Raw genomic sequence first — 72,089 nt, forward strand, 5'->3', positions numbered from 1 at the left:
GCAAAAGGGGGAAAGGGAAAAAGGAAAAAATTATATATATATATAAACATATATATACACATATGCACATGAACAATGGCAGAAAAGCCACAAGCAACGGTACTCAACTTCATTTCCTCATTTAAAGTTGATTTTAGCAGTGTACACATATAATATCTCATGAGTAATAGAATAAATAATAATATATAATGTGTAGTAATACACATATATATGTTTTGCTAATTACCTCTTTTTAGAAGCAACATTTGGATCAATTGTTCTCAAAGAAGGATTTATACGGAAAAGAACCAGGAGGAAGTGGCTTCCCTCCGTGTACTAAGCAGGACAAAGTAGGAACAGTTAAGGGTCAAATAGATGCTTATCTTAAAGAGGAGGTCCGCACTAAGGCCTACGCAGATAAAATTATAAAAGCCTGGTGTTACATAAATAATTATGCGAACCCCAGCAGTTCCACTGACGAATGGTGTTATTATTTTTATTATTGGTTGGGAGGCATATTATCAAGTAAATTAAATCGTACTTACATCTTCCGGGACGCCATGAAACAAGTCTTTGAGGATTTGAGGAAATTAGGTTATGCAAGTGCGTGTAGAATGATATGCCCTAATATTAACAAAGATGAGTTCGACAAAAGGAAAGTAATATATGACTATACTCAGGACCAGCACTTCATTGAGACCTACTCAGGTAAACAGGGAACCACCTGTGATAAGGATTACTACCAACACCTGCAAAAAATTCTTAACGCTTACGGGGATGTATATGCAAAATGTAGCCGTAATATTCATAAAACATGTTGTAAAGAATTTAAGGAAATAATTGAAGGAAAAGGAAATAGTGGAACCTTAGATTTAACATGCAAACAAGTTCCTGGGAACCCAGGTTCATCTGGTCCAGGTAGTACAGGACATCAGTCTCCCGGTTCCTCTGGACCAGGTAGTACTAGACATCAGTCTCCTGGTTCCTCTGGACCAGGTAGTACTGGACATCAGTCTCCTGGTTCCTCTGGACCTGGTATCGTTCCTGCTGCTGTGTCAAGTGCATTAGCTGTAGTAGGATTACCTGCCTTAGCATACCTTTTTTACAAGTACAAACCATTCTTCCTTAATAAACGTAACCACTCTGGTGGAGGAAGCCGGAAGAAAAGGTCCCTTAGGAGAAAATTTAATGAGTTTGATGATGACGACGACGATTACACCTCAACAACCATAAATTCATCCGAATATTCAATTCCATATACATCATCATCATCCAGATGAAGAAGGATGGTTCGTCAGGAGTGGAAGGAAGGTGGTGCTAGGGTGGTGGTAGGTGGAAGGAAGGCGGCGGTAGGTGGGTTGTCAGGGTCGTGATAGGTGGGAGGAAGGTTCCGTTAGGGGTGGTAGGTCGTTTGTTAGGTGGTAGGGTCGAAGGAACCTTGTTAAGGTGGTGGTAGGTGGATGGAAGGTTGTTATGGGTGGATGCGGGAAGGAAGGTTGTTAGGTGGAAGGAAGATTGTTAAGGCTGGTTGGTAGTAGGTGGGTTGTTACGTGGTAGGGTGGTAGGTGGAATGGAGGCTGATAGGTGTTTGGTGGAAGGAAGATTGTTTTGGGTTTTTAGGGGTGTTATGTGGAATGAAGGTTGTTGAGTGGTAGGTTGTTCGTGGTGGAATGGAAGGTTGTTAAAGGGTGGTGGTAGGTGGGTTGTTAGGTTGTACGATGGTAGGTGGGTTGTTAGGTGGTAGTGTGGTAGGTGGGTTGTTAGGTGGTAGTGTGGTAGGTGGGTTGTTAGGTGGTAGTGTGGTAGGTGGGTTGTTAGGTGGTAGTGTGGTAGGTGTGTTGTTAGGTGGTAGTGTGGTAGGTGGGTTGTTAGGTGGTAGTGTGGTAGGTGGGTTGTTAGGTGGTAGTGTGGTAGGTGGGTTGTTAGGTGGTAGTGTGGTAGGTGGGTTTTTAGGTGGTAGTGAGGTAGGTGGAAGGAAGTTTGTTGGGCGATGGAAGAAAGGTTGTTAGTGGTGGAAGTAAGAAAGGTTGTTAGTGGTGGAAGTAAGAAAGGTTGTTAGTGGTGGAAGTAAGAAAGGTTGTTAGTGGTGGAAGGAAACGAATGTTGTTAGGATGGTGATAGGTGGGTTGTTAGGGGTGGTAGCTTGTTAGGTGAGTGGTATGGTGGAAGGAAGGTTGTTAGGGGTGGTAGAATGATGTTGTTAGGGATGTTAGAATGATGTTGTTAAGGGTGGTGGAAGGAAGGTTGTGTTAGGGGTGTTAGAATGAAGGTTCAGGTTGTGGGAGCAGGGTTAAGGTTATGGGATAAATTTTTTTTCCATGTTATGGAATAACAATATGGCTCGGTATTTAGTTTCTCAGGGGGGATATTCTTTTTGTTAAGGAAGAAAAAATAATGTAGAAATAAAAAGAAAAATGAAAAAAAGGGGAATAAAAAAAAAAAGAAGGAAAAAATAGGAAAAAGTGAAGGAAGAATGTAAAGTGCACAAGGAAGGAGAGAAGGGAAGGTTGTATGCAAGAGTTTTTTTTGCTCTAGTTTTTTTCTTAGGGAAAAAGAAAAAAAAAAAAGAAAGTAAAGGAGAAAAGAATTTTGAGTAGGAAGAAGAAAGGGAAGAAAAAGAAAAAAGAAATAAATAAAAAAGGAAGGAAGGAAAAAACAGAGTATTCAATGTATCGAAGTAGGGTTAAGGTTAGGAGAATATGATTAGGGTTGTTGAGGTAGGGTCGGGGGGTTGGGGGAATAAGGTTCTTTTCAAGGTTATAAGAACAACAATGTGGCCTGCTACTATAATCCTTTGGGGAGGGAAGGGGAAGAAAGGTAAGGAAGTTAGAAAGAAAGGAAGGAGGGTTGTGTTGGGTGTGAAAGTGAAGGTGAAGGGTGTAGGAGTAGAGGTCCGGGTATTAGATTGTAGGTTCCGGGTATTAGATTGTAGGTTCCGGGTATTAGATTGTAGGTTCCGGGTATTAGGGTGTAGGTTCCGGGTATTAGAGTGTAGGTTCCTGGTATTAGGGTGTAGGTTCCGGGTATTAGAGTGTAGGTTCCTGGTATTAGAGTGTAGGTTCCGGGTATGAGAGTATGGATCCCGTTGTTAGAGTGAATGTTCAGGGTATGGAAGTAGAGTACACTTTATTAGAATGAAGGGTTTAGGGTGTGAGCGTAGGTTCCGGGTGTAAGAGTAGAGATTCCGGGTATTAGAATGGAAGATTAAGGATATGAGGATAGGGTTCAGGGTGTGAGAGTAGAGGTTCAGGGTGTAGGGGTAGGGTTAAGGATATTAGAATGAAGGATTCAGGATGTTGGAATAAGGGTTAAGGGTGTGAGAGTAAGGTTTAAGGCAGTTAATATAGAGCTTTCAGGGTGTGAGTGTAGGGCTGAGGGTGTATGAATAGGGTTCAGGGTGTGACTGTATAGTGCAGAGTGTGGGAGTAAGTTTAAGTGTGTGAAAGTAGGTTTCAGAGTGTGAGAGTAGGGTTTCGGGTGTAGAAGTAGGGATCAATGTATGAGTGTAGTTTTTAAGGTGTAAATATAGGGTTCTGATCTAGTTAATTTTGAATAATAGTATGGCCTGTCAATTAGCGTAAGAAGGAGAAAGGTTTCTTTTTTAATTAAAAAGAAGAACGAAAAAGAAGGATGGAATGAACAAGAGAGAAATATGTGCATACTGAATTAGTAAAAATACACTGTGAATTAGTGGAATAAACTGTGTGTTAATGGAATACAATGTGAATTAATGGAACACACTTGAATTAGTAGAATACACTGAATTATAGTAGGAACATATATTTAAAGAAAAATATATAATACCATCTCATGTAATGAATAATACACCTCACATAAGAATACTATTCAGAAATGGTGGCCGTGAGGTTTAAGTTTATATCGGAATTCCTGATAAGATGGATATTAGCAATGGGTCAGGAGGCTTTGAGCAACATAAATGTAATGAACCTTTAAAATATAAAGGCAGAAATAGTAGTATGATAATGTTGTAATAAAACTAATGACGAATTATTCATAGTATATAAGTTCGACGCATAGGAAAATAATTTATACGCACACACACATATACTTATATATATATATATGTTTTTTTGTGCTAATATATATTTCATAGAACCTTATATGGTTTGACCTGAGGAAAACCTTCAACGACATGATGGAAAATATTCAGGGGGATGCGGAAAATGATCTAGGACACTGTTCTGATGCGGGCGCAGACTGGCAAAAAGAGTTATGTAAAATCTTAGTAAGAATATTCCTTTGGAAGGATGGATTAGAGCAACGAGTCGAACCGGGAATGGGAGGTGGATACGTCAAATGGGAAAAGAGACAAGTGAAGGAAGAAGAAAGGAACAAAGAGAAACTACAACATTATTATAGATGTATGCTAGGTAATGTAACTATTATAAAAATGTTAAGCAAACATTGTAAATTTAACGAAGTTGCAGAAAGAGCTAAAAGTGGTGCGGACGCGGTGAGGAAAAGTATGGGGGACATAGGTCCTGGGAATCAATTCTGTAAAGATGTAGATGTCGGGAGTTTCAAATTAGCAGGAAACGTCCTATGGGGTCAGGTTAGTATATGGATAGATAGGCATAAGGGGGATGCGACTAAGTTGGTTGGGTTCGCGGGAATAAAGAGTGATTGGAACAAACTACAGGTAGTAGAATACTTAGGAAAGTTAAATTGCCCAGGGGAAGGGGGAACGAAGAAAATTAATGAGGGAATCATGGGAGAATTAGGAATAAAAGGGGAAGAACTAAATGTAGAGGAAGACAGTGTATCCTTAGGGAATGATACTTTAGTAGATTTACTGAAAGAGGTCAGGCGTATAGTGGGTGACAATATAGAAAGGAAGGAGGGCGAGCTGGATGAGACAGAAATGGAGCAGAAAATACAGGAAAAAATGAAGGAATTGGATCAAGCTCTACGGAAGCGCGGACCTCTGCCCACCTCAGAGGATAGCAACACCTGTACCGGTGAATTACAGCAACGCTTAGACAAAGTCACAAAACAATGGGGAGTAGACAGAGGGCGCCAGGATCAGACGGATAATCTGCATAGCGTAAGGGAACCATATTACTAACTATTGTTTAGAACAACTGAATGAATAATATTCCTTATATATTTAAAAAATAGGAAAAAAGTAACGTCTACGAATTCTGTTTCTCTTGTATTAAATGTATATATATATATTCCTCTTTTTTCTTTTGGTGTGTTTAGGATGCATATTGGCAAGACGTCAAAAAGGAATTGGAGAAATTGTCTGGGAATTTGACCAAGAATGACGGCGAGGACGAAGATTCATGCAACAACCTTGCACAGGGGGATGCTACAATGACTCCAGGAAACAAAAAAGCATGCCAACTTATTGTTAGAGGATTACGACATGTGTACAGTATGCAGAAGGACCCGAACGATGGGAACGACGCAACTAACAGACCATTTAGGAGAACTATATCTTGTCTCTTATTAAACGCCTATGCACATAAATTGAAAGAAATGGCAGCAAAGGAACAACCTGACTGCGACCTGGAAAAAGGCATACAACATGCCTTCAGTAAAAGTGCAAAAATTAAGGGGGACACATCTCCATGTAATGCTGATAATAAATGTGAGGAGTGTAAGAGAGGGTACTGTCCAGATGAGGAACTGTACAAAAAAAAAGTAGGAGATGAATTAAGTAGCATGCTCGACAATGACGACAACATACAGGAAACTCTAAAGAAAATATGTCTGGAGGATGCACAAACGGCCAAAACGGAGCCAACCAATAAGGACAGACAGGAGGAAGAAACAAAGAACAAGCCTGAGAACACAGCTCCAGGTAAGAGTGCATCATCTTTCAACAGTAATCCTAAAAATTATTAATGCGAAAATATGGAGAATATTAGTGACCATGAGCGTATTGTCGCATGCCTTGAGAAGTCGTAGAAGGCAGCTGTTCCCAAAACTAACGGCGCTAAAGACCCCCACGAGGCTGACAGGGGAACAGGTCCCCCTTGCTGCCCCAGGTAGTAATCGTGCCACTATTGATGTTGCGGATGTTGTCCAAAATGTTACTCCCGAACTTGTTCTTCCTATAGACACCCAAACTCCGAGCACAGGAACAGACACACAAACACCTTCATCCTCGAGTTCAAGTGCAAGTTCAAGTTCAGGAAGTTCTTCCAGTAATTCAGGTGACGAGACAGTTAAAACTGTTGATCAAAGTGATGGTAGTCTCCTTCCTAGTGGTAGTCACACTAGTGGTCCTGGCGAAGGCGGTGGAGGAACGGCAGGAAATGGACCTGGTCAAGCTCCAGGTAAGAACACTAAGTGTGAAAAATCAAGGCGGAAAGCGCATGAAAAAAGGAAAAAGACACGGAGGATGAAAATAAAAAGGAATGGAAGGGGTCTAAGGAAGGGAGGTCTAAGGAAGGGAGGTCTAAGGAAGGGAGGTCTAAGGAAGGGAGGTCTAAGGAAGGAAGAAGGATCTAAGGAGGTAATGAAGCAGGTCTAAGAAGGAAAGGAAGGGGGTCTAAGGAAGTGGTCTAAGGAAGGAAAGGAAGGTGGTCTAAGTAAAAAAAGGAAGGGGTCTAAGGAAGGAAGGAAAGGATGGGGTCTAAGGTTCTTTTCATACCCCCCTCCTTCCAACCTGAAACCCCAACAACCTTCCCATATACCTTCCATAATAATGTGCACCTCCAGGGTGTACGAAAAAAAAAAAAAAAAAAAAAGAAGAAGGGGAGAAGAAAAAAAAAAAGAAAGGAAGAAGATAAATTCAACCATCTTTTTTTTTTCCTTCTTACTTTTCAGGTGCAAGTGGTTTAACTGATCCAGTTGGTGGAGGGGGTGCCCGAGGCACCCCTGCCGCACTTATTAACAAGCTTAACCCTTCTGACCTCCTTATCACATACCTTCCTACAATTCCCGTTCTAATTGGTACTTCTGTCATAAGTTATTTGCTATGGAAGGTATGAAAGAAAAGAAATGTTAAGAAGAAAGAAAAAAGAAAATTATTTTTAGAAGAAAAGAAGAAGGAAAAAAGAAAAAAAAAAAAAAAAAGAAGAAGAATGAAAAGAAAGAAAGAAAGGAACGAAGAAAAGGAAGGTTTAAGGAAGAAAAAAAAAGAAGAAAAAAAAGGAAGAAAAAAAAGGAAGAAAAAAAAGGAAGAAAAAAAAGGAAGAAAAAAAAGGAAGAAAAAAAAGGAAGAAAAAAAAGGAAGAAAAAAAAGGAAGAAAAAAAAGGAAGAAAGCAAGAAGAAAAGAAAAAAAAGAAAATAGGGAAGGTTTAAGGTAAAAAAGGGAAAGGATAGGTAAATTAAGGAAAAAAAAAAAGGTTTAGGATTCCGTATTTAGGGTTCCGGCCTTCTAGGTCATGGAACAACAATTTGGCGTGGTGTTTAGCTGCTTTAGGGTGTAAGGACGGCAATGTGGCGTGCTGTTTAGCTGTTTCAAGGAGGGATATACATCGAGAGATTGCATACAAATAGAAAAAAATAAAAAGAGAAAAAGCAATAAATGTGTGACTCTATGGTTTCACATTTTAGTGTGTGTGTGTGTATAGGATTTCGCATTTTAGGGTGTGTGTGTGTGTATAGGATTTCGCATGTTAGGGTGTACGTGTAGGAATTACTGTTGCTTGTAAACAAACATTTCTCATGCCTATTAAAGAAACTTCTTCTTACCTTTTTTTATTTTTTTTATTTTTTCAGTACTTTGGAATGCTTCGTAGAAGAAGAAAACGTTACAGAAGAGCTCATCAAGCACGTAGTCCCTCCTTAGGTCAGCAGATTGTTGAGCATGTGGACGACCAGGCAGATGGTCCACATGCATATACCTTAGTAAAGGAACGCAAAGCTCGTTCTACGCCTATAAAAAGGAGGAAAAAACGTGCTGTTGGTCGTGCTGGTCGTCGCCGTGGTAGTCTACGTCGCCGCATGATTATTGATATTCATTTAGAAGTCTTAAACGAATGTCAAAAAGGCAACCTTCATTCGACGAAGGAGGACTTTTTTGAAATTTTGGTTCAAGAATTTATGGGAAACAATTTTATAGAAGAAGACTTTGTTCCTAAGGAACAGGTTCCATGTTCAGATTCCGGGTTTAGGGTTGATCTTCCTAAGGAACAGGTTCCATGGTCATATTCAGGGTTTAGGGTTGATATTCCTAAGGAAGAGGTTCCAGGTTAAGTTTCTGTTTTCGGTTATAGGGAGGGAGACTTTGTTCCTAAGGAAGATGTTGCAAAGGAACAGGTTCCAGGTTCAGGGTTCGGGCTTTAGGGTGTAGTAAATATTTTTTTGTTTTTTTTTTTTCGTTTTGTGTATTAGATTGTTTACGTTGGTGTGTAATGAATATAAGTGAAAGTGAAAAAAAATTTTTGCTCCTTCACTTTATTTTGATTTGTTTGGTAAAATTTTTTTTTTTATTGGAGATTTAAAAAAATGCTTATTAATTTTGTTACAATAATTTTGACTTCATAAATTTCTTTTTGTTATAAATTTTTATCTTTGTGTAATTTTTTTTTTTTTCGCTTTTTTTTAAATACACAAATATTTTTTCAAAAATGTCAGGACCTTTTTCTGCATCCGCGTTGCGAGTACCTGCCCTTGATGCAGTTATTTAAACATACACATAGAAGCACGGAAAAAAAGTAATGAAATATGAAGAAAAGAAGGAAGGAAAGAAAATGAATGGAGGAAAAAAGAAGAAAGTGTTTCTTTTTTTTTTCCTACACTCCATATAAATTCTGTTCACGGTGTTATTGATGCATCCCCTCTCTTGAGGGAAGGGGCACACACTCATTCAACATTCCAAATGTGTTACATTCCACAATGTGTTACACAGCGACGGTGTTACATGCGACTGTAACTTATATTCGGATTGGGACCTGGTGCATTATTTGTTCTGTTCCTGGTCGTCTGTCTTGTGTGCGCATCAGGAGAACGTAGCGTGGTGGGATGAAACGTGGAACTTGTTTCCGAACTTCCTGTGTAACCTATTGTTGAAGTGTCTTCTGTTAAGTCGTCCAAGTTGCGCTGGATGTTAGATCTTCTCTTTCTTGTGTTTCTGCTTCCTCCTCCAGTATGGTTACCAAACCAAGAAGACCATGGTTTATACTGAAGGGGAAGGAAGGTTGTTATGTGGTTGGTGGTAGGTGGGTTGTTAGGGTGGTGGTAGGGTGGTAGGTGGGAAGGTTGTTAGGTGGTTGGTATGTGGAAGGAAGGTTGTTAGCTGGTAGGATGGTAGATGGGTTGTTAGGTGGTAGAGTGAAAGGAAGGTTGTTAGGGGTGGTTGTAGGTGAAAGGAAAGGAGGGTCTAAGGAAGAGGAAAAGAAGGAGTGTGTAAGGAAGGAAAGGTCTAACGAAGGATGATCTAAGGAGGGAAGGAAAGGAGGGTCTAAGGTGGTGGAACGAAGGGATGGAATGTCTAAGGAAGGAAGGGGCAGGTAGAAGGAGTTAGAAGAAAGGGGTTTAGAAGGGGGACTAAGGGAGGTGGAAAGGAGGTCTAAGGAGGAGGAGGGAAGGAAGGGGAGGTCTAAGGAGGAAGGAAAGGTGGTCTAAGGAAGGAAGGAAAGGGAAAAATATTATTATTTATAGTAGTATTTTAATTTTAACTTTACCTTATACAATAAGAAGGGAGCGACTGTCATTCCGAGTGTGCCGATGATGGAGGAGATGGAAGAGGTGGTGGTGGCAGAACGAACAGCTTCGTTTGCTTCACGCTGCTTCTCTGCTCTTAGTTTGTCCATCTGACGGGAATGTGTTTCATTTGCTTCTTTCTCAATTTGTAGTTTAGATTCTGATTCACATTGTAATTTTAACATTTTATCAAGAATCTCTTTCTTATGTTGATTCCAGGAGGAGGTACAATAATCATCACTCGAATTGGTTCTACAATGTGCAGCCACCGCATAATAAGCTGAAAAAAATTTATCTATGTGTTCGTTATATGTACTATGACAATTGGGTTTACTACTTTCTAATATTTGTTGTATATCATTATGGTCATGCCACCACTCGAATAGTGTTTTTCTTTGTTGGAAAAGTTCCCATTTAACATCGCTGTATTGAATTCTACATTCGTCATCAAGATTACTTCCCTTCAGCTTTTCGTGAATTGCACGCAGCAGGCTTGACAAGGTTTTACCATTTAATTTGTCCCCATATTGATCTCCTAACCAAAAATAAAAAAATTCACAGGGTATGTTTTTATCAGGCTTTGATTGCCTGTTCTGCTTCATCTTGCATGCGGAACAATACGCCTTTGCGATTTTCTCGGCATCTTCAATAATTTTTGTACATCCTTGGAAAGTGCTAGTTAATTGAGTTCTTAACTGATCAGGTTGGATACCAGTGCTATTACATTCACTCCCATTAGCCAAATTAAATTTACTATAGAAGTTCTGGTGTGAAGGTAATTGTTCTAAATTCAGTGGCTGCAAATATATAATTAATATAATATATATATATATGTGCACGCCTTATATTCTCATTATCTTGTGTACAGAATATTATGTACATGCAGAAGTATTGTATGTGTATATGTGCATGTACCCTCACATGGAAGGAAACATATATAATAATCCGTATTACTTTTGTCATTGTAAATGCTTATGTATGTATATTTTTCTGTTGCATATATGTAATATGAATTTTATATGTTAAGAAATTGTGTTGTTGTTCATATAAGTACATCCAATATAGGGGGATATGTATGTGTATGTATGCCAAAATTTTTTTGCCCACTTTATGATTGTAAGTGTGATTGTGGAATTTTCACTTCTTTTTTGTTTACTAATTATAACATATATATTCCTTAATTCCTTGAACAATAGTAATATACCACATACACAAATGTGTACATCAAAATCATTACATATGTATATTGGAGCCATTATACATTGTACATATATATATTAAGGTAAAAAAAATATATAAAGAATTAAGCCCAAAAGAAAAAAAAAAGTATTCCTCCTAATTTTTTTTTAATCCATATATATATATATATATATATATATATATATATTGTATACAGTTCATCTACATGCCTATGTGCAGTTCTTATATATATATATGTATAAGGAGTTACGTTGCATCCCTCCTTTCCCTTCCCCTTTCCTGAATGTGTATATTCATAAATGTACTGTGAAGAGGGTAAATTTATATGAAATAAAATGAAAAGAAGCGTACATAATAATACAAAGGATATTTGCATTAATTATGCATACAAGGGAGAAATATATGCATCCTTATAGTATATGCTTGACAGTACAATCCTCCCCTCTTCCCTTCTGTTTATGTAATTGTTCAGTAATAATAAATTGTTTTTTCTTCTTTTTTTTTTTTTTTTATATTTAACATTATCTCCAAATAAGAAACAGCAGAATTTTTTAGTGTATACATGTATATAAAAATTCCACTGTTAAAACATGTGCATAATAATTTGCTACTCCACCTTATTACACCGTCAGAAGGAAGGGTGTGACATACTACTGGAGAGTGTGTGGGAGGGGGTGTAACATTCTCTTTTTTTTTTTCTCATAAAAAGGAATATGATTATTAAGAATGTTATCATCATAAATTGTATAGAATAGAACTAAAAACCATGTTGTTTTTATTTCAAATTACCACATAACTTTTGCATTAATTAGTATTATGTACATTTTTATTACTTCCTTCCTTTAAAAATATATATGTAACACACGCTCAAAAAAGAAGCAAACAAAAAAAAAAAGAAGCAGAAAAAACAGCAAAATGATGGCACCAATGCCTTTAACAAAACTTTCCATACTCCTCACCTTCGCCATACTTTACTCCTCGTGGGCACGACGTAACCCAAATCACCACTACGTAAGATAATAACAACTGTTACATTTTTAAAATGATCGCGCACATTACTATAATTAACTCCCATCTTTTTATTAAGAATAGAAAAAAAAAAGAGAAAAAAAAAGTTTTTCCACCACCCTAACACCCCTTCCTTACCCCCTTTTTTTTTTTAGGTGACTGCCATAAGCACATCATCCAAGGGTGTCGAAACTAAGAAGACAAGTACCACTCCTGTTATGGGTGTAAAAACACAAAAATCCAAGTGGAGTGATGATGATGGTACATCAAACAACAACAACAACGATGATGACGTGGTCCCTTTAAGGACGGAAAGAATAGACGCTTTCTTGGATCAGGACGATAAAAAATTATTTCACCGATTCTATGCAACAAGAAGTGGTAAAAATGGGAACAATGAACGTCCCAAAGCGGATAATGATGATACTTCCTATCACCCCTTTTGGAAGAACCGCCGCCGTTGCGATGCAATAAAACTCTTTTTGGACAGCGGTTCCATGGAAAGTGTTCATTCATTGTCTACAAGATGCAGTTCCATGGGCAGCCGTTCCTGCTGCATGGACAGTTCGATGGACAGCCGTTCCTCCCTCGACAGCACTTGCTCCATGGATAGCGGTTCCTCCATGGAGAGCCTCTTTGAGGAGCGTAATGATGACAATCATTATGATGATTATTCAACAACAGTATATAGAAGAAATAAAGCACAAACAAATGGAAGAATAGCAACTGGGTTACTCCCACCCAGGGAATTCCATCCTAGGGGATGTCGACCTAGAGGATTTTTTAATAAATTGTTATATATTATAAAAAGAAGATTATGGACAAGAAAACGGGGATCATTGCTGTCACCGTTCTTGTCATCACCTCTCGTATTGACCCTTACCATTTTATATGTATTAGCTTTGTGTTGTGTTGGTTTAATTGTTGCACTTTCTATAGGAAATCCACCACCACCATATTCGTGGGCGCAAACTGGTTTTGCTATTGTTGCTTTTATGGTATGTATTCTTCTGAGTGTAAAATTAGGTACAAATTGGAACGCTTAAGGAATCGTTACAAAACTGCTATAAATAGGTACAAAAACTTTTAGTAATCGTTACGGACCGTTACGGAACCGTTGTTTTGGGAAAAACCGTTGTTTGGGGAGGACGGAGAACCGTTGTTTTGGGGAAGGGAACCTTTTTTTCGGATGGAAAAACTTTCTTTTCGGAAGAATTTGTTTTAATCTAAACAAGAAAAATGTTGCAAATTTATGGCGAACATAGAAAAAAAATGTACAATACATGTGCAATAAATGAAAAGAACTGCGCAAGGGAGATTATGTGTACCATGATCTTTTGTGCGCATTAGGTATTATAGCAGCGACTCCAAATTCCTAAAGGAAATATGATAAGTAGTGGTGTATATGTACGTATTAATGAATGTGTATATAATATTTGTATTATACCAATAGTTATTATTATAAATTTAAAGGTACAAAAATAATTGACAACAGTGGAACATTGTTGTACACTCTCTCCCCATAGGAAATTGATGATAATGTATACACAAAGAAAGCACAAAAAATTTGCTCCCTACACATAACCCCTAAACCTAAGTAGCAATATTAATGCCCTACAACTAAAAAAAAAAAAGAACATTGCACCATCTGAGCACATAAGAAAACTAATATACTCCCTTAAACAGTTTCTATTCACCCATTATATCTGAACATTCAAACAACAAAAATGTTAAGCACAAACATGCATAATTGCAATATGCTCAAAATATGTGAGCAAATCGTACTTATTACACTGTTAGAACTGTTATATAATTAGAGAGCGAACTTTTTTCTTCGCTCTCTCTCTCTCTTTCTCTTTCTTTGTAGAAAAAGAAAAAAGGAAGAATACGAACCACTTTCACTGCATTTGTATATTATAATTATATATGTGCAATTAAAAAAAAATGAACAACTCTTTTTTTTTTTTTTTTTTTTGACCATTATTTTAAATTATATTACATAACACCTTCCACATGTGTTAGAGTATATTCTAATTTTTAATTTAGAAAGAAAAGTTTATTTACACATTCATCATTAAACATTAATTGAAATACGCACCAAAAGTGACTTAATTATACATTTCACAAACGACTTCACAAACAACTTCACAAACACTTTGTAATTTAAAAATAAAGAAAAAAAAAAAAAAAGAAGAAGGAAGCAAAAACAAAATAATGGCACCTTTAACATCTGCAAAGCTGTTCATACTTAGCTTGATACTGTATTCCTGGTCAGAACATGATCACCACCACCATGTATGACAGTTACTATGAAATTGTTGAAATTTGCGCATATATTTATTATAAATGAACTTTGTTCCCCTTTTTGCACTAAAAGTTGAAAAAAAAAGGAGGGTGTGTTGGAAAAAAAAAAAAATTTCACCCCTAACAACCTTTTTTTATCTTTAGGTAAGTGCTTTAAGCACATCATGGAATAACAGGGACAGAACAACCAACCATTTTGATTCGTCGGATTCAAGCAGTACAAGCAGTGAAGGATCATCCACAACACGTGTTCGAACTGGTACAAAAACGGGGTTGCAAAGTCCATTTTCTCATAAAAGTTATAATGAAGACGACCCTCCCTTTAGAAACATCTCCTTAAATGAACCATATAAAACATGCAGGAGAAGAAATACCACCCTAAAAGATAGATATCGAAGGTTGTATAAAAAATGTAAATATGGAAAGTTTAAACATAGAACCTTATTATTTTTTGTATTAGGAGCATTAGTCACTTGTCCATTTGTATTGTATTATGGATGCACAAAAATGATTGTTCAAAAATGTTCAGGAACAGAGAATGTAGCCTTAAGTGTAAAGACATGTAATGCGGGAGTGGAAAGTGTACCAGTTTCAATGGTAATGTACGCACTTGGTATATTCATTGTACTCCTTATGATAGGTGCTTTACTTGGATTCTACTACTGTAGAGCAAGAAAAAAATATATCCAACGATCCAAATACAAAAGACACAAATTATAAATACAAATACAAAAATTACAAATTATAAGTTACAAAGTTGTAAAATGTGGAAATGTGGAAAACTTTTGTTGTCTTTTTTTCTCCCTACGCACCCATACACCCCCATATATTTTTCTATATTATATATATTTTTTTTTTGCTCCAACCTTTTTGTGCACATTTTTTGCACACCTATTTTTCAAATACCTAAAAAAATAGTGTGTGTATAGTTTTTTTTCAAGTATAGATGATCAATTCCTCCTCCCACATATATGTGGGGAGGGGAGGGTTCTTGATTGTGTCCAATCCATACACCACTTCAATGTATACACCAGTTTCAATCCATACACCACTTCAATGTATACACCAGTTTCAATCCATACACCACTTCAATCCATACACCACTTCAATCCATACACCACTTCAATCCATACACCACTTCAATCCATACACCACTTCAATCCATACACCACTTCAATCCATACACCACTTCAATCCATACACCACTTCAATCCATACACCACTTCAATCCATACACCACTTCAATGTATACACCAGCCTTATGCATGTTGGTATGGATAGGCTACACTGAACATCTACACTTTTCTGCGAAAGGAAATTTTTCGTTCATTAAAGGGGTGTTTGGATAGTGGTGAATGGTAAATACCTTGCACTATCACTATGCGCACATAAAATCATTCCTGTCTTACCACGTCCTTTATCGGTATACAACTTATATATATATACATATATATATGGGTATATATAACTTATATATATATATGGGTATATATAACTTATATATATATATGGTTATATACAACGTATATATATATAGTTATATATATATATATGGGTATACCACTTTACAGCAAATAGTAGTATTGTTCTAAAAGAGTGGGTTGTTCCCTCGATTTCCCCCCGCGTGCACTTGTTAAAAGGATGTGGCACGACATAGTTGTACACGAAAAGGAAAAAGTACAAAAAAAATTGAATAAAAAATTTTTAAAAAATAATACATTAATAAAAAATTTTAAAAAAATAATAAATTAATATACAAAAATTAATAAAATGGAATGAACACGGAATGGGAAGCACATTTTAATATATGTGCAAAGAATATAATCTACATTAGAAAGAGTGAAGGAATGAAAAAGGAGTGAGGGAGTGAAGAAGTGATGGAGTGAAGGAGTGAAGAAGTGAGGGAGTGAAGGAGTGAAGAAGTGATGGAGTGAAGGAGTGAAGAAGTGAGGGAGTGAAGGAGTGAAGAAGTGATGGAGTGAAGGAGTGAAGAAGTGAGGGAGTGAAGGAGTGAAGAAGTGATGGAGTGAAGGAAAAAGAAGGAATGAAGGAGTGAAGGAAGAAAAAAAAATTACAGTTTTAAAGGAAAAAGGAATGAAGAAGATTAGCTCAAATAGCACAATACATAATACACATACATACATATATATGTACATATTATATATAAATGAACAACTCCATAACATACTTACCATAAAAATAGAATAAAAGAATAAAAAAAAAAAAAGAAGAAAAGAAGGATCACATGAATATATATGTACGAAGAATATAATCTACACTTTGAAAGAGTGAAGAAGGTAGCTCCTATAATGCAATATATATATATATATATATAACATATACATATATATATTTTTTGCTAAAAGTAAATGTATTAAAATGTACACATCAGGAGATAAAGGAAGGAAGTAAAAAATTTACCGTCAAAAAAAGAGAAAAAAAGAAGAAGAAACAAAAAATTACCATTCTTACATAAATAGTAGGTTATATGTATAGGTATATATATATATATACATATATATGTATATATGCATGAACCATATATATATGTCGAAGGAAGAAAAGGGGGAAAAAACAGCATACACACAACATTTTTATAACACAAAAATTTCCTTATACAAGGCAAAAGGGGGGAAAGGCAAAAAGGCAAAAATATATACATATATATATATATATATATATATATATATATATATATATATATACATATGCACGTGAACAATGACAGAAGGGGTAACGGTAATCACATTTATCTTGTACAAAGAATAGATTTAAGCAGTGTGTACAAACATATATAATACATCGTAAAGAATGGAATAAATAATAATATAGAATACATAGTGACACATATATTCCATTAATTGCCTTCATAGGAACTCCATTTGAAGCAGCTACCATCGAAGAACGATTTATACGGACACCTACCGGGAATAAGGAGCCAAACTGATTGTAGTAAACAGAGGAATGTAGGAACAGTTGAAAATAATATAAAAGCCTAACATGGAATGGGAGATCATGTTAATAAAATTGTACAGAGCTGGTGTTATATGCATGACGTGATGGGGGTCCCCGGGTCCAAGAATGAATTATGTTATGATTTCTATTATTGGCTGGGGGGTATGGTATCGAAGAGTTCACATGCCACCAATTCATTTCAGACCATCATGGATGAGATTTACAAGGACATGAAGGATGTAGTCTCGAAGAGCGTATGCAGAAATCTATACACCAGTATTCACAAAAAAATTTTCGAAGAAAGAAAACTAATGTATGATTATTATAGAGACTACGATCTTATTGTTACATATTCGGATATAGCGCCGAAATCTTGTGATCAGGCATATCACCAACATTTAGAAAAGCTAAAAGGAGCATGTACAACTGTAAATACATACTGCCCAAATGGAAAAGGTACTAATGATCCCTTTTGTACCTGGTTTAGTTCGAAGATGACTGATGGGAAATGTGACGAAGAAATATTGAAATGTAATCCGAACCCAGGTTCTTCTGGACCAGGTAGTACTGGACACCAGTCTCCTGGGTCCTCCGGTCCTGGTAGTACCGGAACTTGGAAACCCGGATCCTCTGGTCCCGGTAGTACTGGAACATGGAACCCAGGTTCTTCTGGTACCGGTTCCACGGGAACTTGGAATCCAGGTTCTTCTGGACACGACCCTCCGGGTTCCCAAGTTGGTCGAGGTGCTGTCGTACCTGGTGCCGTGTCTGGTGCATTAGCTGCAGTAGGACTTCCTGCCTTAGCATACTTTTTTTACAAGTATAAATCACACCTCTTCTTCCTTAAGGGGAATAGTCATTCTGAAGGAAGAAGGAATAGGTCCCTTAGGATAGAATTGAACAGGTTCTCAAACCACGACGACGACTCAACAACAATAAATTCATCAGAATATTCAATCCCATATAACTCATCATCATCATCCAGATGAAGAAGGAAGATTGTTAGTTGGTAGGTGTGTTGTTAGACGTGGTAGGGAGGAAGGAAGGTTGTTAGGGTGGTGGTAGGTGGGTTGTTAGGTGGAAGGATGGAAGGAAGGTTGTTAGGGTGGTGGTAGGTGGGTTGTTAGGTGGAAGGATGGAAGGAAGGTTGTTAGGGTGGTGGTAGGTGGGTTGTTAGGTGGAAGGATGGAAGGAAGGTTGTTAGGGTGGAAGAAAGGTTGTTAGGGTGGTGGTAGGGTGGAAGAAAGGTTGTTCAGTGGTGCTAGAGTGGAAGGAAGGAAGGTTGTTGGGGTGAATTAGGTCTAAGGAAGTGGTATGAGGGTCTAGGAAAGCGAAGGAAAGAGAATCTAAAGAAGGAAGGGTGGTCTAAGGAAGGAAAGGAGGGTCTAAGGAAGGAGAGAAGGAGTGTCTAGGGAAGGATGGGGTGTTAGGAGTGGAAGGAAAGGTCTAAGGAAGGAGGTTCTAAGGAGAAGGAAGGATGTATAAAAAAGGAAGCTTTTGTTAGGGGTGTAGGAATGAATGTTGTTAGGGGTGGAAGAATGGTTTTTCGGGGTGGAAGAAAGGTTGTTCGGTGTGGAACCTGATAATTGTGCAGGGGGGAGTGCACTTAGGGGGGGTTAGGTCGTTCGAAGGTGGTAGAATGATGGTTGTAAGGTGTGGTAGAGAGGAAGGTCATTTCCTTAAAGGACGAAAAAAAAAAGAAAGAAAAAAAAAAAGAAAAAAAAAAAAAAGGAGGAAAGGTGTGCAGGGGGGTGCAGTTTTTAGGGGTAGCTGTATGGTTCCGTTATGGGTGGAGGGAAGGTGTTAGATTGTTAGGGGTGTAAGGAAGGTTATTAGGTTAGAGGGAAGAAGGAAGAAAATATGCTTAGGGTAAGTGTGCAGGGGGGTGCACGTTAGGGCAGAAAGGCATAGAGGAAGAAAGGAAACGAAGGAACAAAAAAAAAATGGAAAAAAAACAAAGGGAAAGAAGGAAGAAAAAAAAAATGAAAGAAAGAAAAGAAAAAATAAAGAAGGAGGGAAAAAAAAAAATGAGGAAGAAAAGTGTGCACTGTGGTGCAATTGGGGGTGTTGGGCAGAGGGGACGTTCCTAGTGCTATTAGAATGAGGAGTTACGGGTGTAGACGTAGGGTGTGGGGATGCTAGAATAAAGATTTAGGGGGGCTAAAATGGAAGGTTTAAGGATATTAGAATGATTTTTTAGGAGTGGAAGGAAGGAAGGTCACTTTTTTTAAGGAAGATAGAAAAAAAGAAAAAAAAAAAAATTGAAGGGTTGGACGTGTTCAGAGAGGTGCACATAGAGGGAAGATGTTGAAGGAAGTATGCAGGAAGGTGCACCTATGGTAGTATATTGGGGGAAGTATGCATGGTGGAAGGAGGGGTTGTTAGGTGGTAGGTGTGCAGAGGGCTGCACCTGGGGGGGGAAGTATAAAGGAAGAAGGATGGAGAGTTAAGGAAGGTAGGGGAGTGAAGCTTCAAGGTGTGAAATTAGTGTGTAACGATATAAGAATAAAAGGGTTAAGGGTGTGAGGAGTAGTTGTAAGGGTATTAGAAAAAAAAGGTTAGGGGTATTAGAATGAAGGGTTAGGGTTGTGAGGTGTACGGTGTAAGGGTATTAGAATAAAAGGTTAAGGTTATGGGATAAGGTTTTTTTCTAAGTTAAGGAACAACAGTATGGCCTGCTATTTTATTGCTTATGGTTTTGTACGCCCGAAGGGTGTATAAAAAGAAGGAAAAGGAAAAAAAGAAGAAAAATTAGGAAAACAAAGATTTTATGAAGGACGAAGGAGAAAGAAGAGGAGCGCAAAAATTATAATGATCTATATTTTTATCATAGGAATGTTCTATAATAATATACATACTGAGAATATATGTGTATTTTATGATCTTAATGTAAATTCAACATGCCGAGTCTATTAGTGGACCTACTAGTAAAGTGGGTTAACGTGAGGCGAATAGAGGAGAACGAAGATTTCAAGGTATGAAGGAAAAAGGAAGAAAAAAAAAAGGAGGGAAAAAAAGAAGGGAGGGAGTAAAAGTGGAAGAGAAAAAAAGAAAGGAGTGCATGGGGGAATACACGCATTTGTGTACTAGTGGTGTTGAAAGAAGTTCTCTATATCGGTACGATATACACACATTGGTAGGAATACACACACATTGTTGGAAATACATACACACATACTTTTCCTTTCTTTCCCTCATATTCCAGAATCAAATATGGAATGAGTTGGAAGAACTATTTAGGGATATGATGAAAAATATAGAGCAGGACACAAGCATGGAACCAGAATTCTGCACTATGGCAAAAGATGTAGGTGCAGAGGAGTTAAGAGGACCCGTAGAGAAGGAGCTATGCAAAATTCTAGTAAGAATATTTCTCTGGATAAATGGATTAGAGCAGAAATGGGATAATACTTTAAGATGGATATGGAAACCGAAAGAATGGAAAAGTGTAGGAGAGGATGAAAAAGAATTACAAGCGCATCTTAGATGCCTGGTAGGAAAAGTAACTATAATGAAAATGTTACTGCCACATTGTGAAATGGAAAAGGTTGCACCACTGGTTAAGGGAGCTGTGGAAGGTATGGAAAACTTTTACAGCATTCAGGGCAGGAGCAGAATATGTGACAGAGTAGATAATAAAAGTGTAGGGATGGGTGGGAAATTCATATGGAAAGAATTAGGTCAATGGATAAATGGATATGAGAGGGAGAGGGACGGTGGTTACCGGAAAGTTGAGGCAGGGCAAAGTGCACTACACAAAATAAAACAGGCAGGGGAGAGTTGCCGACAAAAAGGGGAAAAAAAAGAAATTAAGAAGGAAACCCTGGATAATTTGGGAATAGACGCCACCGCTAATGAAGACTTGTATTTAGGGGAAGAAGATGACAATTTGGATAACAGTGTTCTGGGGAAAGTGTTGGAGGAAGTGAAGGACGGGAAAATAGCGGACAATAAGCAGCTGGAAGAGAAGGTCGATGCCGAAATTGAGAAAAAAAAGGCACCCAAACCAACTAGAGCAGGTAAAACATATCATTAAAAATATTATTAAATATATTACCTAAGTAAGAAAAAAGAGGAAAAAAGAAAAAAATAAAGGGAAGAACGAGTAAGTTAGTGAAGGAAAGGAAGCGAGTAAAGAAGATGATGAGGAGGAAGGAATGAAAGTGAAGGAAAGGGTCTAAGGAAGGAGGATCTAAGGAAGAGAAAGGAAAGAAGGGTCTAAGGAAGAGGAAGGAAATAAGGGTCTAAGGAAGAGGAAGGAAATAAGGGTCTAAGGAAGAGGAAGGAAATAAGGGTCTAAGGAGGAGGAATGAAGGGGTCTAAGGAGGAGGAACGAAGTTTTCTAAGGAAGAGGAAAGGAAGGAAGGTGGTCTAAGCAAGGAAAGGGATGTCCTAGGGAGGAAGAAGGGGGTCTATGGAAGGAAGGGTCTAAGGAAGGAAGAGAAAGGAAATGGAAAGAAAGGAAAGAAAGAAAAAAAAGAAAGGGAAAATAAAAAGATAAAAGAAAAATAAAAAAGGAAGGATAGTTCTAGGTTTAAGGTTCAGGTAATGTGGGTCTTGGGTTAACGGTAAGGTGGGTTCTGGGTTAAGGGTAAAGGTAGGTTCGGGGTTAAGGGAAGGTGGGTCCCGGGTTCAGGGTAATGTGGCTTCGGGGTTAAGGATAAAGTGGAAAATAGATGTGTTGTGTGGAGAATGAGTTGAGAATTGGAGAATAAGACTTCTGGTTTAGGGTTCAGGGGTTACGGTTAACGGTTTATAATGTAGGAATGGGTTTCAGGGTGTAGGAGTAAGTTTCATGGTGTGAATGTAGGGTTCAGGGTATTAGAGTGAGGGTACAGGTTCTTAGAGTGAAGGTTTAGGGCGTGAGAGTAGATTTTCCGGATATAGGACTTTGGATTTCGGGTTTAGGGGTCAGGGTTTAGGCATGGTGTCTAGAAGAAGAAAGGGGTTTGAGGAGGATAAACCATTCGCAGACAGGAGTTTACTTCTATAAATTGTAGCGGGGCGTCGAGGCCCTTAGAGGGAAGAATTCCTCGCAGACAGGCCATCCTGAAATTGTGTCCAACGGAACAACGGCTGTCCAACCGGACAAGGGAGAAGGAAACCAGACAAGGGGGAACCAGACAGGGGGGGAGAACTGGACAAGAGGAAAGGAACCGGAGAAGGGGGAGACTGGACAATGGGGGAACTGGACAAGGGGGACAACGGGGAAAAGGAAACCGGAACAAGGAGGGAAGGAAACCAGACAAGCGGGAACTGGACAAGGCGGGAAGTAAACTGGACAGTTGGTGAACCGGACAAGGGGGAAACCTCCATGTCCACCCTGGAACGGGTGCATGCAAAAAAAAATGAAAGAGGAAAGGAAAGGATGAAAGAAGGGATAAAAAGATTGAAGTGAAAGAGAAGAAAAGAAGAGGAAGAATGAAAGAGAATGATGAAGGAAGGAATAAGGAAAGGAGGAAAAAGAAAAAAGGGAAAGGAAGGAAAGGAAAGAAAGAAGGAAAGAAGGAAGGGTTTAAGTATAAGATAAGAAGGAAAAAAGGAATAAGAAGGAATAAGAAGAAAAGAAAGAAAGGAAGGGTCTAAGGAAGGAAAGGATGTCTAAGGAGGAGGAAGTAAAGGAAGGGTCTAAGAAGGAGGAAGGAAGGTGGTTAGGGATCTTAGAAGGAAGTTACTTCCTAAGGGAATGAATGTTGTTAGGTGCTTGGTGGTAGGGTGGTAGGGAGGTTGTTAGGTGTGGAAGGGTCTAAGGATGGAAGGAAAGTATTCTAAGGAGGGAACGGATGGTCTATGGAAGGAAAGCGAAGGAAGGCTGTTACGGGAAGGATAGAAGGAAAGAAGGAATGAAAGGAAAATAAAAAGAAAAAGGAAAGCAGGAAGGAAAAGAAAGAAAACATTACTCTAGAACCATCTATCCTTATTTTTTCTCTTGATTCAGAGGAGGAGGGGCAAGACGACGCAGTAGAAGAAATTGAAGAAGAGGAGGAAGAAGAAGAAGCAGGAAAGGTGCAGGAAGAGAACGGGAACAAAGATAAGGAAGATCCACGTAAGGGAAAAAAATTCGAACAGTTGCACAACTTTTGCGCTCACACAGCAGGGTTGCACTCCTCATGTCCACCCCTAACAATGTCCAACCCTGGTGTGAGCACACATCATATTTTAGTTCCATAATAGGTCCTAATCACATTAAAGAAAAAAAAAGAAATCTTCCCCTTCCCTACTTCTAATCCTTCTACTCCTTCCAATCCTTCCACACCCTTTCCCTGCAGAAGAAGTCTCTAAACCTGCAGCAGAAGAGACTAATTCCAAACAAGAAGAACCACCCGCTGCTCCTGGTCTTCCTGAAGATGGTCCTCAAAAATCTGCTGAAACTGCTGTACTGGGTGATGGGCGTGCCAGTTCCAGTGCTGGCACACCTATTGCTAAACCACTTATTGACAAGAAAGGAATCGATCCCTTCCTTCCTTACCTTCCTCTTGCTCCTGCCGTGCTTGGTATTTCTATCATGAGCTACTTGCTCTGGAAGGTAAGAAAAAAAAAAAAAATTAATAAATTAATAAAAAAAAAGGAGGAAAAGAAAAAAAAAAGGAACAAAAAAAAAAAAAGGGGGGTAGGATTCCGCACTTAACGTTCTACGTTTCAGTGTACTGGATTTCGCATTTTAGGGTGTGTATCTATAGGATTTCACACTTGGGTTTGAAGTAGTAATTACTGTTGCGTGAACAAACATTTCGCATCCCTATTAAAGAAATATTTTCTCCCTTTTTATTATTATTATTTTTTTTTTTTTAGTACTTTGGTATGCTTGGTAAAAATAGAAGACGTTACAAAAGAGCTTATCAAGCACGTAGTCCCTCCTTAGAACAGCAGATTGTTGACCATTTGGACCAGGATGATGCTCCACGTGAATATTACATTGTAAAGGAACGCAAACCTCGTTCTACGCCTATAAAAAGGAGGAAAAAACATGCCGGCCATCGCCGTGCTGGTGTACGTCGCCGCATGATTATTGATATTCATTTAGAAATCTTAGACGAATGTCAAAAAGGGGACCTGCATTGGACGAAGGAAGACTTTTTCGAAATTTTGGTTCAAGAATTTATGGGAAGCGAATTTATAAAGGAGGAAGACTTTGCTCCAAAGGAAGTTGTTCCTAGGGAATGTGATACTAAGGAACGGGTTCTAAGTTCAGATTCCGGGTTTAGGGAAGGAACACTTTGTTCCTAAGGAAGAATGTGTTCCTAAGTAACGTGTTGCTATGGCAGGGGTTCCAAGTTCAGATTCCGGGTTTGGGGAAGAAGACTCTGTCCCTACACAAGTTATTCCTAAGGAACAGGTTCCATGTTCAGATTTCGGGCTTAGGGAGGGATAATTTCTTCCTAAGGAAGACTTTGTTCGTAAGGAGGATGTTCCTAGGGAAGAGGTTTCAACGGAACAGGTTCCAAGTACAGGTTCCGGGTTTAGGGTGTAGGAAATATTTTTATTTTTTCTTTTTTTTTTGTTTTGTATTTTGTATTGTATTAAATTTTTTACGTTGATATGTGGTCAATATAAGTGGAAAAAAAAAAATTTCGGCACTTTGTTTTGATTTGTTTCGTAAAATTTTTTTTATTGAAGAATTAAAAAAAATGCTTATTCATTCTGCTACAAAAATTTTGACTTCACCAACTTTTTTTTGGTTTTTTAAAATACGTGAATATTTCTTTGAAAAGGTGTCCATCTTTTTTCATTTTATTTTCTTTTTCCGCGCCTCTTTTTGGTAGTATATTCTTTCCTTATGTGCTTATTCATACATACAAATGGAAGGAAGAAAAGAAAGAAAAATAAAGAAAATAAGGAAAAAAAAGACAAAGTAGAAAAAGAATGAAAAAAAAGAAGGAAATGGGTCAAAGAAGGAAGAATGGAAGAAAAACAAATGGAGGAAAAAAGAATGGTCATTTTGCGTCTTTCCTTACACTGTATATATAAACTGTGTGCGTTAATTTATGCTTCTTCCAGAGGAGTGGGGTAGGGATATTCCATTCAACGTCAGATGCTACATTACACACGATGTGTTACATCACATACGATGTTACATGTTCTGATAACCTACCATCCCGCGACCCCGTGTATTATTATTATTTGTTTTTTCACTTTCTCTGGTCGCCTGTCTTGTATATGCAGCAGATCGTACTGTGGAATTTTCGCTTGCATCCAGTATGGAATTTGTTCTGGAAGCCTCTGTAAAGGTGTCGATTTCACTTCCGGCAGATCTTTTTCCTCTTCTTCTTCCCTTTGAATGGTTACCAAACAAAGAAGACCATGGTTTATACTGAAGGGAAGAAGTATGTTAGGGTGGTGGTAGGTGGAAGAGAAGGTTGTTAGGTGGGTTGGTGGAAGGAAGGTTGTGTTAGGGGTGGTAGGTGGATGGAAGGTTGTGTTAGGGGTGGTAGGTGGATGGAAGGTTGTGAGGATGGTGGTTGGTCAAAGGAAGGGTGTAAGGGGTGCAAATTTGTGTGTTAGGGTGGAAGGAAGGTTGTTAAATGATTCAATTTTTTTTATTTTTTAAGTTTTGAAAAATTTTGATGCTTACTTTGTATAATAAGAAAGGAGCGCCAATTGTTGCTAACGTACCAAGGATAGAAGAGATGGTTGCATTGGTGGTGGCTTTATTTAAGTTTGCCTCTGCTTGAAGGGATGCCGTTTTTGCTTCAGACTCTATTCTTTCTTGTGCAGATTGTAATGCAGATTTCTCTTGCGTCAGTTTTTGCCTGTCACTGGAACATGCTTCATTTTGTGTTCTTACTGTTTCGATATCATTTGATGTTTTACAGTACAGTTCTATCACTTTCGCTATATCACAATATGCCCCGTACTGCGCTTCGAACTCTTTACAATATTGACCACTTACATTGGGTCCCGTTTTACAATTTCCTCTTACAGCCGTGCACGCTGAAAGAACACCACTCCGGTAAGTCGACCAACTCAGATCACAATTGGGATTACCTGCCTTTAAACCCTTTTCTACAATACTATAATCTAAGGAATAATGGAATATTTTTTCCCTATTATTAAAAATATCCCTTTGAACATCCTTATATATAATTTCACATTTCTTACCAGTGACAGCATTTCCCAGCGTTTCGTAAATTTTCTTCAGAAGGTCTGATAACTGCCTACCATTTAGGGCGTTCCGGAATTCACGTCCCACCCAATAGTAATAGAAATAGCAGGGTTCCCTCTTGTAGTAAGAGAGCTGATTCCATTGACATGCGGTACAATAGGCCTTTGTGATCTTTTCCTCGGAACCAGAAAGTACAGGGTACTCAGTTTTCAGTGCAGTCCTTAATGTTCCTCCCAATTTTTCGGCGCCTCCACCACTGCTGTCACAATTGTCTATACGATCATTATTGAAGGTTCCCAGGAAATTGGATTCTGAAGGTAAACTTCTTGGAAATATAACCTGCAAATATATATAATGGGCAGGCAGAAAGGAGGCAGAGTAGAAGGGGAGTGGAATGTATGAATATGTATATATATGATATATATATATACCTATATATATAGGTATATATAGTCTATATGTATGTATATACATATATATGTGGGTGTATATATGTATATATACATATGTATATATATAGGCATATATGTAAGTACATTCCATGTGTATTCCTTCCTCTTACACACGTGCATTCCTTCCTTTCACACACATATTCCTTCCTCTCACACACTCTTTCTTTCTTTATAACCCATCAATATTTGCCCCCTCTGGGCAATATTACCCCTTCCTTCAATATATTTTCCTTACCGTTGGTCCTGTTTCTGACATGGTTTATATTTGTATTGTATATTTTTCTTGTGTATAATGGAATTTTTCTCAAGGGTTTTTTATATATTTAAAAAAAGGGAAGGAAGGGGTGTAAGTATTATACTTGTTTAATAATGATTATGAATAGTGGAATATACGTCTGTACTATTATGAATGGGTAAATATGAGTATATGTGAATATTGATTAATATTGAAATTTCTTATTTATTCATTCTTTCTCTATGTAATTTATTATTGTGCTCTGCGCTTGCATGATTATTCGAAATATTGAGTTATTATTTATATATACACGATTTACTGTGATTGCACATATATATATAATTAGCATATATATATATATACCTCATATATGTACATATATATACATGAAGGAGGGGTTTGGAACACTTTTTTTATCTCTTCCCCTTTTCTCCTTTTCTTTCCTTTTCTTTTCTTTCCTTCCTTTCGCCTTCTTTTGAAGCAGGAGAAAATTTTATTATTTTTTTGTTTTAACGTGTTTTGGTTGTTATTTCTTAAAAGAGAACAAGTGTTGATTGTTGTTCATTAAAAAATTGATAACAAATATTACATAGTTCATACATGCATGTGCATAGTGAGCACTCAACCTCCACCCTTTTCGGAATGTGTGTGTACATTGATCAACTGGTACTATGTGTTCGATATGAATTTATTCATATTTTATAGTAAATTATACTCCATTTCATGATCACGATAACTCTGTTTTTTAACAACTTCCCTTTTTTGTTCCATTTCCTTTATTTTATTTTTTAAAGGAATAAGAAGGAAAAGGAAGAAAAGGAGTGAAGAAGAAAGGGTGTGAAGGAAGTAGAAGGAGTGTAGGAAAGAAGGAAAAGGAAGAAATAAGAAGGAAGGAAAGAAGGAATAAGAAGGAAAAAGAAGGAATAAGAAGGAAAAGGAGGGAGAAGGAAGGTTTAAGGTGTAAGGGAAAAGGAAGAAAATGAAGGAACATATTACATACGTTGATAAGCCACATTCCTCGACCTTGTATTACTTCTATTCCTTCCTCCGTCCCTGTGCCGTCCATCATTATATAAAGTAGAACCATTCGTTGTTGTTGAATCTGCTACGGATTCTATGGTAGAGTTGTCCGTTGTTGTATATAATGTAGTAGAATCGTCTAAAAACCTGTTGAATGGTCGATCTGTTGTTCTTCTTTTTCTGCTGTTGCTTCTCCCACCAGAGGAAAGGGTGTTACTTATCCCACGGAATAGTGGTGCATACTAATAAGAAAAAAAAAAGGGGATGTGAAAATATATATCTGTATATATATATACATATACATATATGCCTATATATAAATATATATGTAGATATATATATGTACTTATATATGTGTACAAGTGTGTATTGTATATATATAGTATATGTATATATATGCATATATATATATGTATATAAGTGTGTAATTGTTACTGTACTTACTTTATACAAAAGGAAACTGACGACGCCAATTCCTAGGACAGAGAAAACGGATGATATGGCGGTAGTAGGGATGGTTCCACCGGAGGAATTTACTTCCCCTGTTTGTAATTGGATTGATGCATGTTCGGGCCCCTCCGAAAGTTTCTGTCCAGAATCTATGGTGCATGTTAAAGTTGACCGCCTCTCTTGAATAGGTCCTTTATATGTTCTATTATATTCTTCACAATGCTTATCAGCACTACTACTACTCCCACTTGGACCATCTGGATTACTTGGACATTTTGTATTTAATGATTCGTAAGCTGAGATAATGTTCTGTAGGTGTTTCTTATATTGTTCAGAACAGAAATTTTCGGTTTCCTTCAGTTGCATTTCTATTTTATTATGGTCGAGGAAGTATTCATATACTGCTTTCATGTCATTGAAAGTGTCCTTGTCAATTTTACTGTCATCATATATAATCGCACACTCCTTCCCATTCAAAACTACTTTGAGTTCTTCATAGATCTTTTTCATAAAATCCAAAAATGATTGAATTTTTAATTTGTTAACTAATATATCTCCTAACCAATAATAAAAGAAATGGCACGGCTGACTGTAGGTCGGATATTGTCCTCCGCTGATAATTGCATTGCACCAGGCGTCCATGATGCTTTCCACATGCTTTTTAATATCGTCCTTCCCATCAAGTGCACCTTCCAGTGCAGTCTTTACATTTCCGGTCGAAATTGCATAGGTATTACACCCATTCCAGCGTCTATCGAATTGACCGTACATACTTTTTGAAGGTAAATTTTGCAAATCCTGATCCTATAAATATATAATTGGGCAAGCGGTTCATACATTCTTATGTACATATGTACATGTATATGTATGTATATATATGTGTATACATATAACACTACATATATATGTACATATGTATATATATGTACGTAAATGTACGTGCATTGGAATGTGTATATATACATATGTGCATTGGAAAGTATGTATGTGCCCCCCACTGTGTGCAATTTATTATACATTATTTGTGTGTACACACACACACACAGGGGGAAAAAAACATATGACATTGTATTCATCATATATTCACAAACACATATATGCACATATATATATATTCCACATATATATATATATACATATATATTCCTTCCACCCTTTCCAATTTCCACCACCAGCCCACTTCCTTTAAACACGTGGGGATTGATGTGGGTGGACATCCATTATTTTTCTTCCCCCTCATTCTCTTTTTTTTTTATATTTCTTACTGTCATTGTTTATGTTTGTGTGTACATATTCTTTACACAATAAATTTTGTATTGTAATGTGTTGCTGCTCCTATGTATTCATACATGCATGTGTTCATGTATATATTTTTCTGTGGGTATATAGTAAATTTATATTAAAGCTGTTATTTCTACATACACGCATTTAGAGCATGCATAAATGTGCATGTAAAATTTTCTTGTATAAAATTTTTTTTTTTACAAATTTCTGTACAAACTGAACGCACTTCCCATGGATGGTTACCATAAACGATTGCATATTATTACATACACTTCTTATTTCTTCTCGCACTTTTAAATAAGTATATATATATATATATATATATATATATCATTCTATCCCACCTACCATCCTACACTCTTCTTCTCTTTCTTTCTTTTTTTTTTTGCTTTATTAATAATAAAAACCGTTCTTTCCTTTTTTTTCTTTTTTTTCTTCTTCCTTTTTTTTTCATTTTATTTTCTTCTTCTTTTATTTTTCTTCTTCTTTTTTTTTCCTTCTTGTTTTTTCCTTCTTTTTCCTTTTTTTTCCTTCCAGGGAAGGAATGTTGTTCCCATTCCTTTCCTTCCTTCTAAGGCAGATTGTTCCCTTCCTTTTTTTCTTCCCTTTCCTTCCCTAAGATGCGGAGGTTGTTCCTTCATGTGTTCGTTTCCTCCTAAGGGAAGGTTCTTCTCTTTCTACTTCAGGGAAGTTGAAGGTATTATTCCCTCCCTTCTTTAGGGAAGGTAATTTTCCTTTCCCTTGGGGCAAGGTGTTGTTCCCTTTCCTTCCCTTCAGGGAAGGTGATGTTGTTCCTTTTCCTTCCTTCTGAAGGAGAAGGAGGAATTTTTCCCTTCCTTCCTTGCCTAAGAGGGTAATGTTCCTTCCCTTAAGAAAGTACCTTCCTTTCCTTTCCACAGGAAAGTACCTTAAATTCGTACCTATCACTTCTTGCCTATATTCCTTCCTACATGGTTATTCCGTTAGGGGGGGGCAGTAGTGCACAAAAATAAAATTTGGACAAACAGGATTCCTACGAACTACATGGCGCTGCTCCATTTATAGTATAACATGTCCATGTGTTTTCTCACATTCCTCCCCCTTAATGGACCACAATGTTCGTCCTACAGATCTTAGTCTATGTATTTAATGTATTGTATATATTGATCAGACTTAGTTGTAACCGCAGTGGGAGACATTGGATCTAAATGGAATGAACGGCTCTTGTATTGTAGAATTCGTACATAGAACGAAAAGGGGGCTCATACTAATTGGATGTAGAACTTTCCTACTACATGCTACTGCAGGAATAAGCAAATAATGATCCATTTTTTCTCCTTAAGCATATTCTATTTTTTAAAGTATATTCTATATGTGTAAAGCTGGGTATATGGAACAAAAATTATAATGATCCATTGTGGTTCATAATGGTTCATAAAATGGGTCCACACTGTTCCATAGAATGGTTCATCCTATAAAATGATGGATGGATTTTGTTCATCATCATATATAAAATATGTGTGATGGGTTCATATAATGGTTCACACCAGTTAAGATACCTATAAGTGATGGGAATACCGTATGGTATAGTTCTGGTGTAGAATAATTTCCCCTTTTAAGGTAATTACTGATGGTAAATTCGTCTGTATCACTTTTTCTAAAAAATTTTATTATTCACAAATTTTCCTATTTAAGAATTTTTTTTTTTGCAGAAACAATGTTTTTCCCTTTTTTTTAACTTTATTTGCTGACAGTTCTTCTATGTGCCATAATTTTTTATTTTGAGAGCGTTCCTTCTTAAATTATGCATAAAGGAAGAAGTTGCATAGAATGAGGAGAGAATAGGAAATGACGCTAAAAATAACTTATGTCGAACAAAATAAAGTATATGCAACATATGTGAATAAATATAGGGGGATAGTAGAATGGAATTTTCTGTTCTTTCTTTCTTCCCTTTTAAATTTTTATATTTATTTGGGAAAAGAATAAATTTTAGATATGTGAGAGAGCACCTTTAATACTGTGCAAATTTAATTGAGCAGAATTTCCTTATTTTGCGGATGTAATTTTCCATATTGCGGGTGAAATTCTCCTACTGAGAGAATGTTCCGCACTTCTGTTCTGTATGCACGTTTATTTTTTCATCGCAATTTATTTATTCGGACTGTGTTGTTAACAATTTCTAAGTGGAAATTATGTATTTGAGAATTCTACCTTGAGAAGCATTTTTTTCGTTACAATAATTTGTAGTAGCAATTTTTTTTCTTTTTGGTCAGTGTTTTTGTTTTGGTTAATTCTTTTTTCTGTTAATTTTTCTGTGAACAATTTTTTTCTCATGTGAACAACTTACACTAATTTTGTGGGAGGGCAAAATGCATTATAAAGGAACATTACCTCCCATAGCGGAAAAAAGAACATTGGTGTTAAGCGCCTAAGTGTAAAAGTTGTACATAAAATGACAGAAAAAAAAAAAAAAAAAGAAGGAATAACTTGTATAAGAAGGGATAAGAAGGAATGAAATAAAGTGCTACATGACGAAAGAAATATGAAGGATATGTACAACAATATTCCTTCTAAAAGATGAATAAGAAGAAAGGAACGAAAATGAGAAATTTTGTATACTTGGAAGGAATCAGTCAAAAAAGTGCCCTTATGGATAAGAGAAATGTTTTACGTGCAGTACTTAATGATGTATTATTATTTCCACTTGATGAGTGACGCATTTAATGTATAATAGTGAAAATGGCTGCACCGAATGAATTTGATAAATTAGTGGAGGCATGGATAAAGGAAGGAAGCTACACGGACAGGAAAGTTGGGGAAGTAAGCACTTATAAAAGGGGAAGTTATATTTGTTATAGGAGCTAAATAATAAACAGATGCAGTACTTCTTCTTTCTATTAGGGGAAAGAAATATATTCCATGTAGGAAATATTTCTGTGTATGTTATTCTTATTTGCAGGACGAGTTATGGAGAAGAATACAAAATTGGGTGGATGAATTCCACAGTACAATGAAAAATAAGAAGGATGAGAATATAGGAAAGGATGGATGCGACATGGTTTTTCAGGGAAAAACAGAAATAACAGCATGGGAGGGAAAGATGTGTTCATTCATTTTGAAGAACTTATTGAAAATTAAAGAAGTGCAAGGGGGGGATAAGGATCGTAATGGAATGAATGGAAAAATAAGAGAATACGTGCAATGTACAATAATGAATGTATGGTTATTTATATACCAGCATATATATTGTGAAATAACAGGTGTCATGAATAGCCCCTATGAAGCCATGAATATTTTGCACAAAGAGCTCAGCTCGGGACAAGGGGAGGAATACAATAAATGCAAGTATGGAGAATTCAATACTATGAAAATGGGGGGTAGAAATATTTTTGAGTTTATATTTAAGAAGACAATTGCACAAGGGCCACTTATGGGCCGCATAAATGAAATGAAGGCGGAAGATTACTGCAATAAGAAAAGAAATAATAAAGCAGGAACAGATAATTCGGAAGGAGTTAATAATGATAATAAGGATAAAAGATCAGGGAGTGTGAAAAAGGGGATATATGGAACGTTGGAGAAGGAAGTTCCAAATGTATTGGGTCAATTAGCTGGAATAAGGAGGACATTAAAGGGAGTAGCACAACCCGTACCAGCTCACCCTAATGGACAGGTCCCACCACATCAACCAACAGTATCATCAGGACAACCAAGTGCAGAAGCAGCACCGCAACCAAAAAAAATGACCACACACCAATTCCATTTCATATCCAAATTAATAACAAAATGGATACGAAAGCACGGTATGGACAAAGTAGACCAATTTGGGGTAAGGAACTTTAAATGTGAGGAAAAAGTAACATAGTAGTATTAGAATAATATGGTAATAAAAAGATGGTACAAGCACACAGTGTGTTAGGTAAACACAGTAAAATAATGTGTATACACACACATATATATATGTGTTTTTCGTGGTAATTTTTTCCTTGTAGGATAAAGTGTGGGCTGATTTCAAGAAAATATTTGATGAATTAATTAAAAGGTTGAAGGCACAGGAACCGGAGGAAATAATGCACCTTTGTGGTAGCATTCCTGAGTGGCATGATAAAGCCAGTACGAATTATAAAAAAGAATTATGTAAAGGTATGGTACTAGTAAAATATTTTATGAATGGAATCAGGGGAAGAGAACAAGGGAAGAAGACAGGAGAACCGGTTGTGGAGAAATTGACTGACATACAACGCTACCTTAGGTGTTTAGTGGGGACAGTAACTATGTTAGAACTTTATGGAGACCATTGTAAGTTCGGGGAAACTGCAAATTACATAATGGAACCGATGAGAGGAACGCTTAGCGCATACCACCTCGATGGGAAATATGAGAAGTGTGCAAGAGTTGACGCCGTAAGTTTAACTATAGGACAGAAAATTCTCGGGAATGAGGTTAAGAAGTGGGCACAGGTAGTTAAAAAGGGGGGTGATAGGAAAATAGGTTTAGTAGATCAGAGTGGTAAAGCCTATTGTGGGCGAGAGCAGAATCACAGTAATAAAGAGGAACAGAAGAAAAAAGAAGAAGAAAGTGTTATAAAGTTACTTGGCCTGCAGAATGAAAATGTGCTGGAAGAAATAAAGCGTCCCAGTAATACTTCGTTAAAGGATAATTTAAAAGGAATAGTGCAAAAAGTAAAAGAAAAGAAGAAGAGTCTACCAGAAAAGGACCCATGCTACCCGAACGCAGGAATAGGATTCGAGGAAGGAGAAGAACGTAAGGGAGCACATTCATATATGGAGTTCATTTAAGGAATGTAGACATGAAAGGAAGTTATTCCTTTTTTTTTTTTTTTTTTTTTTTTTTTCATATAGAATAAAGGTTCTGCTTGAGTAAAGGAAGAATGATTACATTGCAATTACATATTGTTCCTTTTCGTTTATCTAGTTACTATTAGTGAATGGTTCACAAAATTTTTTAATGAACCTACAGAAGATGATGACAAGTATGAATATAGTGAGTACGACACATGGGCTGCTGTATGCGACACTAGTGCTACTGATGAAAAATATGACGCCAATAAGTATGGAGGTTTCTGTAGAATTATGTTGAAAAATGTTATGATGGTCACAAATAAGAAGAATCAGTATAATCCAATGGACCAGAACCCTGCATGTCGGGGGAAGCATATCCCACTATGTGAACTATTAAAAGTATGGATGTCATATATGGGTACCGTGTGTGTACCAAAAGAAGTTGCAGACTATGTATTCAGGGCTGTGGATGAATTAAGCAGTGAGTGGGGAGGGAAGGAAGACTATGTGAAGTGTGAATACAAGGAAGCAGTAAATCTTTATAGGGAAAATAAAGATATGCTGCATGAAGTGCACAAATTACTACAGAGTGGTATTAGCAGTAATAAATTTGGTCTATTAAGTAAAAGGAAATGGTGCGATGAAAACACAAGAAAATACCAAACTAACTTAATAGAACAGAGTCCAAATGCCCGGAGTGATAAAGGACAAAAGAGCACAATGATCAGTCACAATAGTGGGGGGACAGGGATGGAGGACATCATTAAGAGAATTAGGGAGAAGATGGAAGAGGAGGAAGAAGAATTGAAGGATATAATGGAAGTTGTTCAACAAGTAGTGAATGAGCAACAACAAGAACAACAACAATCACAAGCAGTTCAACCTCAACCACCACCTCCCCCAGCGTCAGTAACTCCGCAGAAAGTAACTAAGAAAGATGAAGATGCAGATGGAGAAGGTAACTGTAAGAAAAGTGCGCAGGAAGCTAATGCTCAGGGTAGCTCTTCCGGCGGCGTTCAGATAAGTGCAGGATGCACGTCGGCAGAATCCTTAGGAGCAAAAAAAGGTGTTACCGATAGGGATGATGGCAGTCTTCCTCCAGGTGTTCCTCCTTCAATATTGAGTCAACCTGGAGTAACACTTGAAGATCCTGCAGCAGCCCCAGCTCAGGCAGGTAATGGAACACTGACAATGGAAATAAGGGGAAAATGTAAAAATTAAAGGCGGGCGGAACGGAAAAGGAAGGAAAGTGAACACTTCCGTCCACCCTAACACCCTCCATCTCTTTCTTTTTTCTTACCTTCCACCTTCCGGAGGAAGTATGCACCTGAAGGGTGCATATTAAAATAAAATAAAGAAAAAAAAAAAATACAGTAGAAAGAAGGGAGAGGAAGGAAGATAAAGTCGACCACCCTTTTTTCCCAACCTTTATTTCTGGTGCAGGTTCCGAAGCTCAAACCCCAAGCACAGGAACAGACACACAAACACCGATATCTTCCAGTGCAAGCTCCAGTTCATCAAGCTTAAGTTCAGGAAGTTCTTCCAGTAATTCAGGTGGCGAGACAGTTAAAACTGTTGACCAAAGTAATGATCCAGGTCTCTCCGGTTCAAATGGGTCCGATGTGGATGTGTCCAGCACAAAGGTGGATACACTACCTTCTGAGCCGGGAGGACAAAGTCCTGATCCAACACCAAGAACATCACTACAAGAGGCAGGTAGACACGGTAGTCAAAATGTTCCCAAAGCACCTGTTCCTATTCCTGAGGTAGTTCATAACAAGATGGTCGACCCTTACGTACTCCTTACTCCATACCTTCCTACCATTCCTTTCTTCATTGGTATTTCTGCTATGAGTTATCTCCTTTGGAAGGTAAAAATAAAAAGAATAAGAAGAATAAAAGGAATAAAAGAAATAAAAAAGAAAAAATTAATATTAGAAGAAAATAAGAAGGAAAAAAAAAAAAAAAAAAAATGAAAGAAAAAAAGAAAGGAAGGAAAAAGTGAATAAGTATATTTAAGGTTTCACATTTAAGGTGTAGGATTTCGCATTTAGGGTGTGTGTAGTATTTCACACTTTAGGGTGTATGTAGGATTTCTCAATTTAAGGGTGTGTGTAGTATTTCGCATTTAGGGGTGTGTGTACAGGATTTCGCATTTAACGAGTGGGTGGAATTTCCCACTTAGGATGTATGTGTAGGATTTCACATTTTAGGTTGTGTGCAGGATTTCACAAGTTAGGGGCGTGTGTATGGGATTTCGCATTTAGGATGTGTTGAATTCCGTACGTAGGGGTGTAGGATTCCGCAATTTAGGGGGTGTATGTGTAGGATTTCGCATTTTAGGGCGTGGATGTGTAGGATTTCGTATTTTACGGTTTGAGGTAGTAATTATTGTTGCGTGTGAACAAACATTTCGCATCCCTATGAAAGAAACATTTTTTTCCTTTTTTTTTTTTTTTTTTTTTTTGTTCAGTATATTGCCCTCGGTAAGCGAAAATCACGTCACAAAAGAGCTCATCAAGGACCTCTTCCATCCTTGGAAGAACAACTCTTTGATCATGTGGACGACAAGGCAGATGGTCCACATGCATATACCTTAGTAAAGGAACGCAGACAACAAAGATCCGCTCCAACAAGAACGAAGAGGACAAAAAAACAGGGTGTTGGTCACCGTGTGTGTCATCGTACCATTATTGATATCCATTTAGAAGTCTTAGACGAATGTCAAAAAGGGGACACCAAACTGGTTCAGGAAGACTTTTTTGAAATATTGGTTCAAGAATTTATGGGAAGTGATTTTATAAAAGAAAAAAAGATTCAAAGTTCAAATTCCGGGTTTAGGGAGGAAGACCTATGTTCCTAAAGAACAGGTTCCAAGTTCAGATTCCGGGTTTAGGGAGGAAGACCTTCTTCCTAAGGAAGGTGTTCATGAGGTAGATATTCGTAAGGAACAGGTTGCATGTTCAAATTCCGGGCTTCTTATTGATGTTCGTGAGGAACATGTTGCAAGTTCAGATTCCGGGTTTTAGGGTGTAGTATAAATATTTTTCTTTTCCTTTTTTTTTTGTGTATTGCATGAAGGTGTTTACATGTTCATGTGTAAGCCATATGAATTCAAAAAATTTTTGTTCCCGCCTTTATTTTGACTTGTTTTGTAAAATTTCTTCTTTATTGTAGATTTAAAAAAATGCTTATACATTCTGTTATAAAATTTTTTAACTTCAAAAATTTTTTTTTTGTTTTTTAAAATACATGAATATTTTTTCAAAAAAGTCAACACCTTCCTTTTTTTTTTCCGCATCCGCGTTGGGAGTATTCTTTCCTTATGTGATTATTTAATCTTACAAATATAGAAAAAAAAGGAAAGAAATATGAAGGAGTGAAGGAAGAAAAGAAAAAAGGAAGGAATGAAAAGGAATGGGGGAAAAAAGAAGAAAGTGTCTCCTTTTTTTTTCCTACACTGCATATAAGCTTCATGATGGTTATTTATTCGTCCCCCTCTTGAGGAAGGGGGCACACATTCAATATTCCAAAGTGTTGCATTCCAAATGTGTGTTCTACATCCGACCGTAACCTACATTCGTTCTTTGGTGATGACCTGATGTAGTATTATTATTTGAATTTGTTCCTGTTCCTGCTCCTGTTCTTGTTCTGGTTCCTCTTTTGGGTGATTTATCATATATGGTAGAAGTATCTTCTGTAGAATCTGCTATGGTTGAATCTGTTGTGGAAGCATTGTCCGTTAATGTGTCGAATTCATTCCTGATGGTGGATCTTCTGTTTCTTCTTCTGTTTCTTCCGCTCCTTCCATTTCCAGAAGAGTGGTTACCAAGCCAAGAAGACCATGGTTTATACTGAACGGAAGGAAGGTTGTTAGGGTGGTGGTAGGTGGGTTGTTAGGTGGTGGTATGGTAGAAGGAATGTTGTTAGGGTGGTGGTAGGTGGGTTGATAGGTTGGTGGTAGGTGGGTTGATAGGTTGGTGGTAGGTGGGTTGATAGGTTGGTGGTAGGTGGGTTGATAGGTTGGTGGTAGGTGGAAGGGAGTGGTGTTAGGTGTGTTAGAATATTAATAATATTGTTAAATATTTCAATTTTTTTTATTTTAAAAAATTTTAAATTTTGAAAATTTTGGATGCTTACTTTGTATAATAAGAGAGGGGTATCTATTGTTGCTAAAGTGCCAATTATAGAAGAGATGGAAGAAGTGGTGGTGGCTTGACTTACAGCTTGTTCTGCTGCCAGGGATGCTGCTTCTCTTAGTTGCTGTATGTGACGGGAATGTGTTTCTTTTGCTTCTTTCTCAATTTGTAGTTTAGTGTCTGATTTACATTGTAATTTTATCAGTTTCACCAGAATGTCTTTTTTATTCTTTTCTGTCCAAGAATTTGTACAGTAGTCATTAGTAGGATTGGTTGTACAGTGTGCACTTACAGCATAATAAGCTGAAAGAGCATTTTCTATGTGATGATTATATGTCTTGTTACATTGGGAATTATTATTTTCTAATATTTTTTGTATAGCATTGTGGTCATGCAAGAAGTCAAATAGTGTTTTTCTTTGAAGGAAAAGTTCCCGGGGAACATCATCGTATTTAGTTCTACATAGATTCGTATGAGAAGATGTATGCAGCGTTTGGTAAATTTTGTTCAAAAGGCTTGAAAATGTATGATTCCCTAAGTTATTCCAGTACTTATCTCCCAACCAATGGTAAAAGAAATAACAGGGTTCATTATTATCATTGGGCTTCCATGTCCACTCCTTCTTCATCTTGCATGCGGAACAATAAGCATGGGCGATATGTTGCGCCTTATCAGAAAGTCCGGAGTAATCTGTTAATTTTCCCTTTAATTGACGCTCCCATTCTTCGAACTCATTACCAAGGGACTTACACGCGGTCTTCTCAGCCGAATTGAATTTCTCATAGTATTCCTCATGTGAAGGTAATTGCTTCGGATCCAATTCCTACAAATGTAATTAATATAATATATATATGTGCATTTTTACATTTCCATTACAGGACACACGAAGTGTATTATATGTGCTGCACATATTTATGTATATCCACTTTTAAGCAAAATAGAAGAAGAAAACTTCAACCTGTGGTGGTTTTGCCATTTCCTTCCCTTTTCTGCGTTGTAAAACTTTGGTGTATAATAAAATTTATAATAAAAACTTTCCTCTATATATATTCGAAAAAAAGGGAGGGAGAGTATAAAAAAATTGTGCCCGTCCGTTTGTTTCGTGATTATTAATGAATATGGAATTGTTATTATGTGAATATTACACATTCCTTAATTCTCGAATGCCTATAACACACTATACGTATACGTCAAATCATTACATATATATATATATATATGTACATGTGTATAGGTATATATACATATGTATATGTGCATATACACATATAAACAAGTATATATGTTGAAATTAACAAAGAAGTAGAGACAAAGAAAAAGAAGTCAAAATAAAGGCAAAAAAAAAAAAGAGAAGAGGAGAGGGAAAAAGGGTGGATATACCTCCTTTTTCTTTTACACACAACGTTCCTTTATTTATGTACTCAGGGCACTCTATTCTATTGTATGGTGTGTTCTTGTGCATCGTTCTCCGAATTAGTACATTATACCATTATTATTCACATACTCCGGTTACTAAGTATATAGAAATGCAACTCCCTCCTCCCCGGACCTTTTAAAATGAACATTTTAAGCATGTTATATATTGTAAGTTCATGTTTCCCTTCCATTATTATTAGAAAAATCACTAAAAACGTTTAATGTATATATGGCATACAGTTCATGTACATGCATATACATGCATATATGTGCATAGAGAGCACATTCTTCCCTTTTCTTGTGGAACATGTGTACATTGCACATTATTTGAGTTCCTATCCTGCTGCTCATCCTCCCCCTTTTCATTGCTTCATTATATTTTTGCATATATATTAAAGTGTGCTCACCCCCATAATTTTACCTTTTTTTTTTTTTATATTTACTTCTTTTCGATAAGTATACTGCAAATAGGTCATTTATATTATTGTGCGACACATTACACATCTGCGTTATCTGTTTCCCTCCTCTTTTAAAAAATATGTGCACACAATATATTGCATATATTAATGTATCCCCCTTTTTTATTTTCTTTTTGCTTTGTTTAAGTTAAACAAGTTTTGAAAAGGTTTGAAAATAGATTAAAATTGAGAGTAAAGAGGAGTGGAAGAGAAACTCAGGAGTTTCACTTCCTTTCTTCTCCTTCTCTGTTCAATTATGCGATTTTTTGGTTATACCCTTCCTATATTTTTATTCCTTAAATTATATATGTGCACATATAAGATAATTCGACACATACATATGTGTATAGTATGTTATCATTATTTAAGAAATAAAAAAATATACATTATTGAAGAAAAAGGAAGAAAAAAGAAAAATAGAAATCCCCACATTCCATACACTTACCAATCACCGCTACACTTCACACTTACAATCCAATCATCATCATAGGAACAAGCACAACAAAAAAAAAACACAACAAACAAAACAAACAAACACAACTACTACAACAATCCTTGTAACAACAACAACAAGCACAACTACTACAAGAATAACCTTGTACAACAACAACAACAATAACAACATCTTCTTCTCAGATCGTAATGAAAACAATATCTTCTTCAGATGCATGAGCATCTGGTACGATGAATAGAACATCTTCTCAGATGATCATCGAACAATAACAACAACAACCACATCTTCTTCCTAGATGATAACGAACAAACCACAACAACAGAACATCTCCTTCCAGATGATAGCGAACAACTTAGATGGTTATTCATCCATCTGAATTGATGAACATCATCTACATGGTGATCATCTCGTAGGTGGATGGTAATCATCTTAGATGAACATCATAGATCATCATTTAGATGATGTTCTTCTGGACGATGATGATGAAGTACTATATGGGATGGAATATTCGGACGAATTAGTTGTAAAATCTTCTGTTTCGGTGGAATATGTATCCGTTGAGGCGTTGTCCATGAAGGAGTCTTCGTTCCGCCTTCTTCTGCTGCTGTTTCCCGTTCTTCCAAAGAGGTGCTCTCCAAACCGAGAAGGTAAAATATTATACTGAATGAAGGAATGGAAATGGGAAGAAGGTTGAAGCAGAAGGGGATGGGAATATGTCTACATATACTTATATATATGTACTAATTATAATTATTACTCACTTTGTACAAAAGGAAAGCAACAATTGTTGGTAATCCTACTGCAGCTAATGTACCAGATATAGCGGGTACGGTTCCTGCAGAGAAGCCACTATCAGTTATAGACACCTGATCTGCTATGGCCTCAGAAACAGAAATGGAGTCTGCGTTACAATTTGTTGCTGCTGTTGTTCCGTTCTCCAATTTGCACTTCAATACGGATGGTGGTGGTGGAACATTCGTTCCACCACCGTCTTCCACCTCCCACCTACCATCTACCACCTTTAGGTGGAACGTGTTCTTGAAGTTAGTGCACCACTCCTTAGTGGAATTACCACCTTGGTCTGTGCAATAAGATTGCATTGCTTCATAAGCTGTAACAACCGGGGTAAGGTGATTAATGTAGTCCTTCTTACATTTGCATTCGTCAGTTTGAGGTGGAGGTTCTCCTGCGCAGTCCTTTCCTGTAATTGCATTTGCAGCTGCATTTATAGTATTGTAGTCTTGCCTATATTCATATAATGCTTTCATGTGATTGAAAATGTCCCAAGGGATGTTGTCATTTTCATACATAACCTTACATTTGTCACTAACTCGCGGTACTTGCAGCTGCTTCAGTTGGTCGTAGACGCTTTTCATGGCCTCAGAAAATTCGCCCTGCTTTTGTGAGGTACGAAACAGCTCATCTCCTAACCAATAATATAAGGAAGTGCAGTACTTGCCGTTAGGCGCCTCCTGCAGCGTTTTCCTCTTCTGCGATGCAAGGCAATATGCATTTATAGTGCCCCCTGCATAACTATCCATATAACTGTACTGTCCTATTGTACTTGTAAGTGAACTTTTTACATCTTCCAAGTTAGACACCTGATCCTTATAATTGTCAATGGCTTCACTTAATTCTTTATGCATTTTGTGTGAAGGTAATTTGCTCAGACACGTTTCCTATAAATGTGTAATGGAAATGTGTAATAGAAATGTGGGTAATGAAATGGGGAAGGAAGGGGTTGTCAGGTGTGGTGGAAAGAAGGGAAGAGAACAACTTCCCCCCTAAGGAAGATTACTTCCCTCCTTCCTTCCCCCTCCTTCAGTAGGGAAGGGAAAAAAGGGAAGAGGAGGAGGGACTTTGCACGTTGCGAGTTTATCATCATTATCATTATTTATTATTATTTATTATTAGAATTTATTATTATACCGGTATTTGTGTTTTCGTTTGTATTAGTGTTGGAGGTTCTAAGGGGCATGTTAGTTGTGGTAGTTCCTCCTGTTTACAGTCCTTCCCATTGGTTTGATATTTACTTTCAAATTCTGTACAATAAGGATTACTGTCCGTCTTACAATAAGTACATAATTGTTCATATGTTTGCTCAGTATTCAATTGACCTGCGGTACTCTGTAAAACACTCATATATTCTTTACACGTCGGCTTACTCTGTAGAGCTTCAACGTTATAGTTGTAATCAAAAAAATTTTTAACCGCTTTGCATTTATATTTCATAATTTGAGGGTATATACTAGGACATTCCCTTTTTTTATCCTTAATGTCGAATTTTGCCAGTGCTGCGTAAATGTCTTTCATGGCATACTCAAAAGTACTACCATTACGTATTTTTTCCTTTATTTTGTCACAAATCCAGAAGAACAAGAAATAACAAGGTTTATAATAAGTCAAGCTACTGTTTACTGTACATGCGTAAGAATAGTTTCGTACAATTTTCTCGGCCAAATTTAGATCAAGATCGTTTGTGTTCCGACTTAATGCGCCCTGCACTTTTCCTATTATTTGTGTGTCACACTCCTGTCCTGAGCGGCCCCCAGAGGAACAATTTCTTCCTTCGAAACCGTCGTATATTACTTTTGAGGGTAATTCTTCCATTCTTCTTTTTCCTTCCTTCCTTTTATTTGTTTGCTTTATTTGTATATGCGTACATTATTATATGTATATGTGGAATGAGTGAATTTATTTTTAGAAAAGTTGTGTTCCTTCCCTTCCTTCTCTTCCTCTTTCCTAAGGTAATGTTTTTTTTCTTCCTTAGAAATGTAATTTTCTTTTCTTCCTTAGACTATCCCTTCCTTCTAACCCCTTTCCTTCCAGCTGCTGCTGTTGCTGTTTCCTTATTTATAAAAATGTGTGCAAATGTGTTCCTGTTTGTTGAATATTTCACACATATATACATATATATTTGTTTTATGATTATGAAAAATATGGAAGTTTTTATCAAATTTTTAACTTTTCCTTTCTTCTTCTGGTTAATGATGTAGATACATACATACATATATATATTGCTTAAATTCTTTAAATAATGATATTGTAGCACACATATATATGTAAGTCGAAATCATTATATATTTGCACATATATAATTAAAGCCAGAAATGTGTACGAATAGGCGTACATATGCTAAGAAATAGCAAAATAAAAAAAATCAACATCTACCATACAATTTCCTTATCTGAGTTATGTTACCTTCCTCCCTTCCCTTCAACTTACCCTTTTATTCCGCATAAAAAACCACTTTTACCTATATGAACATGTATTGCCCCCTTACATTTATTATTTCTTTACATTTAATTTTTATTTTTTTTATTTCATTTTTTCTTTTTATTTTTTCCTGTGTTGGTATATTTGAATCATTGTATAAATGTACACCAAACGGGGAATAAAGAAAAAAAGAAATTATTAAAACAAAAAAAATCATTACAGGAAGAAAATTTATGAAAGTAAAAAACCTATAACAGAAAAAAAATTTTAATGAACATATTTTTTGGATCTTCAGTAGAAAAGTTTCTCAGCAAGATGAAATAAATTAAAAAGTTTACCAACAATTCAGAATGAAGTGGCGAAAAGAAATTTTTTTTATTTTCCTTCTTCGAACTTATGGTAATTATACATGAGCATGAGCTCTTCCTTACAACGCAAAAAAAAAGAAATAGAAGGCGAAAAAAAAAAAAAATGAGGGGGTGAATACCATTTTGCCTCTTATACTGTATGAACTTTGTCGTTATTGATGCTCTTCCTCCGAAGGGGAACATTACATTCCAAATGTGTTATATGCTTTGATAACTAATATTGGTTCTTTGCCTGTGTTGCGCACTCTTTTCTTTTCTATAATTATTTGTTCTCCTTCCACTTCTGGGTGGTGATGTTGGCCTACCATTATATAGGGTAGAATTGCCATCTGTAAAGTCGGACGTTGTTTCTGTTGTTGTTGAATAATCAGCTGAGTACTCTGTTAAATTGTCCGTCAGCCTATCAAAGTGACGATCATTGGTTGATCTTCCCTTCCTTCTTCCTTTGTTCCTTCCTCCTGCTTTATGCTTTCTAAAGGAGTCACTTATCCATGAAGGTAGAAGATCATACTACGAAGAAGGAATGAAAGATGAGAAAGGAAAGTAAAGACATATATATATACATATATATAAAACTATATGTATATATGTATGTACATATATATGTATGTATATGTGTATATACGATACTATTGATATTTTACTTTATGAGCGTAATTACCTTATATAAAAAGTAACCAAGCATTGGTAATCCTAGTGTGACGACGATGGAAGAAACGATAGGGCCTGTGGCCTCAAGTGCTGCTGCTGTAGTAGTAGATACTGAATTCTTCTCTTTTTGATCATGAACCGTGGAAATTACACGTAGAGTTTTTCCTTCTAGTTCCGTTTTCTGTGCGTGTGCTAATTTACAATTCGAAATTTGGAGTACCTTAGGGTTGTATTTATTATATTCGTTGTTGAATTTACTGCAATATTCGCTCTTACTAAAAGTAGTGCTATCACACTCTCCTCCTATAATGTTATATGCTGTAATAGCTCCCCACAGATATTGGTCCAATTCTTCCGTACAGGTGGATTCGCCAGTTCCCCATTTTGCCGTTATATTTTCACGGTCTTGATTGTATTCATATACTTTCTTCTCAGAATCGAAAGGGACACTTTCCATGCGGCTGCACACAATATCAAACTCCTTATTACCAGGTAACTTATTTAATTGCTCGCAGACAGCACGCATAATACTATTAAATTTACTACTATCATCCTGCAGACTGCTAAATATTTTTTCCCCAAACCAATAGTACACAAATCCACAGCGCTTATCCTTCGATAAGTTGCCCTCGTTCTCTTTACTTGCGTAACACCACACTTCCTTAAGCGCACTAATATAATCTTCATCATTATCATGCACTTTCAAAGCGTTTTCTATTTCTAAAGTGAAACTTCTTTCGACACTACAGAGACCATTGGGATTATTGAGTTTATTGTATGCTTCTGTTGAAGGTACCTCCTTTAAATATTGATCCTATGAATGTAATTAATGGAATGTGCGTTCATATGGTTATGTATTGCCTTTTTTCCAATTTACTGCATGTTATGGTATGACATGCATAAAAAATATTATATATGTATACACATATTAATATATTATATGCAAACACAGAAGAACAAACCTTCAGTCTTTCCGTCACATCCGCCATTGTTCATATTCACTCTTATGTATGTAATTTGAATTTATATATGTTATAAATTGTCCGTTCTTACATGTGTATACATTTTTCTTCTGTTGTATATATGTGGTGTATATAATATGCCTATGTACGAAGGTACTTTTTTCCCCCAATATATATATTTTTTTTTTTTTATTAATTTTAGAGTACACTTTTTTTGTGAGTTCTGCATATATATATATATATGATGTATATATGTATATATATATATGAGTGTATATGTATATATATTTTTTGGAAGGTTTGTTATGGTATAGACGAATACATAGCGTATACTATTTATTTTATTTTATAATAATTTTATTTTTTTGTTGTTGAATTTTGCTTTTTTTCCTTTTTTTTTGATTAAAATGTTTATGTTACCATGTGTTTAATATAAGTTTCAAAAAAAGGAGAAAAAAAATCGAAATTTTTTCCCTATAGGCATTCCCTATATTCGTAAATTATTATATTATTACATTGTGCATGATTACTTGTATACCATTATATATAATTATTTGTACCATATTTAGATATGTTGCATATATAGAAAAGAGGGTGCATCATTTTTTCCCCCACATCGGAGCAGAAAATTTTTGCATTCTTCCCCTCTTCCTTCCACATTAAATTAATAATGTTTTTGAATTAATATTTTTCCCTCTCCCCACATTAAATTAATAATGTTTTTGAATTAATGTTTTTTCCTCTCCCCACATTAAATTAATAATGTGTTTCTTTTCCATTAATATTCCTTCTGCCCACATTAAATTAATAATGTATTTTTCCCGATTAAATGTTTCTTTCTTTCTCCCATTAAATGTTTTTTTTTCCCTCTCCCATTAAATGTTTCTTTTTCCCTCTCCCATTAAATGTTTCTTTTTCCCTCTCCCATTAAAGGTTTCTTTCGCATTAATGATTCTCTCCCCATTAAATGCTTTTTCCCCATTAAATGTTTTTTCCCTGTTTGTGTTTTTTTTTTTTCTTAAAAGGAATATAGAAAAGGAAGGAAAAAATTAGAAATATTAGAAAAAAAAAGAGAAAAACGAAAAATTAAAAAATAAAGGAAAATAGGAAAGAGAATAACAGAAATAAAAAAAAAAGGAGGAGGAAAGGTCCTATTCTGCCTTTATATACTTTTTACACTTTGCGCGGTTATTTATTCCCCTTTCTGGGGGGGAAGGTGACATTATGTTCGATGGTAAGCTACATTTTGGTGATTTTGCCCCCTTCTTCTTCGTGCTGGTGGATGCTGTTGTTGATGTGGTTTGCTATTTATTGTTCGCACTGTTCTGGTAGATGGTGGTGGTGGTGCATCATATTCTGATGTTGTGGAATATTCTGTTCCATCATCATCATCATCACCTATTGTTCGGGAATCACTTTCTGTGGTAGAGTCGTCCAATTGTTGTTGTTGTTGTTGTTGTCGTTGTCGGGTGGTAGATCTTTTCCTTATGCTTCTACTTTTATTGTTGCTTCCTCCAAAGAGGTTTTTTATTCCAGAAGGTAAAAGATCATACTGAATGAAAGAGGAGTGTAAGGGAAGGAAGAAGGGTGGATCGAAGGATGGAATATATGCAAATGTACATATATATATGAAGTATATATATGTACATATATATGTGTATATGTATATATAATTATATATGTATGTATATATATGTATATTTTGTACATTTTGATGTGGTAATTTTACCTTATACAATACGAAAGGGACGAAGGTTGTTGCTAAAGTGCTGATTATGGAAGAGATGGAAGACGTTGTAGTAGCAGAACGAACGGCTTCACTTAATTCTCCTTCTGCTTTGGAGAGTGCTAATTTTTCTTCAGACACTATTCTTTGCTTTGCAGATTTTAATGCAGATTCCAACCTTGTTAGTTGCCCTTGTATGGTTGTCCCATTCTGGAACCAAAATTCTTTACAGTAATTAGGATTGGAGTTGTCTCCACTAGTCCTACAATATGTTCCCATTGATTCTTTTGCTGCTTCGACTTTTTCTTTGTAACTTTTACATTCATTAACAACATCCGATCCACCGCGATCTAATAATGCACGTATAGTAGTATTGTCGTAGAGGAAATCAAACACTGATTTCATGCGACCAAAAGTGGTTTTGTTAACTTTATCACATATATTTTTACAACCATGAGTTCCAAAAACCTTGTTGTCCATCATTTTTGTACAAATAGATTGCAGGTTATCTGCGAAGTTGCCACCTTTAGGATTGTTAGATAATAAATCTCCAATCCAGAAATAAAGAAAGTAACAGGCTTCCCTTGTGAAAAATCTGCCTTCTTTTTCATATTCTTTGTAGACGTAACATGCGGCGTTCATAATGTCGTCAGCATGATTTTCCATATTACTCCTTAATGCATTGAGGCCATTTAATTCTGATGGGCAGTGAGTTTTATAATCTGGAAGGAACCCACCAAATTTCTCATAGAAATGCTGATGGGAAGGTAAGGTTTTTTCGAAAGTTTGTTCCTGTAGAAGGTGTAATGAAACAAATACACATATATATATATGTGTACATATATATGTATATATGAATATATGCATTTTGAATATAAGAAATTAATGTGTGTGCACAGTACTTCTCCTTCCTCAAAGTATTCACTGTCCAGTGTCACCATTGTTTATGAGTGTATATTTTCTTCTGTTGTGTATGTATGAATAATTTTGAATGTTTTATTATTGTGAATTTGATATTTTTTTGTTTTTTTCAATAATATATGTTCTATATAAATTTTTCAAGCGGCAACAATGATAACACATTGTATACATATGTATGTATCAGGAGCATGTATGTTATTATATATTATTTATATCACGTTCCTCCTTTCCTTGCGTATATAGGGAAGGGAGTGTGTAATTTTTCTTTACTTAGGTGAAAAAATTTTCAGTTGTGTATTCAAAATTTCCATTTTAGTATTATTAAAAAAGGATGGATTAATAAAAAAAAAAATTATTAATAATTATTAAAGAATTATTATTAATTATTACTAATTATTAACATATATATAGTACAGTTTATACATACGAAAGATTTTTTTTGCCCTTACCCTTCTTCCTTTTTCCTTTAAAAATGTAATATTCTTTTCTCCCTTCCTTTAATATGCGCACATATTATATATGTTAACTGAGCTGCGCCACTCTCTTCCATCCCCGCTCCTTTCCTTTTATATTTTGTGCACATATATATATATTAAAGTATTCCATCCCTCCCCCTTTCAGTTGTTTTTCATTTTATTTTATTTTTTTATTTTCAGTTCAATTCTTAGGAGGTTGGAGGAGGGGGTTAAGTATGGAATGCTTTCAGGAAGGGTTCCAATGGTTTAAAAGTGATCAGTTTTTTTTTTTTTTAAAAAGGGAAGTGTTCCCAATAAATATTCATGGAAGGGTCCTTTCATAAATATTTCATGCAATGCATTCTACATACATGCATATTGTACATAGCACTTTTCAGTCAGTCAATGTTCTTCCTTCCATTCCATATACAGTGCAAGTTATACAGTTCCATTCAGTATTTCGCACGAAAAACTATAATTGGAATTAAAATATCCTTTTCCCCTAAGGAATTTTTTCCCTTTTGAGCAGTGCTACTTTTTCCACCTTCATAAATGTGGTATAGAATTATACTAAAAATTGTGCAATCCTTATGGTGCAGGTTAGTTGTGGAGTTTTTGTGCCACATTTAGTGTGGAGTGTTTGTTACACTTAGTGGAATCAAACTGTGCAGTTTACACTTAGTGGAGGGAGTGTTTATCACACTTAGCGGAGTCAAACTGTGCAGTTTGCACTTAGTGTGGAGGAAGGGAGGGAGTGTTTGTCACTCGCTTAGTGAGGAGGAAGGGAAGGAGTGTTTGTGTTGCACTTAGTGTGCAGGGAGTTACATGTTTTGGTAACCTATATTTCTTGGCCTTCCTTGTGGATGATGCTGTCCCCTGTTATTACTATTTGCCCTTCCCCTTCCTCTTCCGCTTCTAAATGGCCTCTCATAAACGAACGAGTCAACTGTTGAGGCACCTCCTGTTGAGGTCTCTGTTGTAGATGCTACTGTTGAAACTTCTGTGGAACCGTTTGAGAACATGTCGTCATAGTTGTGTCGTCCAATGGATCTCCTTTCCCTGCTTTTTCCTACATTGCCTCCTTTAAAATAACTACTTAACCATGAGGGTAAAAGATTGTACTATGAAGAAGAATAAGGATGTGGGTGGAGGAAAGTAAGGAATATGTATTATATATATATATTTTTCTAATCATAAGGGGCAATAATTGTTGTAATTGTTATTGTAATTGTATGTACTATTACTTTGTAAAGAAGGAAGGCGACAGCTGCTGGTAATCCTATGGTTACCACCGTAGAAGATACCACGGCTGGGATGGTGGTTCCAAGGGTGGTACCACCATCACCGCGTGGTGGTGAATGATGTGATGACGTTTCTTTCGATGGTAATGATGATGCAACAACTGCTGTAGTTGCTAAAGACAACTGTTCTAAACAGGAAAGGAGATGATTACCTTCCCCATCTTCCCCTTCGTTGTCGTCGGATAGTAGAGATTCCCCTCCTAACTCTGCTTTAGACTCCAAGTCCCTTGGTTTCGGAATTTTACCACCATTACCATTACCTTCGAACTTCTCCCAAAATTTTTTAAAGTACGAATCTAGATTAGATAACCCACGTGCTTTTAATTGTCCATAAGCCTTTTCAGCTCCACCTTTTCCATCAGGTCCAACTAGATAGTCCTTATACTTTTGAATACAGGAGGAATGTCCCGACGTGTCACTTTTTATTTGTTTCCATATCGTTCGGTAATCGTAATAATAGTCAAATACTTTTTTTCTCCGTTGGAAATCACCACAGTCAACACTATGGTTCATATCGTTATAACTACATGGCCCTTTGTGGCCTTTCAAATTATTATAGATCTGCTTCATAATACTTTGAAATCGAGGGCGCCATTTCCCCAAAGTACTACATAATGTATCCCCCAGCCAGTAGTAGAAGAAGTCACATACGTTCGTGCATGAAGACTGACTAGTTGTATTCATCTTAGATAAAAGACACCAAGCTTGGGTAATTTCATCCGCGTTAACTGTACCATGTGTAATGACCCCTAATGTATGATCTAAATTTTCCCATATTTCATCTGCCCAGGAACTGACGTTCTCACATTTCTGTTCGTTATTATTGAAATGATGGTATATTATCCTTGAAGGTAATTTATTCACCGGATCGTCCTACAAATATGGAATTGGCCAAAAGGGGAATATATATAAATGTGTATTATTTATATTTTTTTTTTTTTTGCATTTTATTATGTGTTATGCATTGCGTTATGCACATAGAGAATATTAAATACATAATATATAACTACTCATGTTATAAAGAAAAGAAAAGAACAAACCTGCCTTACCGGATTTGCCATTTTTCCTGCAGCATATGTATATTTTTTTGGTATATAATGTGCATTTATGTTAAAATGTGTTCTTCATTTATAAGGAAATAAATATATATATATGTGTGGGAACATTTTTCCTTTGTTCCTTATAATGATTATAGAAAAAACCAGCACAAATGAAGCTTTTACTTTCTTCTTCCTTCGCGTCATCCTTTTTTTTGAACAATGTTCGCACAAACGTTGTGCATACTTATTCATTTCTATATGTAGTAAAAGAAGAGCGTGTTCATTTATAAAAATGAATAAAATGAAAAAGGATATAATACGGGAATATATATTAATTATATATAGGAAGAGAAGTATATGCATACTAATAAAAAACTTTTGAGCACAAGCATGCATAATTTTTTAATGCTCAAACTGTATTTATAATTTTTTAATGCTTAAACCGGATTTATAATTTTTTAATGCGCAAACATATATAATTGTATTTTTTAGAAGGTATAAAATGTATTTATTACACCGTTAGAACAAGAAGGAAGGAGGGTGAGTGTGGGGGCGACACATACAATTAAGAGAAAACCTGTATTAGTTCCTTAGTAAAAATAACCACTCACTTCTAATTATCTTAACTTAATTTTTTTGAAATAATGTAATTATGTAATAACATCAACTTTTCTCATTATTCTGTGCTCCTACATTTTTTATATATTAATATACATTCTAATAAAATTTTTATTTTAAATTATATGTACACACTAAAAACAGAAAAGAACGTTGAATCGCAAGCACGTCGCACGTAATCTATTTTATTAATGTTTACTAATAATAAAAAAAAAAAAGAAAATAATTCTATCATTCAAATGTAAAAAAAGAAAAAAAACAAAAACGTCCCCTACTTTTAAACATTTTTCATAGTAAAATAAAAAAAAAGGAAGCAAAAACAAACAAAGAACCACAAATGAAGGCAACAGAAAATGTATGTAGTGTTGTGTTGTTACATTACACACAATGTGTTACATTCCCTTCCAAGTATTACATAGGTTGATAACGTATATTTCTTTCATGTTGACCTGGTGTACTATTATTTGTTCTTCCTCTTCTTCCAGATGGTGATGGCCCATCATATACGATAGATTCTTCTTCCATAGAACCTACTGTTGAAGCTATTGTTGAATAATCTGTCTCATATTCGGTAGAAGAATCATCTTCTGAGAATTTGTTCAATTCATGATTGAAGGTTGATCTTTTCCCTCTTCCACTTTTTCTTGTTTTATTAATGTTGTTGTTCCTTCCACCCCTTCCTCCAAAGAAGGAGGTGTTGTTGCTGTTCACAAAGGAGCTTTTTATCCCAGAAAATAATGAAGTGTACTATGAAGGAGGTGGGGGAAGGAAGGTTGTTAGGGTAAAAGGAGGGGGATGGGAAGGAAAGTACATGCAGCACATATATATATAACACATATATATATACATATATATTAACATTTATTATTCCAAAAAAGGGGACGGAAGGAATAAATATTTAGTTGTGCACATGTTGCATTATATATATATTATAAGCATTGAAAATATTACTTTATATAGAAAGAAGAAAGCAGCCGCGGGTAGGCCTATTCCTAATGTGGCAATTGTGGAAGTGATGGCAACAGCAGGATTGGAGGGGGAAGTTATGCCTTCCACTGCAATCAATTGCTCGGTTCCCCCCTCGGCTGTTGCTGCTGCAGTACAGCCTTTTTCTAATAATTCCTTATATTTGTCAACTCCTCCACTATTTTCACCAAGTTTCTCCTTGTTGTATTTGACACAACATGGATCACCACTGTTGTCATCAGTTTGGTGATCAGTAGTAGATGTGCACCTTGTAACAACGTTCTCATAAACTGGGACAACTTTGTTTAGGTACTCTTCGTATTCTCCTTTGCACCAATTTCTTTTACCACCATCAACACCATCAGTTGATGATGGTAATGCGTCGTATATAGTTTGGTAGTCATTGTAGTAGTCGAAGACAGTTTTTCGATTAAGGAAGGGTTCTTTGGTGATGGTAGCACTGGTGGTTATAAGGGGGCATGCGCCCTCAATACTTAAACTCTCCAGTTGCGTGTATACAAATTCCATTGCACTCCATAACGCAGTAGTACCGGGCCTTGTAAGTAACATACTTCCTAGCAAGTAATAAAAGAAATTACAATATTTTTCATGTTCCCCATTGTTCGTGCTTTTCTGGGTTACGTGATACCAAGCTCCAACGACAGAATCTGCTTTGTCCTTATCACCCAGTTGTCCAGTTAGTGAAGCCTTCACCACAGTGTTGGAAGGTACATCATCACGGGAGTAATTGGCACTCTTCAACTCCTTATATATTTGTTGTGAAGGTAAATTGTCCATATTGATTTTTTATAAGGATATAATTAGTGAAATATATATGTGCCCATACTTTTTATTTTAGTAACCATAGTACATTATACAAATAATATTTAATGTGTGCATATGTGCATAGTATGCATGTTCACTTTTCTGCATAAAGAATGAATGGTTGGCGAACCTGTTCTGTGTTACCATTTTTGATGTGCATTCCTTCTATATATATGTATTTAATGTAGCCTTGTTTTAAGGGAAAATGTTGTTCCTTCCCTCATGGAAAATGTTCTTCCTCCCACATGGAAAATGTTGTTCCTTTTCCACATCGTCGTCCCGCACTCTATACTCTTAATAAATGTGAGTATGTGAGTATGGGAACTATGATTCACTCATAATAATTATGAATTAGTACATCATATATCAAAATTTTTACTTTTTTTTTTTTCCTTAATATTGTACGCATCCTTCAAAATTTTTGTGAACAATTGGCCGTACACTATATGTATATGTGCATCCAAATCATTACATGTGTGCACATAATTAGAATAATGAAATATAAAATATAAAACAAAACTTATTCTTCAAATAGCAAAATAGGGAATGGGAAGGAAAGAAGGAGGAAAGGAAAAGAAAAAAAAAAATGAACCTCCTTGTACATTCCTTATTTGTTTATTTTCCTTATTACATTTCGCATGATTATGCGTAACAGTATATTATCATTATTATTATTATCCTTTCATGTGTTCATCTTTATTGCATACATACACAAGAGCGTAACTTTGCTTCCCCCCCTTTTAAATAAGTATATATATATATATATATCATTCTATCCCACCTACCATCCTCCCTTCTTCTTCTTTTTTTTTTTTTTTTTTAAGATGTAACGATAATACATTACATATATGCATCAAAATCATTATGATTATGTGCACATATATATAATTTAAGGGAACAAAAATATAGGAACAAATATAATAGAATGGTAAAAAAAAAAAAAAAGAAAGAAAAGGAACGAAAAGGCAGAGGGGGTTCGAAATTTTTCATATACATTACTCCTATTCATTATATTATATTACTGAATTACGCTTGTACACATAACTATTCCGACTGTTATATTATTATTCAATCCTTCCTTTAATTATTGTGTACATAAAGGTGGAATTTGTTTACAGCAAAAATTTTAATATTTACTATTTATTTAAGTTTATTCTATTTTTTTTTTTGAGGGATGGTTCATTAAGAATTATTAAAATATATGCAGTAGAGTTCACTTATATGTGCGTAAAAAATTCTTTCCTTTCTTCCTTTTTTTGGCACATTTTATAAGGATATTATACATTCACTCAACAAACTGTGCGCGGTGTTATTTATACTTGCTGCTGGGGGGGGGGGGAAGGATACTTACTTAAAGCTACATTCGAATGTGTTCCATGTGGTGTGTTACATGCGTCCATAACCTATATTATTTCTTCTCTGTTGTGGTTGTTTCCTTCCATTATTTGTTATTTCTGCTCCTCTTCTACCATTATTATTTGTTCTTCCTCTTCTATCATTATTCTTTCTTCTAAACTGCTCATTATATATGGTAGATCCATCTGTGGAATGGTCACCTATTGTAGAAGCAATTGTTCTGCCGTACATTGAAGAATTCTCTGTAGAATATGATGTTGTGGAAGTGTCCGCTGTTAAATTGTCGAAGTTGCGCCTTGCAGATGTTGTTTTCCTTCTGCTGTTGTCACTCTTGTTGCTGTTGCTGCTTCTATTACTGCCTCCCTTAAATTCGTTACTACCCCTGAAGTTATTCCTTATCCAAGAGGGTAAAAGGTTATACTAATAAAGAAAAGGAAATGTATGGGAGAAAAAGTGTAAGGGCAGGTGAATATATACATATATATGTTATATGTATATATGTATATGTGTGTATATATAGTGGTAATTACAATTGTTGTAATTTTGTACTTACTTTATATAAAAAAAATGTGCTTATTGGTAGTGCTGCTACTCCTAGTATAGAGGAAATGGCGGTAAGTACTGGATTGGTTGTAGACGCAAAGTTCAGTTTTAACTGAACGTTGTTATAAACCGTAACAGTTTGTGGAGTTCCATCTCTCTGTTCAGTTCTTTGTTCTGATCGGCCTTTTTTTAAAGTGAGTGGGTTTTGACCATTACTTACATCAAATGTGTTCCTGAACCACGAACAATATGTGCTGTTTTTATTTTTACCCCCTTCGGTCCCTTTGCCCTCACAATCAGCAAGTACTTGTTCAAATGCTGTTTCTGTTGCTTTGAGGTGTTCGTAATAACCTTCCTCACAGGAGTTGTGATGAAGTTGTAGTTTGTCTTTTATGTGTTTATAATTGTAGGAGAAGTCATGTACTTTTTTCCTTTGATCAAAAATGTCCTTGGTGATGGTAGGTGGGTTGGTAGGGGTGGTAGTCCCTGTGTACAGGAGTTTGCAATTGTCCTTAACATCGAATTGTGAAAGGGCGTCATAAATACATTGCATAACTCTTAAAAAAGTAGAACCATCATTCACACTTTTCCCCTTGTTACTATTCCATACGATGTCGCCTAACCAATAATAAAGGAAAATACAGAGTACAGGGTCTGGTGGTTTGTCCGTTTCATAAAATTCGTCGTCCTTCTTTGAAGAAGCATAGCACAGGCCCGTTGAAATTTTCTCTACATCAGCTCCAATTTCGGAACATGCGTCTAGCTTCCCTTTTGCTTTTATTTTCTTCTCACCGAGTTCACAATAAACACTATCACCTTCAAACTGCTTATAGTAAAGTATCTTCGAATCCAGCTGTTCTATATTTGCGCTCTGCAGATGTGGTAGTGATGGTTGAAAGGTTGTTAGGTGCTTGGAAGTGTAGGAATATGTATGTATACACATACGTATATATATATATATATACATACATATATGTATGTTTTACATATATGTATTATTTCATTTCTTATGCACTTTTATTTTTTTTATTTTGATAACAATGTAAGCATAAATTATAGTATTTCATTCCACATGTATGTATATGTGCACTCCTTGAATAATGTAATGTAACCTGTAGGTAGGGTGTTCCCGTTCCTGCTGTTGACATTTTTTATGTATATTTTTCTTTTATGTATGTATAATGGAATTAAGTTTATGTTATAAAATGTGCTCATTTTCCTACATTTATATATGTGCGCAGAATAAATATATTAAGATTTTTTTTAATATTCTAGAATGCTCAGGAACAAGTATATATGTCAAATTCTTTTACTTTCCTTCCCATTAATAACGGGCACATTGTTTAATTCACAATTGACGTTGTTACAATATATTTCATATGTATATATGTGTCAAATCGTCATATACAGATCGTTATAGTGAAATATAAAACAAACTTCCTCAAAAAAACAAAATAAAGAAAGCAAAAAAATGTAATAAAAAAAATAATGTAATAAAAAAAAAAAATAAACTAATACATATTTTTGCATTAATTATATATGTAAAAAGGAAGGTATGTGTAAACATACACCCATAATAGAAATATTTTTTTCTTCAAAATTTTGATTCCTTCCCCTTCCTTCCTTTACCTTCCATTCATGATCATTTAGCAGTAATAATTTTATTGTTATATATTTTTTTTTAATTTCTTTATTTTTTTTTTTTAATTTTTTTATTGTTCTTTTTTTCTTCACTTGTTGTCGTAGATGTATTATGGATGGACTAACATAGGTTATATATATATATAAAATATACATTTTACATTATAGGAGCTACCTAACTCCCTTCTGTTCTTTTCTAATGTAGATTATATTCTTTGTGCACATATATGAACGTGCTTATTTCTTTTTCCGTTTTCCTTTTTCCTTTTAAAATATTATTTTCATCAGGTGAAAATTTTTGTACATTTGTGCATTTGTTCATTTGTGCATTTGTACATTTGTACACTTGTTCATTTGTACCTTTGTTCCTTTGTGCATTTGTGTATTTGTGCATTTGTGCATTTTATGCATGTAGATACATTCATATATGAATATACACCAAGAAAGGAACCCATAGAGTGAATTTTATTTTGGGTTACTTTTTTTCTCACAAGGTGCAAAATTTAATCGTGGAAGATTATTACCCTTTAAAGATTAATGATGAGTGTTCATTCATCCTAATACCTACCTATAGGTATATACATTTTTTACTCCCTGCACTTTATGTGAATGAGAAGTAATTATTCTTATAAGCGGATTTTTGAGGGGGCTGGATGTACATATTATTTTCTTATACATAGAAAGTGCATATTCTAAATTAGAATAAGGTGGAAGTACTAATTATGGTGCCCCTACAAATAGTACATTTGTGCCTCCTGCCCCCTTTTTGGGCACATACGTTTACATTGTTCAATTCACTTCACACATATACATATGTGGAATAATGTACACTATTGGATGTACATGATTTATGTACAATGCCTGGTATTAGACAAATATACATGTCATAAGGAGTTCCCCCTTGTGGAGGGAGGAGTGGGTGTTTTCGTACACACCTATATATATGAAATAGTAATCATATAGAAGGGGAACGTGCATTATATGCTATATTGGGGGAATTTCGCACACATACCCACGTTCCATAAGCGCAAATAACCACCTATTCTATAAAAATGACAATTATATTCATTATAGAACAGTATCATTATTAATATATATATAAGACACTAAACTTTTATAGGGTCCATCTGAATATGTACCCATATACATATATATATATCGGTATATATATATATATATGTAGATATATACGGAGTACAGGTGGACTTAGGTCCCCTCTCTGATTCTTTAGAACTTTCCCTACACTTATGACTTCTTCTTGTCCTCCTGGTCCCCCGGAACCTGCTGACCCTTCTGGAATTTCCATTTTTTGAAATTTCGCTTAATATATTTAATCCATATTCTTAAGTAGTACAATAATAATAAGACGCAAAAATAAACAATCCCTATGACGAATTCACATGCAATTATTGTTCCTGCCTCCACTGGATCATACATATCATTGCCAAACAGCATACTAAGAGGATCGGCCAATTTCAAAGCAAATGGAAAAGAAAGCAGAATTACTGCTGTAAGAAACAATAATGTCTTATGCTTAAATTTATAGCTTGTGAACTTATTAAGGAATGTTTTGCATATGCACCCCGATCCTCCTTTTCCATTTTGTGCTTTGTACTTTTTTGTTTGTTCAGTGTGACGTGATTTTTTTAATTGTATTTTGGAATGTAATTTTTTACACATTTCACCGAAAACAGTGTTTTTGAGGGGACCTTCCATGCGGCTGCTTGGAAATTTACTCCTTTGTCCTGTATCAATATCAGATTCACTCTTCAATGACCGTACACTGCTTCCATCTGACAAATCATAATGGTTGGTTGTTCTTGTTGATCCGCTATTCCATGGTGTTGCGTGCACTAGGACCTAAAACAAAAAAAGTTTGTTAGGTTGGAGGGTAAAAAAAATATACATTTTTTTTCCTTCTTCCTTCCTTCTTTTATTTTTATTAAAAGAAGCACAGAAGTTAGTTATAATAAATATATGTGTTCGTCGTGTCAATTTTCTATAAAAAAAAAAGGTGTAACAACAGTTCGTATCTTACATGACGTGGATATTGCACCCAACAGCAAAGTATCAAGATGAATAGGAGGTATTTTGCGGAGAACATCATTGTGCTGTTTTTTTTTATTTTTCTGTTCTTTTTTTTTTATTTTATTATTTTTTAATATAAAAAAAAAGAATATTTAAAATGAAAAATTCTTTCTTCTTTTTATATATTTGTATAGATTACGTGCTTATTCTCTTTTTCCTTTCCTTCTGCTTATAGAATGTGTTAAATTCAATCAATTCTGTTCTGCGCCTGGGCGAGATATATACTTCTGTTTTTTCATTTTAAAGGTGTGTAAATCTAATTTAAAATGAAGAAAGAATTAAAATGCACAATAATACATATATAGAAAAATGCCATAATGCAAAATTAACAAATGACACACATATTTTTTTTTTTTTATTAAATATTACATTATTTAAAAAAATATAATATTTAAAGTGGTCATTCCTTTTAAATAACTGATGCACGTTTTCCAATTACATGTCACCCAGTGCCTTCCTTCCTTCCTTTTAACGGTGTAATAGAAATATTTCATATCTTTTTAAAAAAATTAAGTTAATTATGTTTATGTGCATGTTTACGCTCAACATTCGTTCCTTTCTTTTTTTTTTTAGATACAATGGTACAACTAATAATAAAGAAAAAAAAATGAATTATATCTTTCGTATAGGTGGAATGAATAAAATTCTTTTTTCTTTAGGTGTGTAAAGAGGGTGTAAGAAAGGGGTGTAAGGGGCGTGTAAGAGGGTGGTGTAAGGGGCGTGTAAGAGGGTGGTGTAAGGGGCGTGTAAGAGGGTGGTGTAAGGGGCGTGTAAGAGGGTGGTGTAAGGGGCGTGTAAGAGGGTGGTGTAAGGGGTGTTAGGGTGGGATATTAGTATTTTATTTTAGTGTATTATGCTATTTTTAGTGTAGGCGCATTTTATTTTAATGAAGGGAAAGCAGTGTTGGTGGGGTATAATTGTTTGGGGGGATTGTATTATATTTTAGTGTAGGAGCACGAACATATGAGAGAATGTTTATGTACCTGTATTGTTGTTCATTCATCTAAAAATGTGAACAACATAGATGAACGAATATCTTAAATGAGTAAACATCTATATAAATATCTTCTCGGACGTACGGAACACACAACAACATCATCTTCTTCTTCTCAGATGATAACGAACAAACAACAATAACATCTTCTTCCTAGACGATGAATGAACAACAACAACAACAACATGTTCTTCCAGATGAATGAACAACAACAACTTCTAGATGATGAACTAAAATCTACATGAACATCTTCTTAGATGACGAACGATCATTTAGGTGGTGTTCATCTGGTACATGAATGAACATCTTCTCAGATGAATGGACATCTTCTCAGATGAATGGACATCTTCACAGATGAATAAACAACTTAGATGAATGAACAACAACATCTTCTTCTCAGATGAATGAAAATCATAGGTGTTTACTTATTTAGGTGGTGATCACTTAGGTGGGTGTTTACCTAGAAGTTGTTCGTGTGGGTGTAGTAGTGATGGTGTATGGGATGGAATATTCGGACGAATTAGTTGTAAAATTTTCTGTTGCGGTGGAATATGTATCGGTTGAAGCTTCTGTGAATGTTTCCGAATTGCGCCTGGTGGCAGTTGTTGTTCTTTTTTTTCTTCTATTTCGTCCTCTATTATTATTATTGCTTCTTCCTCCTCCTTCAAAGAGGGTGTTAGTTATCAAAGAAGGTAAGGAAGTATACTAAAAAAAAAAAAAAGAAGAAGGAGGAGTTATGGTTGTTAGGGGTGGTAGGTGGTTGGTGTTTTATGATGGTGGTGTTAGTGTACTTACCTTATATAAGAGGGAAGCAATTAATGGAACAGCCACTGCTGCTGCAGCTCCAGAAGAAAGGGCTGTGGTAGGAAAAGTAGAGGTACTGTCCACTCCTGGGAGTGTCCGCGTCGCTTGAGCCTTCGCTGGAGCAGCTGCTGCTGTGGCTGCGGCGGGAATACCCACACCAGCAATACCACCTACACCAGGAATAGCACCTGGACGCTGCTCACCTCTTTTACCCTTATCACCTGGTGTACCCTGTGGAGCTGCTGGTCCACGTGCACCTGCCGGTCCATGTGCTTCAGTTTCTGTAGGTTTACTTTGGAGAGTTTCCGTCTCCGATTCAGTATCATTCCTTGTATTTATTGAAAGTGTTACAGGTTGTGGTACAGACACTGTATTGCACTTCAGTGCCTGCGGTTCCTTAAATTCGTCCTTCTGAGAGTTTGTATTAAAATTGGGACAATATTGATCTCCGGCAGTAGTTTTGCATTCTGCACTTACTTTCTCATATGTTGATTTAGCTTCCTGGAAGGAGTCCCCACATTTTCCATTAGTGCAATATTCGCTACACTTTTGTTTATTGTGTAATTCCTTATAGTTATAGTAGTAGTCAAATAGGATCTTGGCCTTTCCGAACCTGTCTCTGTTAATAACACCGTACAAATTGGTGCATTGATTCTTGCAGTCAGTCCAGAATTTGGCATCCTGCAGTTGCTGAAAAATTGTGCGCATGATCCCTGAGAACTTGGAATCCTCAGACACTTTCCCCCCTACTTTTTCACCTAACCAAAAATAGAGGAATTTACAGGGGTCATAATAAGATGGGCTCCTGTCCACGTTACATGCGTAAGAGCAATTCTTCACAATTTTAGCGGCTAAGTTCACATCCTCCCCGCTGTATGTCTGCAGTGCCCATCCTACTCTCCTCTTCACTTCTTCGTCACAGTCCTTTCCCCCACGAACTCCTTGGCAGTACTTCCTTTCATCAAAATCACGGTATATTTGTTCTGAGGGTGATTTAAATGAACCTGGATCCTATAAACATAAATGTGCATGGAAGTAGAATATATGTACATAGATATGTGAACACTATGCACACAGCGTTTCCTACATTTCTTCTATTATATTATGTGCAGAGAAAATGTTGTATTTATTTGTGCACATATATATATTTCGAATGAGAAGAAGAAGGAAAGAGAAGAGAAGTAATGACTAACCTGTGGTAGTTCTGGTGATGTTGTTGCTGTGCCAACTGCTTGGCCTGCTATTTGGTAGGTAGTGGATGTTAAACACTTTAATTCTTCGGGTTGGTTATATTCCCCCCTCTTCTCTTTTTCCCTACCAAATACTGTGCAATATGATTCTCCGCCAGTGTTTCCGCAAGTCGAAGTTAACTCCTTATATGCTGTTGAAGCTTCGTCGTAGTCGGTGTCACATTTTCCCCCATTGCAATATTTCTGACACTCCCCTTTCCTCAATATAGTACTATAGTTATAGTACCAATCGAATACTTTTTTTGCCTTTTCGAAACGATCCTTCTTAATACCATCGTAGATATTAGTGCACTTATTCTGGCAAGTACTCGAGAAGTTGGCATCCTGCAGTTTCTCGAAAATTCTCTTCATAATCGATGAGAAATTGTTCCCTGTCGTAAATTTTTCCTTTACTTTAGTACCCAACCAATAATAAAAGAAATAACAGCGATCATTATCGCCCAAAGTATTCAACCACTCCCCCCTTCCTCCTCCATTACATAGGTTACAGTAGTTATTTGCAATTTTAGTTGCCAAATTCCAATTTTTCTCTCCATATGGCTCTACTGATCTTTTCACATCCTGTTCCAGTTCACTGGCGTTCTTCTTTGTTCCTTGGAATATACAACTCCTTTTTCCTCCTCTTCCATTTTCAAATTCAGCATATATGTCATCTGAGGGTAATGTAACTGTACCTTCTTTCCCCTAAGAAAATATATAGAATTGAAATATGTGTGTGTGTATTCATCCATACATGTTCCTCCTATTATTATATGACATACATGTGGAACATATATATATATACACCTATCACTTTATATACATCTTTTCAATAGTGGAAATGAATGAATTGGTATTATTCACTTTTTACCATTGTTTAGGTATAATATATTCTTTTTCGTATATATAATAAAGTGATGTTAGGAAGATGCTGTTTCTTCCTTCTTATATATATATGTTCATATATATAAAACATGGAGTATTCAGGAGTTCTTCATATACTTTTGCAAAGTAATTATTATGAATGAAAGAATGAATATGAACAATTTTTTTCTCTATTTATTTTATTTATATATATTTTTTTTATTTATTTATTCCTTTCCTTCTTTCCTTCTTTCTTCCTTCTTATTCCTTCTTATTCCTTCTTTCGTTTTCTTTTTCTTTCCTTCCTTTTATTTATTCATGGAGAACATATTCTTCATATATTCATGAAAGAAATATATATATATATAATATATATATACATACATGTATATATATATATATATGTAATAATAATATATATGACTTATCTTTTCTTCATGTAATTGTTACATGGTTATATTATTGTACCTTCCATATATATGGGACCATACAAATATATTGTACATTAATATTATTGTTATTATTATGATGTGGAAAATGTGATTGTTCTTCGAAGAACATTCACATTATTATTATACTATTATTATTATATTATTATTATTAATATTATTATTATAAATATTATTATTATTTATATTAGATGCGCACGCGCATGCTCCTCTTTTCATTTGCTTTTCCTACCTCTATCCACATATATATACATATATATATAGGCACATACATGTGTATATGTATATGCAATAATAATATATATATCATAATAATAATGTGATGTTTCCCTTCTTTTGGGATAAAAGAAAATTTTCCATGCATATATATGTATATGTACCATCTACTTACTTTTTTATATTTTACCGTTACTTAGAGCAAGGTGATATAAAATTTATTAGCATAAATAGTACAGTTTTCATTATATATATATACATAGTACATCTTTCCCGGCCTTTTTTTTTTCATGTACATTTATGATGGTTTATTAATAAGAATTTGTTCATTTTTCTCTTCTCCTCCTTCTTTATTCTTTGATAAGTACACTATAAATTGTTTATGTATATTAGAAATATACCATGTGTGTCATTTTGAGCTAACCTTCCACCCTCACTCCTTCTTTTCTTCCTTAACACGTAAAAATATAAATTATTCTATATATACGATATTTTCTTAGTTTGTTATGCTCAGAAGAAGGGTGGTTCGCCTCTTCTTTCATGAATGATGGTTCCTTCTTCATGAATGATATATACTCACATGCAACATAAAATACGGAATATGGAAAGAGTTCTACAATTTTTTATATATAGGGTAATTTGGAATGTTTACGATATGTACACATGCACAAATATACATAAAAAAAAAAGTAAGGAAGGGAAGGAAGGAGGGTCTAAGGGGGAAGGAAAAACATTACACATTACATTCCAATGTGTGTTACATTTAGAGCTGCATGGAATTGTAATGTAAGTTATTTCTTTGGCTACGTTGTTCCGCCCTATTAGTATTTCTTCTTCCTGTGCGTGCCGATGGTTCACCATTATATATGGTAGATGCTCCATCTGTTGTTGTGGAATCGTCACCTATCGTCGAACTACGTGTGGAGGAATATTCTGTTGAACTATCTGCTGTTAATGTGTCGTCGAAGTTGCTCCTGGTAGACCTTTTTTTTCTGTTGCTTCTTCCGCTCCTTCCATTTCCAGAAGTGTGGTTACCAAACCAATCAGGTAAAAGATTATACTGAATGGAGGAAGGGAGAGAAAGGGAGGGGTGTAAATACATGTATTACACATATATATATATATATATATATATATATATACATATGTATATATATGTATATATATATATGCATTATATATATGTAGCTGTATTATAATTGTAGTTACTACTTACTTTATATAAAAGGGCACTGACCAATGGAAGGCCTATTGCTGCAACAGCAGAAGGAACTGCAATGGTAGTTGCAGTGGTGGTGGGGAAGGTTGCACTATTGGACTGCGCTAGACTTGCTTGGGAGTCAGAACTACTTGCCTCCTGTGTGCATTCTTCTGCATTATTCAGTGTACACTGCAAATCTATTTCATGCTGATTCTGATAACCTGAAAACCACTTCCCAAATTGATTACACCAATCACCCCTATTACTTTCCTGCGTACATGTCGCACGTACAGTTTCATAAGCACACTTTACTTTGTGTAGGTAATCTTTATGTTCCTGTGGACAAGGATTATCCGTACCTGTTATTTTTCTTTGTATAGTATCCTTATCCTTTTGATAATCGAATAGTTTTTTCATTTTGGTGAAAATTTCCCAAGGGATGGTAGGGTATATATTATCACAGTGGTCAGTAATATTCAGTTTTTGCAGTTGCTCGTATATTTTTTCCATAGCGGTAGAAAATTGGTCACGTTGGTTAGAAGAAGCGAATATTTCATTCCCTAACCAATAATATAGGGCGTTACAGTATATGTCTTCGGATGAACTTTCTTGTTTCCTTGTCGAGGCAAGGCAATATGCACGTGCAGTGGTGTCCCCATAGTCTATTGGCCCACCGTAATGTTCTATTATAGTTTTAAGTGTACTTCCTATTGTTGCTGCATCCGTCCCAGCTGCACCATTACATTGTTGGTCGGTATTGGCCAATTCACAATATATTTTTTGTGAGGGTAGTTCCCTTTTACATTTTTCCTATAAAATGTAAATAATGAGGAATATGCATATGTACACCATATTTTGTCCTTTTAACATTGCACGTACAAATATTACATGAATAATATGTGTACATGTATGCATCCACTTTTGAACATAGAAACAGGCGCTATGTAAGCGACTCTCCCCCCCTCTCTATTTTTTACTTCTGGTGTAAGTTTCGGTGGTGCCTGTGGAGTACATGTTAATTCTGGTAGTTTCATACTTTTACACTCCTTCCCTCCTGCCATATGCTCCCTCCTAAATTCTTCACAATATTCATTATTAGCATTAATCTTACAATCACTACATGACAATTTATATCCGTCCTGAGCATTCCCCTTCATCTCTGTTTCATACTTTCCGCCAGAAGAATAATCATTACAATTCGCTTCGTCCTTCTCCATAACGCTCTTGTTTTATTCATAATCAAAAAAATTTTTAAACATTTCGCATTTATATCCCAAAATTTGAGGGTATATATTAGTGCAATTATTCCTGTTTTTACTTGTATCCTTCCAAGGGAATTTCTTCAGTGCTGTGTAAATTTCATTCATGGTATACCCAAAAGTTCCATCTATCTTCAATTTTTTATTTATTTGAGTACATATCCAAAAGAACAAGAAATAACAAGGTTTATAGTACTCTTCCCCCTTTGTTTCTTTCGTACACGCATAATAGTAGTTATCTATAATTCTCCTGGCTAACTGCTCATACTCACTAATGCTAGTATACCTTCCTAATGCCTGTCCTACTTTGTCCTTTACTTGCTGGTTACAGAGAAGTCCTCCCCTCTGATCTGTATGACAATTCCCCTTCCTTCCATCGAATTCATTGTAAATTACTTGTGAGGGCAATGTAACTGCACTTCCACCCTACAAAATATACGTGTTTATGGAATTAAAATATGTATTCTTACTTTTTAATTTATTATCCTGTGCATAAAGTGTTATATATATATATATATATATAAATTCAATTATGAACCGTAAAAGGAGAATCATTTCCTTATGTTGATCGCTTTCCTTCCTCCCTCGTATACTTACACCTGTCATTGTTCCGATATTGGTACTATTCTTCTTCCTTTGTATATTATATATATATATTTTATGCTAACAACTTTATTCATACATATATGTATATGTATATAAATAGGAACCTATATACAATTTCCCCTCCATCCCATGATTATGTATATTAAATTCGAACTTCCTTAGATGGTACACACTACTTCCCTTCTTAAACAAACTTTTCTTAAATAATCATAATTCATCGTATATTTTTTTTTTTCAAATCAGTATATACATATGTAATTAAATTTAACAACGGGCACGATTGTGCTATAATGGTAAACTTAAAAAAAAAAAAAAGAAGAAGAAAAAAAAAAAAAAAAATCAGGAATTCCCTCATATATTTCTTTGCATTTCCCCCATCCACTACATTATTCGGAATGGGTGTCACGCATAATTATATACCGAATACAAATGTACACTATTATTTATATTTTTTTCCCTTCCTCAGTTTTTTATATACATAAGGGGATTGCAATACTCTTTTTCCTTCTCCTCCTCCTTCATGAACAGAAAAAATTTCAAATTATGCTATTATTTTAATTTATGTTTTACTATTATTGAAAAGGGGAGTTATTTAAAATTTCTGATAATATACATATAGTATATACTTCATATGCAGAATACTTCCTGTTCTGCTTACATGTGCACATTGTACTCAATTATTCAGTATAGAGTATATGAATTTATAAGATAAGTAGGGGAATTAATCGACCAAAAAAAAAAAAAAAGAGAGAGAAAGAAATGGTTAAGGGAAAGGTTCCCATGCACCTTTAGGGAGGGTTCAAAATGGTTACAAATAATGGTTAACAAAATAATAATTGGGCGCAATGTAAAAACAAATGTAAAAACAAATGTAAAAACAAATGTAAAAACAAATGTAAAAACAAATGTAAAAACAAACAGTGAACGTATGTTGACACACAGCGAACAAATGTGAACGTATGTTTGACAAATGTAAAAACAAATGTTAGAAATTTGCTCACTTATAGGTAATTTCTTTATTTGCAGTATATATATATATTTATATATTTGTATACGGGGGAAGATCTTCATACGCAGATATCAATTTCCTATTGCAGATTATTATTTCCATCACCCTTCTTCCTCTTTAGGATAAAAAGTGTGAATGATACACACACACACAGAATTGAGAAATGTAAAATGAAACCTTGTGTAATGTCATAGATTTGAAATCTAAAGAAATAGAGCAAAATTAAAAAGGGGGCCACTTTTTTTTATGTAGAATGATAACGTATATTTCGGTGACTTTGTGGTTGATGTTGACTTTGTTGTTCATTATTATTATTTGTTCTTTTGTTTTGTGTATTATTTCTCTTCACTCTGCTGTTGGTAGATGATGATGTTGTAGTAGTGCTGTATAAGGAAGGATTATCCATAGAAGTTCCTTCTGTTGAGCTGAGTATGGAACTCATTTCTGAATCTTCTATTGTTGAAGCTCCCTTTGTTGAAGTGTAGTCGTCATCATCATGAACAAACTCATTAAATTCCTTCCTAAGGGACCTTTTACTTCTTCTGCTTCTTCCATTACCAGAGTGGTTATTCCCCTTAAGGAAGAAGAGGTGTGATTTATACTTGTAAAAAAAGTATGCCAATACAGGTAGTCCTACTGCATGGAATATAGCAGATAAGGCAGCAGGCGCAGCATTAAAGGAAGATCCATCCTGTGATGGACTCTATGTTTGTTCCTCAGTAGTATGGTGATATATTGCCCTTTCCGTGTCCTTTCTGCACTTAGACCTACTCCTTCACAAGTTAGTTGTGATGGTGTTGGGATAGGATTGTTGTTACCTCCGCTCCTGTCGTTGCTATTATATATCTCCCAACCAATTTATATGGAATATATAACAGAAGAGACTAATGGCTCCATGTTCCCCCCTATAGACAATGAATTCACGCTACACAAAGTATTTATAATCCTGTCCTTATAACCTGCAAGGTTCCCATATGGTTCTAATTCACCTCCTACCTTTACTTCTATTTGTGTATGTTTATTATTACAATTATTTCTGCTTCCTCCTCCATGTTCCAAAGTGTTGAACATCATTGTTGAATATAAATCTTCCAAACATCGTCTATACGAACATGAGAAATAGTATGCATCATTCTATACACACATTCCTAATTCCTCCATTTTTACATTTTGACGTACGTAATATTTTACAAAATGTAATATTTTACAAAATGTTCTTAAATTTTCCTTACTTGATTACAAGGATCATCTATCCCCTTTTCCACAAACTGCCGCACACATTTTTGTGATCATTTTTCCCTATTCTTCATTTATACTATTTTGTATAATAAGTTTTTCATATAGCTTCCCTTCTCTTTATTCCTTCTTTCCTTCTTATTCCTTCTTATTCCTTCTTTCCTTCTTTTTCCTTCTTATTCCTTCTTATTCCTTCTTTCCTTCTTTTTCCTTCTTATTCCTTCTTATTCCTTCTTATTCCTTCTTATTCCTTCTTTCCTTCTTTTTCCTTCTTATTCCTTCTTATTCATTCTTTCCAACATAGATCACATTCCACATATTAATGTTACCCTACAGCTCCTTCTTTTTTTTTTCCGCTTTTTCTCCCATAAATACACTATCAATAAGTTATACATAGCGTGTACACTATATTATGTACTATTTGAGCTTGCACGATCTTCCTTCTTCCCCTTCTACTCTTTAAATGTGCACATTATACTTTTTACATATATTCATGTACCTTCATCCTCCTTCTTCCTTTTCGTTCCTTTTATTTTTTTTAAAATACATGAATATTTTTTTTTTAAGGGAGGGTAAATACCCCTATTTTCTTTTTTTTTTCTCGACAACGCCCTTCGTTTGGGAGAGAGCGTATATTTCTTTCGCTTCCATGCACATATATATATAACTATATATATGCTATATTTATATATATACATACATATATATATGTATATATAGCTATATATATAAATGCTATATACATATACATATATATATGTACATATTATGTATAAATGAACAACTCCATAATGTACTTGTTAGAATAAAAGAAGAAGAAAAAAAAAACGGAGAAAAGAAGAAGCAAAAAATTACCTTTCTTACATAAATAGTAAATGAAAGGAAAAAATCATACATATATATCATATATATATATATATATACCAACATATATGTGTATATATATATATGTTGAAGGAAGGAAAAATGTTTATTTTATAACACAAAAATTTCCTTATACAAGGCAAAAGGGGGGAAAGGAAAAAAGAAAAAATATATATACACACACATATGCGCATGAACAATGAAAGCAAAAGCAAACGTAATCAAGTTTATTTCCCATTTAAAATAAAATTTGACAGTGTACACATACAGTACATCGGAAACGATGGAATAAGTATTTATGTAAAGGTGTGTGTGGCAATCTATATTTAACCAATTACTCTTCACAGGATGCACATTTGAAGCAATTCCCTTCGAACCAGAACTTATACGGGAAATTACCACCAAGGGAAAGTTCGACCAGTTGCACCAATAAAAGCGAAGTAGGAAAGGTTGAAGGTCAAATAAGAGTGTATAAAGGTATTGAAAAATATGCTCAAGAAATTGGTAGGACGTGGTGTTATATGCACGAGAAGAAGCTGGTTAAGGAGTCCACTGATGAGTGGTGTTATATTTTTTACTACTGGTTAGGGGATAAACTGTCAAAACATTTAAGTGATCCCACTTCATTTTTAGAAGCTATGAAGGCAATATACCGGGACCTACGACAATCAACTCTTGGAAAGTTGTGCCAAATAATATGCCCTAATATTAACAAAGACACTTTCGACAAGAGAAAAATAATATTTGATTATTTTCAGGACCGTGATTTTATTTCATTATATGCAACTATAGCGCAAGAATCGTGTAATCAGAATTATTTCCAGCACCTTAAAAAAATTAATGAAGCTTATAAGGCTGTATATGACGATTGTAAAAGTAACACTAATAATACCTGTTGTAAGCAATTTAAGCAAATATATGAAGAAAATAAAAAGGGAGAAACCTTAAATTTAACATGTAACTTAGTACCAGGTTCTTCCGGTCCCAGTAGTACAGGACACCAGTCTCCTGGTTCTTCTGGACCAGGTAGTACGGGAACCTGGAAACCTGGATCCTCTGGACCAGGTTCCACTGGAACCTGCCCCGGGGGAAATGAATGTCCAATCCCCGGAGTAGGAGTTGCCCCAGGAGTAGGAGTTGCCCCAGGAGTAGGAGTTGCCCCAGGAGTAGGAGTTGCCCCAGGAGTAGGAGTTGCACCAGGAGTAGGAGTTGCACCAGGAGTAGGAGTTGCACCAGGAGTAGGTGTTGCTCCAGGGGTAGGAATTGCTCCAGCGGTAGGGGTTGCTCCGGGAGTAGGAGTTGGTCCTGCTACTGGTGGTAGTGGCAACGTCCCTGCTGCTGTGTCAGGTGGACTTGCTGCAGTTGGATTACCAACAATTGTTGCTTTCCTTTTTTACAAGTATAAATCACACCTCTTCTTGTTGAGGAAGCATAACCACTCTGGAAATGGAAGAAGGAAAAGGTCCGCCATTAGGAGAGCGTTTAATGAGTTTGAGGGCGACGACTCAACAACGGAATATTCGTCCGAATATTCAATACCATATACTTCATCATCATCCAGATGAAGAAGTATAGGCGTCTAAGAAAGGAAGGATGTCTAAGGAGGATAAAGGAAAGGAAGGTCTAAATAGGAGGAAGGAAAGGAAAGGGTCTAAGGAAGGGAAGAAGGAAGGAGGAAGAGACGGTTCTACAGGACACCAATCTCCTGGTTCTTCTGGTTCCGGTTCTACGGGAACTTGGAATCCAGGTTCTTCCGGTCCCGGTAGTACAGGACACCAATCTCCTGGTTCTTCTGGTTCCGGTTCTACGGGAACTTGG

The 72,089-nt window shown here is 35.6% G+C and overlaps 5 protein-coding genes across 5 annotated transcripts; 4 read left to right on the forward strand and 1 right to left on the reverse strand.

Annotated features, from left to right (window-relative positions):
- Nucleotides 1-5,316: 5,316 nt before the first annotated feature.
- Nucleotides 5,317-6,481, forward strand: PCOAH_00037150 (SICA antigen; the record flags this gene model as incomplete). Its single annotated transcript, XM_020060506.1, has 2 exons — nucleotides 5,317-5,806; nucleotides 5,832-6,481. 2 exons carry the CDS (start codon nucleotides 5,317-5,319, stop codon nucleotides 6,479-6,481), a joined length of 1,140 nt encoding a protein of 379 aa, XP_019916185.1.
- Nucleotides 6,482-7,481: 1,000 nt separating this feature from the next.
- PCOAH_00037160 (SICA antigen) lies at nucleotides 7,482-8,152 on the forward strand (the record flags this gene model as incomplete). The annotated part of the gene is made up of 2 exons (XM_020060507.1): nucleotides 7,482-7,511; nucleotides 7,676-8,152. 2 exons carry the CDS (start codon nucleotides 7,482-7,484, stop codon nucleotides 8,150-8,152), a joined length of 507 nt encoding a protein of 168 aa, XP_019917064.1.
- A 14,513-nt stretch (nucleotides 8,153-22,665) lies between these two features.
- On the forward strand, nucleotides 22,666-24,295 carry PCOAH_00037170 (SICA antigen; the record flags this gene model as incomplete). The annotated part of the gene is made up of 5 exons (XM_020060508.1): nucleotides 22,666-22,738; nucleotides 23,007-23,114; nucleotides 23,166-23,209; nucleotides 23,338-23,451; nucleotides 23,861-24,295. The coding sequence occupies 5 exons, from the start codon at nucleotides 22,666-22,668 to the stop codon at nucleotides 24,293-24,295; spliced, it is 774 nt and encodes a 257-aa protein (XP_019916779.1).
- Nucleotides 24,296-25,139: 844 nt separating this feature from the next.
- On the reverse strand, nucleotides 25,140-26,879 carry PCOAH_00037180 (KIR protein; the record flags this gene model as incomplete). The annotated part of the gene is made up of 3 exons (XM_020060509.1): nucleotides 25,140-25,379; nucleotides 25,641-26,510; nucleotides 26,859-26,879. The coding sequence occupies 3 exons, from the start codon at nucleotides 26,877-26,879 to the stop codon at nucleotides 25,140-25,142; spliced, it is 1,131 nt and encodes a 376-aa protein (XP_019916295.1).
- Nucleotides 26,880-36,368: 9,489 nt separating this feature from the next.
- On the forward strand, nucleotides 36,369-37,259 carry PCOAH_00037190 (SICA antigen; the record flags this gene model as incomplete). Its single annotated transcript, XM_020060510.1, has 2 exons — nucleotides 36,369-36,398; nucleotides 36,888-37,259. 2 exons carry the CDS (start codon nucleotides 36,369-36,371, stop codon nucleotides 37,257-37,259), a joined length of 402 nt encoding a protein of 133 aa, XP_019917047.1.
- Between the last annotated feature and the right edge of the window lie 34,830 nt (nucleotides 37,260-72,089).

Source organism: Plasmodium coatneyi, chromosome 12, assembly GCF_001680005.1.
Source record: "Plasmodium coatneyi strain Hackeri chromosome 12, complete sequence".
NCBI lineage: Eukaryota > Apicomplexa > Aconoidasida > Haemosporida > Plasmodiidae > Plasmodium > Plasmodium coatneyi.